This window comes from Pan paniscus, chromosome 3 (assembly GCF_029289425.2).
Source record: "Pan paniscus chromosome 3, NHGRI_mPanPan1-v2.0_pri, whole genome shotgun sequence".
Lineage (NCBI taxonomy): Eukaryota > Metazoa > Chordata > Mammalia > Primates > Hominidae > Pan > Pan paniscus.
Window position 1 is genome coordinate 85,805,111 of NC_073252.2, and position 72,089 is coordinate 85,877,199.

The window sequence follows — 72,089 nt, forward strand, 5'->3', positions numbered from 1 at the left end:
GCATTGGGAGATATACCTAATGCTAGATGACGAGTTAGTCGGTGCAGCACACCAGCATGGCACATGTATATGTATGTAACTAACCTGCACAATGTGCACATGTACCCTAAAACTTAAAGTATAATAATAAAAAAAAATAAGAGAAAAAAAGAAAAAAAAATGATATTCATTAATTTTTGATTTCTCAAGCAGACTTCGCAACTGGGGGAAGAATAAAATGACTAGACTAGGACAATATGCAAACTATTAAGCTAGATTTCCCTTTGTGAATTAAAAAATTAGTACTTTAGTTTATCAATCCATTCTTTGTGGTGTTGGTTTCATGAATCATTTCAAAAACAATGGATCACTCCTGCTAGATCTAGTCATTTTGTTATTCTCATAGGAAAAAAATTAAATATGAAAATGAATAGAAAAGATATATATAGAAGCCCAAGAAAAAAATGAGCTGACCTCACATGCACGACAGGAAGGGCCACATAAATGGACAATATACAGAGATTTAATTTACAAAACAAAATATAAAATCTGCCTCTCAGTGGTATGATTCTCAAAAGTTCTAACTTTTATACTCAGCATCATGTTTTAGCAACTATATCTTACAAAGTCTGACCGACTTAATCATATCAACTTTAATTTATGAGTCAATGAAGTATATTTCAGGAGGAAACATCAAATGATATTAAAATATTGATGGTTCATCTGCTCCTTTCCCTTATTATTTAGTTTTTCTTTCTTTTTTTAGCTAAACTAATGTAAAATTATATCTAATGACAGCAAGCTTTCCTTTCTTTCGACATAGTGAAAACTTGTATAATTATGAAATTTTTAAAAGGTTAAATCCTTTGCTATTTATTTTAATTCAAATCCAGTATATTATTATACATATTCGGAGCCCAAACTATTCATCTTCATCTAAACCTTCAATTAAATTCCACAATGCAAACCTCTTGGCTCTAGAATCACGTTTCTTGTTTATTCAACTGAGCCTGTGTCTTGAAAAAGTGTTGAAGTTTGGGGGTTTTCTGGTGAGAATCCACGTTCTGACATCACCTTGGTCGTGACAGTGATTGGCTGTTGGAAGGCAAAGAAGAGTTTATAGCCAGCAAGAGCAAGTGAATGAGTGAGTGAGAGGGCAGAGGAAATACTCAATCTGTGCCACTCACTGCCTTGAGCCTGCTTCCTCACTCCAGGACTGCCAGAGGGTAAGATTTAATAGAACAACTTCATTATCATAAAATTAGACACTCCATAGTTTACATCTCTGAACTTGGCTTTGAATTTTTCATTTAAATGATGTTATTGCATTGTACATGGTTTAATAATTATTTATCATTAAACTGGCACTTCAGATTTTAAATTCTTTCCAAAAGGCTAAACTTATTAACCTAAGCATGTAAATAAGTTCTTAATACTATGCACATAAACTACATTATGCTTCTTACTTTCATTCTCTGCAAATCATAGCTTAACTGTTTGTTTTCTCATTCTGATGCATTCAAGATAACCTGATTGAAATACTATTTTGCATTAGCAAATCTGGCTAGATATATTCATATTTCTCTACAAATTATACCTAGTCTGTACTTCAAGTATATATGTTGTCTTTTCAACATATTAAACATTAGGTTTTGATGTTTCCTATAGCTCTAAAGTCAGAACAGAAAATATATTGTACTAACTAGAGAAATAAATACTGTTGGTAGTTTATCATACCCTTCCCAATAAAACTTGAAATTAAATCCTCAAAACTCTCCTTTAAGAATGTTTGAATTGTTGTCTGGGTTAGTAGTGGTCACTGTAGAGGTCTTTGCTTTTTGTTGACTCACAAAGTAAATAAAATTAGATTTATATAGGCAGCCAATTCTGCCTACAAGAACTACTTGGTTCTTTGTATTATTATTATTATTATTTATGCCATCTTTTCATCTGGTTATTTTTATTGTTATGAGAAATTTGTGTAATCAAAACTATTTCTATAATTCTATGTATCTAAGTTTTTAGCTCTTTAAAATATTATAAATATTCTGACCCTTCTCACAAAGTGGCAAAGCAATAATCTTTCCGTTTTGCTGATGGGCTTGGTCATGGCTGGCAAAGTTCAAAGCATTATTTGGACCACCCCGATAGCAATCGGTGCTGCTTAAAAAGATGGGCTCCTTCAGGAGCAAAGCCTGTTTATTCCCAAGTGGCCATCAAGAACTTTTACTAAGATAGGACTGTGAGAAACTGTCTGGGCACCAAAACCCAAAGACTCACTCTGACACACAAAAAGAGTGTGACTTAGGACCCAAGACAGTATCTCCAGGACTTAGTGTCAGATACTCAGTAAGGATGCAATAAATCTTGGCTGATGATGACACAATACACAATTTACCAGCAGGTTTCAATATATGACATTGGTTTGCACATTTTAAGTATTATTTTCAAAATGTATTCATGGGAAATTGCCATCACCACTACATTTTGCTTCCAAAATATTGCCAAAGCTGTGACTGTGTATGAGAAGGTGCTACCACTTAAATGTGTATGTAAATGTAAATGGCTGAGTGTCAGTAGGCTTTCAGCTAAGCTTGCCCAACTTCTATTATGATATAATTTTAAATACAATTTTATTAAATAGAATAAAATTAAGATAGGATAGTATTTCACTATCTCCTTTTACTCACGAGGAATTTATGTGGAACTGAGGCTCTTTTTATGGCTGCAATCCCCAAGATTATTCAGGCCCTATTCCCACTTTGAAAGCTGCATCTTCAATTGTTCCATAGAATTGAAATTTTCATCCATGTCTGTCACCCTAACCCTGGAGAGCCCCTAATCCATCCCAGTACAGTCTCACACACTAGCAGATGGAAAGCTTAAATGGAGCTGGAGAGCAAATTAATTTGAGGAAATCTGCCCCCGGTATCTCAAGGCGAAACTCCGAAGAACTCTTCTCATGGAAGCATCCTTAGCGGAGTTGCTGTTGCGTGCTACATGCTATCAGTGTGATATTTCATATATTATGGATCCTCTCTGTCTCTCTGTCTCTGTCTCTCATCCACCTACCCATACACACACACACACACACACACACACACAAATATACACAATCACACACCAATTATTCCAAGATGTTCAGAGGAAAATTGCTCCTACTTTCCATTTTACAAATAAATTTTTAGCCCAAAACCTATATAGAAGCTGGAAACCGCCTATAGGGTATTGGTGATTTTTGCTTTTTTGTTTTATTTTTGAGACAGGATCTCACTCTGTTGCCCAGGGTGGAGTACAGTGGTATGAACACGGCTCACTGCAACCTTGGGCCTCCCAGGCACAGCCTCTCGAGTAGCTAGGCCTACTGGTGTGCACCACCATGCCAAGCTAATTTCTGCACTGTTTGTAGAGAACAAGTTTCACCATGTTGCCCAGGCTCATCTCAAACTCTTGGACTCAAGCGATCTGCCCACCTTGGCCTCCCAAAGTACTGGTTTTAGAGGCATGAGCCACCATACCTGGTCGAGTTTTTTATTGTAAACAAACAAACAGGGCACACAACTACACTAACAATTCAATTCACTTAGCCGACACTCCATGTCAATATTAAGAGGGCCATTACGCCAGTGTGAAGTACCCTAAGTATTCAAAATCTCTTGCAGTAATGAAAAGGTCTTCCATTGAGAAATCACAAAAAATAGGTTAAAACTAAGCATGGAACTCAAGATTATTTAAACGGATGGGTTAAGTCAGTCTTATATTACTTAAATGGAAGGAATAATTTGAAAATAAAGGGAATAATTTAGTTTTAATTAGTCAAAGTGATAATTACACAGAAATGAAAACAAATTAAATACTTCACCTTTGAATATGAGTAAAAAAGTTATGCTCTTAGTTTTAATATTTTATTAACCTTACCACTTCATTAATTCCAGAAGCAATCACCAAAATGAAGACTGCTTTAATTTTGCTCAGCATTTTGGGAATGGCCTGTGCTTTCTCAGTAAGTTCTTTATCAAAACCCACAGTTATTTTCAGTTTTGTCTTTTTATGTAAAAGAAAAATTATGTAATAATTAAATGTTCTTTAAAACAGATGAAAAATTTGCATCGAAGAGTCAAAATAGAGGATTCTGAAGAAAATGGGGTAATTAATTTTAGCATACTTCCTTGGCCTGATTATACTTGCTGTATATTTATTGCATATTAAACATGAATATATCATTTATTTTGTTTCTGCAGGTCTTTAAGTACAGGCCACGATATTATCTTTACAAGCATGCCTACTTTTATCCTCATTTAAAACAATTTCCAGTTCAGGTAAATATAGAAATTCATTTTTTTTCAGTTTAATTTCTATTATAATTTAAAGGAGATCAAATTTTAACTATAAAACACCTAAATTCAACTCTCACTGAAATTCAGTCAAAAAGACTGCTTGCTATAAGAAGTTTGTTTTTAGGGAAATAAGGTTTATTTCTAAGTTCTCTTTTAAAGCAGACATATACACAGAGTAAAATCATTTGGATCATTTGGGTACAGTCTAGAATGATATAATAAAAACAAACACTGTAGCACATTGAGCTCTGGTATTTTTGCTAACTCACAGGCAAAAGTGGACAGTTTTATCAGTTGTTGACCAATTCCATCAGTGATAAGGTCACTGGCTGTCCTATTACAGCTGATTCAATACTGTCAGATAGCTGTTTACATGTGGCACTGCAGAGTCCTTTAATTGGTAGGGGAAAATTTGACTTCATAAACATCAGAGGCCATTGTTTTTAAAAAACCTTGATAATCAATGGTAATTTCTGAAGATTTTCTGCACCTTAACCTGTGTGGGTCACTAGAGCAATATGTCATACACTGGAGCATAATTATAATGGTAAAACTGCAGAGGAAAAAGAGAAATTCATGACGTGCACCAAAAAAGCTTATGAGAAAAACAAACCATCCCTTAAATTTGTAAACAAAAAGGAAAATAACTAAAACTAAAAATAAGAGTTTCCCATTTTGCCAGGTTACCTGTGAAGAGTGCCTTTGAAAACCAGAGGGTGTGGTGTTGATTTTAAATATACAACAAACCAGGATTGCACTATTTTTAGTACTATACAGTTTGGGTTCAGGACACCAATTATGCACCACTTGACCCAGGACTTTTGAGACACTAAAAGCAGTCAGGATGCTGAAAACGATGCCTCAGCACAGTGGCTTGGCATTGCATCTTACCATATGTTGGGCTAATCCATCTCTAACCCCTACAATGATAGGAAATGATCATTTTAAAGTATTTCTAGCACCAGCATAATTATGGGGAATTTGTGTGGCCACAAAAATATGAGCATGAATGAAACAAGAGTTGTGGGTTTTCAGAATTGTATTCCCTTCTTTGGTTCACCTCAGACCCATAAATAAACAGTGCTCATTTGAAAGTTTGCTTTGTTCTCTTTTTTAAACTAAATGGAAATGATAATAAATTCAAGTCTCTGACTAGCTCCTAAACTTTTCTGAAATATTTGGTACATAGAGATATTCATTCCCATCTGGATATTTTTATAGATGTATATGTATGGGCCCATTAAAATGTCCATAGTGAAGCAATATTAGGAGGCATTACATTTCTCAATATTGATAGACCTGGGGTTTGTAGACCTGAGGTTTGTAGATTAAGGAGATCTTTAATATACAAGTTTTTTCACAAACTATATGCAGATAGGCCCATCTCAACTAATGTAGAATTTGTAAGATAATTGTTTTTAAATAAAATTATATACAATATATCTCCCAATCCAACTGTCTGACCTAGTATTCATGACCCATTCTTCTACTTTACAAAATTTGATTTTCTTTAAGTGTATTGTTAAGTGTTTAGTGCCCAAGTTGTCACCCCAAAACACATTAAGCTGTATTGGCTTTGAAATTCATGTTTTCATCAAACAAATCTGCATTTACATACAATCATTTCTAAATTACCAAGTTACAATGACATATGTTATTTGGATTGCAAAGTGATCAGCAAGCTATCTATTGTGGCTTATATATCTACTAGACTATAGAAATGAAAGTTTAAGTAAACTTAACATCCTAAGCTGCTTAATTGAGAAAGTTGTCGTTTTGTGATTCAAATGATATTTTATTAGTGTGTGAATTCATACAAGGTAAGAATTTAATCTTATATTTCTTTTATCGGACTCATCTCAGCTGTGATACAAGAGTTGTGGGTTTTCAGAATTGTCTTCAGTTTCAGAACTCTTTCATCTATCTGTGTAGACAAATGAAAGACCTCTTGGAGAATCAATTGGACTTAGCAACAAATTGGTAATAATGCATAAATGAAAGATAGGAAAATGCCAAAGCTTCAAGGCATTTCATACAGCTTTTAAAGTGTTCTCACTGCGGACACTAATCGAAGAGTGATGTGGTTGAGCTAGGGAGAAAGCCAGAGGTGAAGGAGCATGTGAAGTGATTGAAATACCCCCACTGAGAGAAACAGTTCTGATTGCAGAAATATACTGTGCTCTATAATTAAGTTAACTAACAAATAGAAATCGTTCAAATATAATACTCTATTCACCCTCTGGGCTAGAGAAGGCACAACCGTTAAGGTCATGGCAGTGGAAGAACAGGTTTAATTATTCTCTTTTCCATCTGAGGTTATTCCTGGCTCGAGGTGACAAGCATTCCCTTTCCTTGGGTGGATGATGTGGCCATCTGAAGCATGAGCCAGCAGGGACAGTCCCACAGGACCTGGACATGAATGTTGTCTCACATCTGATTTCTAACCCAGAAGTTAGAGATCCTTCTGCAGCTATATTTTCTAAATGCAAGACATTAACTGGGTCATCAGAATCAAAGCTAAATATTGCAGGGAAGGAAATGACAGAATCTTAGATTGGAATTTACATTTCCTTTCAAAAAGTAGCAAAACTCTTTAGCTTATAATTATATTTTTATATACAAAATCTTAATTTATTCTTATTCAACACTGAACTTGTTAGAGGGATATTACTCTACACAACCTCCCAAAATAATTAAATGAATAATTTTTTCTGTCATAAGACTTTTACTTCACATGTATAAATTAACCTCATTTTAGGAACTGGCTTTAATCAAATTTAAAGATACTAAAAATTATATGCAAATTAAGTGCTAATTTAAATTCAACAGGAGAGCTCACTGTGTAAGAGAATCATCTATGACAACTTTTATAGTAAGCTGAATGATTTCTTTCATGTTTTCTAAATAAAATTTTAAAATGTGAACTGTATCTTAGCCCAAGGTCTGCCTTGAACCTGCTGGAGAAGTCACAACTTTTTTAGGCTGCTGATTCATTCTCCATAAAATTTAAAAATTGGACCAGTTAATTCACTTGTTCTCTCAAAGTTAAACAATTCTGTGATTCATTGCCCTAGTTTTTACATACAAAATATTTCAATATATTGTCAATGCTTTGGAAGTTGACAAATGGGACATCTAATTCATATCTTGATCATAGTAAAATGCCCATTTTTCTCTAACTTCATTTTGCATGTCTAATCTCCTTTCTCACATCAGTATGCAATCTGTTCTTAGTAAACAAGTCAGTCAAGATGGTAATACTAATTAGATTGAGTAAATATTTGTGTGTATTTTATTGTGATTCAATTAGCAGGAAATTTAAATTGCTGTTGAATATATTTGTACACAGATAAGAGTATACATACATGTGTATGTATTTTTAGGGCAGTAGTGACTCATCCGAAGAAAATGGAGATGATAGTTCAGAAGAGGAGGAGGAAGAAGAGGTAAGGAATTTTGCAATCTTTTCATAATGAAGCAGACAGCACAAAAAACAAATAGGAAACTAGTCTATTGCAGTCTGGACTCAGCAAATAGCCATTGTCTCTTTACTAATTGCCCATAATATCCTATTTTGGATAAGTAGAATTTTATTTAAATTAGGATCCACTAACATGACCTGTTTAAAACACTACTGCAGTTTGGGGTTGAAATTACTTACAAATGGTGCTCAAAACCAAAAATCTCTCCCTTTTAAGTAGAAGTAGTATAAAATCTGATAAAAAGCAACAGAAGTAATATAAAATCTGATAAAAAGCAACAGATAGCATTACTTCTATTTAGGTGGATAGAATATGATGTTAGAAGAAAAGTGAATAGTAATCCTAAACTCAGTGCGAGACTTGTTTTAAGGACTGAACTTTAAAATTTAATTTACCAAGAGGGTAATATGTAAAAACCCGTATATCTCCTCTACAATATTATTGTGATTCATCAGCCTTTCATAACCCACAAAGTAGGGTTATTCTTTTTAAAAAAATTTCAGGCTTGGTGTGGTGGCTCATGCCTGTAATCCCAACACTCTGAGAGGCCAAGGCGGGCAGATCACTTGAGGTCAGGAGTTTGAGACCAGCCTGGCCAACATGGTGAAACCCTGTCTCTACTAAACATACAAAAATTAGCCAGGTGTGGTGGCATACACCTGTAATTCCTGTCACTCGGGAAGCTGAGACACGAGAATCACTTGAACCCGGAAGGTGGAGGTTGCAGTGAGCCGAGATCCTGTCACTGCACTCCAGTCTGCGCAACAGAGCAAGACTCTGTCACAGAAAAAAAACAACAACAACAACAACAAAAATCATACATCTTTTTGGGTAGTAATAAAATTCATAGGTATATAAATATCTTCCCATATAGTTTTACAGATTAGTGTAGTCCTGGGCTAAGAATCATCTACATGTCTTGAAAATTGTGCTACCATGTTTATAACTGATACTCTTGCCTAAGGAAACATACCAATTAGGATGCATCTTTCCCGCATAGTCAATTATAGCTACCACTGGTTTAGGAACATTTTAAATTCAGCTTTTCTCAGGTGCTATTTATGAATGGACAATGATATTCAAAAATGGATCATGTATTAACAGCTGTCTTGAAAACAAAATGGTGTGGGAACTTGAAAGGTGACGAATCATTAGTTTGGTATACTTTTAACTATAAAAGTAACATTTCCCGTATCATAATTTATACTAACATCTTGAAGGAAGGCCTTACAAGAATGTTAAGCCAGTACCAGGAAAAATGCCACCCACTAAATCCCACAACATTTCTGCTGGAGTTCCACATAGCAATCTTACACAAGAACTAGGCTAAGGTTATCCATTTAGTTATAGCTATTTGCTGTACAGTGATTGTAAAATTGCCTTGTCAACTACATTTCCCAACTAGATTGCATAACTTTTGGGAGTGGCTCTTCGTTTGTTGTTGTGGTGGTTGAGGACTGAGGAAGACTAGGACTTCTTTGGGGACTCTGATGAAATCAAGTACACACAAAATTTTGCCAAGGATCTCTGAACATTTAAGGTCTTCCCAGAACGTGTCTGCAGACACCTCATGACAACAGGTTAAAATCCCTGCTTTGGGGAAGAGCCATGCTACTCAGTTTTATATCTCTTCATGCTGCCTAGCATAATTTCTTATACATATATGGTGCCCAGTACATATCTGGTGGTTTGGTTTTGAAACTTCAGAGGAATAAATGCAACAAACTTCATTCATTAAAAGTAGTAATGGAAAAGCAGGTAAACAAAACCAGAAGTCTTTCATCCTGAAGAGATTCTGAAACATCTTTTTTCCTCATTCTCTAAAATGTTATTAGCAATTTAGGTTAAATATAGAGTCCCCAGGGATTGTATTTGTATGAGGAGAATACTTAGGCATATTTTCTATTTGGTGATCACACATTTCCTTTTTCCACTCCTAAACTATTTAGTCTCATAAAATAAACTTTTTTTTTTTTTTTTTGAGACGGAGTCTCGCTCTGTTTCCCAGGCTGGAGTTCAGTGGCTTAATCTCAGCTCACTACAAGCTGCACCTCCCAGGTTCACGCCATTCTCCTGCCTCAGCCTCCCGAGTAGCTGGGACTACAGGCACCCGCCACCATGCCTGGCTAATTTTTTTGTATTTTTAGTAGAGATGGGGTTTCACCGTGTTAGCCAGGATGGTCTTGATCTCCTGACCTCGTGATCCGCCCGCCTCGGCCTCCCAAAGTGCTGGGATTACAGGAGTGAGCCACCGCGCCCAGCCATAAAAGAAACTTTTATTGAAATATACATAATAAAATTATCCTGATTATACATCTCATTGAAATTTCAGAAATTGAACACATAAGTGAAACTAGCACTCATATCAAAAAGCAGTGCGTGCCTTGTGTTCCATTCCACTCATTAACAAACCCCTACCAAAGGCAAGCAGTATTTTGACTCTTAATAGATTGACTTTGGCCTGTTTTTGTATATTACAAATGTAGGATCATACATCATTTAGTCTTTGTATGTCACTTCTTCACTCTCAAATTTAGAGATTCATCCATGTTGTTCTGTAGTTGTAGATAATTTATTCTCATTGTCAGTATTTCATTATGTGAATGTACCAAAATGTGTTATTCTTCTGTTGATGGGCACTTAAGTAGTTTCCAAGTTTGGGTGATTAAAAAGTGCTGCTATGAACTTTCTAGAACTTATTCTGGTGAACATATACGTATTCATTTCTCGAGGCCATTTCACCTAAAAGTGAAATTTCGGAGTCAAAATCTACTGAGGCATATATATTCAGCCTTAGTAGATGGCAACCAGCTTTCCAAAACAGACGTACTCAGGTAAACTCTCACCATCAGTGTATGAGGGTTCCGGTTGCTCCACATTCTCACCAACACTTGCTTCTTTCAGTCTTGTTAGTCAATCTAGTGAGTGATAATATCTTTGTAAGCCCAAATTAGTGCTATTTTTCTATCCAATAAAATTTGTGAAGCCTCATACCCATCAACAGTGATCTATTTTCCTGTGTAACTCATGTGCAGCGGAACATCTTTAAATAAAGTATCTGGGAAAAGAAAAGGTGTAAGAGAAAATATAAAAGTTGGGATATTGGGCCTTTAGTTGTGACCCTACCACCAATAAACTGCTATCTATTTGACCTCATATGAGTCATATAACCCAATCAGATTTTTCAACTGCAAATAGTATATTCTTCTACTCTGGGGATCTTTCTAAGGATGGTAGAATAAATTTCTCCTTCTACCTCTGAAACATCTGTTGGAATAAAGCATAAACATAAAACAATAAACAAACAGCATGGTGTTTTGGGGATATTTGACACAATTAGCTTGGAGACTGTTTGGGGTATACTCTGGTAGTACTGCAACCCTTCACTGAAATAGTGAAATTTACAAATTTGATGAAACAAACATGTGGTGCTTTAGTCACTTTGTTTTAATAATAGGCTAAATATTTGTTTGTTTGTTTTAAACTTTAAAAGTTATCACAATCTCTTAAAATGTATTGAAGTGAATTCAATTTTCCAGTATTTGTTTAAAGTAAATAAATTGTATATATAGGAAACCTTGACTTTTTATATTAGCTACAAATTACACTGAGATCAACTCAATTAAAAAACAATTGCCTCACAAGATGATATAAAGGCTAAAAGATTAAATATTAAAGATTATAATAGACATTCATTTGAAGAGTATTAATTTTTTAAAACACCTTCATGCAGACTGGGCACGGTGGCTCATGCCTGTAATCCCAGCACTTTGGGAGGTTGAGGCGGGCAGATCACAACGTCAAGAGATCGAGATCATCCTGGCCAACACGGTGAAACTCCGTTTCTACTAAAAATACAAAAATTAGCTGGGTGTGGTGGCATGTGCCTGTAGTCTCAGTTGCTGGGGAGGCTGAGACAGGAGAATCGCTTGAACCCAGGAGGCAGAGGTTGCAGTGAGCCAAGATCACACCACTGCACTCCAGCCTGGCAACAGAGCATGACTCTGTGCAAAAACAAAACAAAACAAAAACAAAAAACCTTCATGCAATAATATATCACTAAGAATTTCTTAGAGTGTTTAGTTTCTTCTTTGTGCAGAAAAAAAATGATGTGTCAAATGCCTGAAACACAAGTATTTTTTAATTGATAAAATACAAAGCAGAAATATCTAAAACATATAGTGTGGAGTAAGGAGGATTCAATAACTTGGAGTTGAGCTCTTGGAAGTGAGAAGTGCAAATGGCATAGGGGAAGGCAGGCTTTGAGTGATCAGCCAGCTGAGGGATGCAAAGTTTTTCCAAATAATAAACCTTCAACAAATGATTCACAGCTCCAGTAAATCTTGAACTATCTTCCAGGTAAAATATTTTTCTTACTATGAATATTTTTAACAGGAGACTTCAAATGAAGGAGAAAACAATGAAGAATCGAATGAAGATGAAGACTCTGAGGCTGAGAACACCACACTTTCTGCTACAACACTGGGCTATGGAGAGGACACCACGCCTGGCACAGGGTATACACGGTTAGCTGCAATCCACCTTCCTAAGAAGGTAACAATGGAATTATTCCTCCAAAATGAAATTATTACCATTAATAATAATGGTAGTGTTCAATCTTTTTTAAACTTTTTAACTGGAGTCTAAGGGTATCCTAACACTACACACATAGTATTTTATACTATCTTCATTAACTCGCTGAAGTGAGAGCAGATACAATTTTCCTATTTACAAATAAGAAAATATCTTCTCCCAGGCAAGTTCTCCTACCATGTTATTACACTGACTTTTACATTATAACAGAAGACTAAGAACACACCACTAGGCATGGATAAAAGGTCCTGAGAGATACCATGACATTCCAGGGAAGAGAATTCCAAGACAGAGAAAGTGAGTAGCAAAACGATAGGAAGACTCTCCCCCAGGGAAGGCATTATCTTTAAATAATGGCACTCTTTCCCCATCAAAACCCATGACAAAGGGGTTTATCCTGAAGTTTTAAAGCCCCCAATCATTTTGTAAATTAAAGTGGTCTTAATTCAAATAAGACGCCTAGAATAAGGCTGTCAGTATTGTGTTGCATGAAGTGATGGCCTTAAATTTTACATTTTTCACAGCTAGATTTGGGTTCTTTCAAACGTTTCCTTACAGGCTGGGGATATAACAAACAAAGCTACAAAAGAGAAGGAAAGTGATGAAGAAGAGGAGGAGGAAGAGGAAGAAAATGAAAACGAAGAAAGCGAAGCAGAAGTGGATGAAAACGAACAAGGCATAAATGGCACCAGTACCAACAGCACAGAGGCAGAAAACGGCAACGGCAGCAGCGGAGGAGACAATGGAGAAGAAGGGGAAGAAGAAAGTGTCACTGGAGCCAATACAGAAGGCACCACAGAGACCGGAGGGCAGGGCAAGGGCAGCTCGAAAACAACAACCTCTCCAAATGGTGGGTTTGAACCTACAACCCCACCACAAGTCTATAGAACCACTTCCCCACCTTTTGGGAAAACCACCACCGTTGAATACGACGGGGAGTACGAATACACGGGCGCCAATGAATACGACAATGGATATGAAATCTATGAAAGTGAGAACGGGGAACCTCGTGGGGACAATTACCGAGCCTATGAAGATGAGTACAGCTACTTTAAAGGACAAGGCTACGACGGCTATGATGGTCAGAATTACTACCACCACCAGTGAAGCTCCAGCCTGGGATGAATTCATCCATTCTGGCTTTGCATCCGGCTACCATTTTCGAAGTTCAACTCAGGAAGGTGCAATATAACAAATGTGCATATTATAATGAGGAATGGTACTACCGTTCCAAATTTTCTGTAATTGCTTCTGCAAAGTAATAGGCTTCTTGTCCCTTTTTTTTCTGGCATGTTATGGAATCATCATTGTAAATCAGGGCCATTTATCAAGCAGTACACCAACTCATAAGATCAAATTTCATTGAATGGTTTGAGGTTGTAGCTCTATAAATAGTAGTTTTTAACATGCCTGTACTATTGCTAACTGCAAAAACATACTCTTTGTACAAGAAGTGCTTCTAAGAATTTCATTGACATTAATGACACTGTATACAATAAATGTGTAGTTTCTTAATCGCACTACCTATGCAACACTGTATATTAGGTTTATCATCCTCATGTATTTTTATGTGACCTGTATGTATATTCTAATCTACGAGTTTTATCACAAATAAAAATGCAATCCTTCAAATGTGTTATAATTAAGAAGAGAAGTGAGAGATTCATAATGGAAAAGGTGAAACAAATGGAAGACAATTTCACTAAAGGAGAAAAGCTTATTTCCACTATAGTTTAAAACTAAGAGGCACTGTAAACATTTTCTTTTGGCTAAATCAACATAACTAAGACTTTGCCATGCTTGTGGGCAGGGTTAGCCATACACGTCAGGGGAATGAATGGCTCTTACTAGAGTTACCAGATATAACAAATATATAGGATGCCTATTAAATTTGAATTTCAGATAAACAATGAATAATTTTTAGTATAAGTATACCCCATGCAATATTTGGCCTTTGTGAAATATTTTGGACATACTTATACTAAATAAATGATTCACTACCTATCTAATACTCAACTTTATTATATATTTATGTTTTGAGACAGAGTCTCACTCTATCACCCAGGCTGGAGTGCAGTGGCGCCATCTCGGCTCACTACAACCTCTGCCTCCTGGGTTCAAGCCATTCTCCTACCTAAGTCTCCCGAGTACCTAGGATTACAGGCACACACCACCATACCTGGCTACATTTTTGTATTTTGAGTAGAGACAGGGTTTCACCATGTTGGCCAGGCGGCTGGTCTTGAACTCCTGACCTCAAGTGATCCATCCACCTTGGCCTCCCAAAGTGCTGGGATTACAGGTGTGAGCCACCACGCCCGGCCCTGATACTCAACTTTAACTGAGTGCTTCGTTTATCTGGCAATCCTACTTCTACTTGGCTTAATTTTAGCTGGACAAGAGGTGGAATGAGGTAGAAAAAAACTCTTACACAACACATACGCACAAAGGAGGGCTGATATACAAAGACTTAACAGCAAGTCACACCTTGATATAAACCTGAAAGCCATTTAAAATGGGAGTAAAGAAGGAAAGTAGATAGAAAGAGCAAAAAGAACAAAAATGCATTCATCTTTTAATTTATTAATTGATAAGATGTACTGAACATCTACAGAGCCAGACAATGTTCACACATTGAGCATATGAAAATGAAGAATACTGTCTTTGGGGTAATTTTAGTCTGTTAGTTACCAGTTATGAGACTTTCCATGCATCATAACATTCATTTTTTCTAACTTTTTGTCTTATTATATCTTTATTCCAAAATTCGTTTCTCAAATATTCAAACCACAAATTTAAAAAATTTGGTTTTAAATAAATATATATTTTTTCCCATAAGTTATTAGGGTACAGGTGGTATTCGGTTACATGAGTAAGTTCTTTAGTGGTGATTTGTGAGATTTTGGTGTACCCATCACCCGAGCAGTATACACTGCACCTCATTTGTAGTCTTTCCCTCGCCCCTTCTCACTCTTCCCCCCAAGTCCCCAAAGTCCACTGTATCATTCTTATGCCTTTGCATCCTCATAGCTTAGCTCCCACATATCAGTGAGAACATACGATATTTGGTTTTCCAATCCTGAGTTATTCCACTTAGAATAATAGTCTCCAATCTCATCCAGGTCACTGCAAATGCTGTTAATTCATTCCTTTTTATGGCTGCATAGTATTCCATCATATATATATATACCACAGTTTCTTTATCCACTCATTGATTGATGGACACTTGGGTTGGTTCCACGATTTTGCAATTGTGAATTGTGCTGCTATAAATATACATGTGTTCAAATATGCAATAAATATACGTGTGTTCAAATAATGACTTCTTTTCCTCTGGGTAGATATCCAGTGGTGGGATTGCTGGATCAAATGGTAGCTCTACTTTCAGTTCTTTAAGGAATCTCTACACTGTTTTCCATAGTGGCTGTAGTAGTTTACATTCCCACCAGCAGTGTAGAAGTATTCCATGTTCACCACATACATGCCAACATCTACTGTTTTTTTGGTTTTTTTGATTTGGGCATTCTTGCAGGAGTAAGGTAGTACGGCATTGCAGTTTTGATTTGCATTTCCCTGATCATTAATGATGTTAAGCATTTTTTCATGGTTTTTAGCCATTTGTACATCTTCTTTTGAGAATTGTCTATTCATATCCTTAGCTCACTTTTTGATGGGATTGTTTTTTTCTTACTGATTTGTTTGAATTCGTTGTAGATTCTGGATATCAGTCCTTTGTCAGATGTATAGATTGTGAAGATTTTCTCCCACTTCATGGCTTATCTGTTTACTCTGCTGACTGTTCTTTTTGTCATGCAAAAGCTCTTTAGTTTAATTAGGTCCCAGCTATTTATCTTTGTTTTTATTGCATTTGCTTTTGGGTTCTTGATCATGAAATCCTTGCCTAAGCCAATGTCTAAAAGAGTTTTTCCAATGTTATCTTCTAGAATTTTTATAGTTTCAGGTCTTAGGTTTAAGTCCTTAATCCATCTTGAGTTGATTTTTGTATAAGGTGAGAGATGAGGATCTAGTATCATTCTCCTACATATGGCTTGCCAATTATCCCAGGACCATTTGTTGAAAAGGGTGCCCTATCCCCACTTTATGTTTTTGTTTTCTTTGTCAAAGATCAATTGGCTGTAAGTATTTGGTTTATTTCTGGGTTCTCTATTCTGTTCTATTGGTCTATGTGCCTATTTTTATATTAGTACCATGCTGTTTTGGTAATTATGGCCTTATAGCATAGTTTGAAATCAGGTAGTGTGATGCTTCCAGATTTGATCTTTTTGCTTAGTCTTGCTTTGACTATGTGAGCTCTTTTTTGGTTTCATATGAATATTAGAATTGTTTTTTCTAATTCTGTGAAGAATGATGGTGGTTTTTTGATGGGGATTGCATTGAATTTGTAGATTGCTTTTGGCAATATGTTCATTTTCACAATATTGATTCTACCCATCCATGAGCATGGGATGTGTCCTATTTATTTGTGTTGTCTATGATTTCTTTCAGCAGTGTTCTGTAGTTTTCCTTATAGAGGTCTTTCCACTCCTTTGTTAAGTATATTCCTAAGTTGTTTGTTTTTTGTTTTTTGTTTTTTTTAGCTATTGTGAAAGGGGTTGAGTTCTTGATTTGATTCTCTGCTTGATCACTGTTGGTATATAGAAGAGCTACTGATTTGTGTACATTAATCTTGTAGGCAGAAACTTTGCTGAATTCTTTTATGAGTTCTAGGAGCTTTCTGGAGGGATCCTTAGGGTTTTCAGAGTAAACAATCATACCTCAGCAAACAGTGACAGTTTGACTTTCGTTTTACCAATTTGGATGCCCTTTATTTCTTTCTCCTAGCTCTGACTAGGACTTCCAGTACTATGTTGAAGAGGAGTGGTGAGAGAGCTCATCCTTGTCTTGTTCCAGTTCTCAGAGGGAATGCTTTCAACTTTTCCCCATTCAGTACTGTGTTGGCTGTGGGTTTGTTGTAGATGGCTTTTATAACATTAAGGTATGTCCCTTGTATGCCAATTTTGCTGAGAGTTTTAATCATAAAGGGATGCTGGATTTTTTCAAATGTTTTTTCTGCATCTATTGAAATAATCATGTGATTTTTGTTTTTAATTCTGTTTATGTGGTGTATCACATTTATTGACTTGTGTATGTTAAACCACCCCTGCATCCCTGGTATAAAACCCACTTGATCATGATAGATTATCTTTTGGATATGTTGTTGGATTCAATTAGCTAGTATTTTGTTAAGGATTTTAGCATCTATGTTCATTAAGGATATCAGTCTGTAGTTTTCTTTTTTGGTTGTGTCCTTTCCTGGTTTTGGTACTAGGGTGGTGCTGGCTTCATAGAATAAATTAAGAAGGGCTCCTTTTTTCTCTATCTTGTGGAATAGTGTCAAAAGATTGGCACCAATTCTTTGAATGTCTGGTAGAATTCTGCTGTGAATCCGTCTGGTCCTGGACTTTATTTTTGTTGGTAATTTCTTAATTACAATGTCAATCTCACTGCTTGTTATTGGTTTGTTCAGGGTATCTAATTCTTCCTGATTTAAGCTAGGAGGGTTGTATTTTTCCAAGAATTTATCCGTCTCTTCTAGGTTTTCTAGTTTATGTGTGTAAAGGTGTTGCTAGTAGTCTTGAATGATCTTTTGTATTTCAGTGGTGTCAGTTGTAATTTCTGTTTTGTTTCTTGGTGAGGTTATTTGGATTTTCTCTCTTCTTTTCTTGGTTAATCTTACTAATGGTCTATCAATTTTATTTATCTTTTCAAAGAACCAGCTCTTTGTTTCATTTATCTTTTGTATTTTTTGTTTGTTTGTTTCAATTTCATTTAGTTCTGCTCTGATCTTGGTTATTCCCTTTCTTCTGCTGGGCTTGGGTTTGGTTTGTTCTTGTTTTTCTATGTCCTTGAGGTGTGACCTTGGATTGTCTATTTGTGCTCTTTCAGACTTTTTGATGTAGACATATAGGGCTATGAACTTTCCCCTTAGCAGTGCCTTTGCTGTGTCCCAAAGGTTTTGATAGGTTGTGTCATTATTGTCCTGTTAATAGATTGTGTCATCCTTGTCTTGTTCCAGTTCTCAGAGGGAATGCTTTAAAATAATTTTTAAATTTCCATCTTGATTTCATTTTTGACCCAATGCTCATTCAGGATCAGATTATTTAATTTCCATGTATTTGCATGGTTTTGAAGGTTCCTTTTGGAGTTGCTTTCCAGTTTTATTCCACTGTGGCCTGAGAGAGTGTTTGATGTAATTTCAATTTTCTTAAATTTATGAGGCTCATTTTATGGCCTATCATATGGTCTATCTTGGAGAAATTTCCATGCACTGTTGAATAGAATGTGTATTCTGTGGCTGTTGGATGAAATGTTTTGTATGTATCTGTTAAGTCCATTTGTTCCATGGTATAGTTTAAATCCATTGTTTCTTTGTTGACTTTCTGTCTTCATGACCTGTCTAGTGCTGTCAGTGGAGTATTGAAGTCCCCCAGTATTATTGTTTTGCTGTCTATCTCATTTCTTTGGTCTATTAGTAATTATTTTATAAATTTGGGAGCTCCAGTGTTAGGTTCATATATGTTTAGGATTGTGATATTTTTCTGTTAGACAAAGCCTTTTACCATTATATTATGTCCCTCTTTGTCTCTTTTAACCACTGTTACATTGAAGTTTGTTTTGTCTAATATAAGAATAGCTACCCCTGCTCACTTTTGGTGTCCATTTGCATGAAATGTCTTTTTCCACCCCTTTACTTTAAGTTTATGTGAGTCCTTATGTGTTAAGTGAGTCTCCTGAAGGTAGCAGATAGTTTGTTGGTGAGTTCTTATCCATTCCGCAGTTCTGTGTCTTTTAAGTGGAGGATTTAGGCCATTTACATTCAATGTTAATATTGAAATGTGAGGTACCATTTCATTCATCATGCTCTTTGTTGCCTGTGTACTTTCGTTTTTGTTTTGTTTTGCCTTTTGCATTTGCTTTTTAACTTGTATTTTTGTTTTATAGATTCTGTGTGATTTATGCTTTAAAGAGGTTCTGTTTTGATGTGTTTCCAGGATTTGTTTCAAGATTTAGAGCTCCTTTTAGCAGTTCTTGTAGTGGTGGCTTGGTAATGGTGAATTCTCCCAGCATTTGTTTGTCTGAAAACAACTGTATCTTTCCTTCATATATGATGCTTAGTTTTGTTGTATACAAAATTCTTGGCTTATAATTGTTTTGTTTGAGGAGGCTGAAGATAGGGCTCCAATCCCTTCTAGCTTGTAGGGTTTCTGCTGATAATTCTGCTGTTAATCTAATAGGTTTTCCTTTATAGGTTACCTGGTGCTTCTGACTCACAGCTCTTAACATTCTTTCCTTCATCTTAACTTTGGATAACCTGATGACAATGTGCTTAGGTGAAGATCTTTTTGCAATGAATTTCCCAGGTGTTCTTTGTGCATCTTGTATTTGCAGCCTAGGTATCTAGCAAGAGTGGGGAAGTTTTCCTGGATTATTCTCCCAGTTATGTCTTCCAAGCTTTTAGGATTCTCTTCTTCCTCAGGAACACCGATTATTCTTAGGTTTGGTCATTAACATAATCCCAGACTTCTTGGAGTCTTTTTTTATATTTTCTTATGCTTTTTTCTTTGTCTTTGTTGGATTGGGTTGATTCGAAGACCTTGTCTTTGAGCTCTGAATTTCTTTCTTCTGTTTGTTCAATAATTCTGTTGCTGAGACTTTCCAGTGCATTTCACATTTCTAAAAGTGTGTCCAAAGTTTCCTGAATTTTTTTATTGTTTTTTCTTTAAGCTATCTATTTCCTTGAATATTTCTCCCTTCACTTCTTGTATCATTTTTTGGATTTCCTTGCATTGGGCTTCACCATTCTCTGGTCCTCCCCTCCCCTCCAACCCCCCCACCACATACACACACACACACACACACACACACACACACACACAATTAGCTTAACTAACCTCCTGAATTCGTTTTCAGGTAAATCAGGTATTTCTTCTAGGTTTGGATCCATTGCTGGTGAACTAGTATGATTTTTGGGGGGGTGTTGAAGAGCTTTGTTTTGTCATATTACCAGGGTTGGTTTTCTGGTTCCTTCTCATTTGGGTAGGCTCTGTCACAGGGACAGTCTAGGGCTGAAGACTGTTGTTCAGATTCTTTTGTCTCACAAAGTGTTCCCTCTGTGTAGTACTCTCCCCCTTTTCCTATGGATGTGGCTTCCTGTGAGCCGAACTGCAGTGATTGTTGTCTCTCTTCTGAGTCTAGCTGTCTGCCCAGCTCCAAGCTCGTACTGTGGGGTGTCTGCACTGAGCCCTGTGATGTGAACCATCTATGGGTCTCTCAGCCATGGATACCAGTGCCTGTTCCAGTGGAAGTGGCAGAGAGTGCAATGGACTCCATGGGGGTCCTTAGCTTTGGTGGTTTAATGCTCTATTTTTGTGCTGGCTGGCCTCCGGCCAGGAGGTGGGACTTTCCAGAAAGCATCAGCTGTAGTGTGGAGAGGGACTGGTGGTGGGCAGGGCCCTAGAACTCCCAAGATTATATGCCCTTTGTCTTCCACTACCAGGGTGGATAGGGAAGGACTATCAAGTGGGGGTTGGTCTAGGTATGTCTGAGCTCAGATTCTCCTTGGACTAGTCATGCTGCGGCTGTAGTGGGGGATGGCGGATTATGGCTGCCTTTGCTGAGTCATGCAGGTTGTCAGGGAAGTGGGGGAAAGCCTGCAGTCACAGGCCTCACCCAGCTCCCATGCAAACTGAAGGGCCAGCCTCACGCCCACCGTGTCCCCACCAACATCCCCAAGTCTGTTTCCAGGGAGAGAGTTAGATGGGCTTGAAAACCTGCCCAAGGCTATCCGACTCCCAGATGTGAAAGAAAAGGGCTTTAGTTCTTCCCCAGCCTGTGAAGTTTGCACTCCAGATTCATGCCCTCCCCGGAGTTCTGGCCAGGAGGCTTTCTGCTCCGTTCAAATTGTTATGAAGTTCAGCTAGAGAATTCCTTCTCCCTGTGGAGTTTTACCCCCTGCTCCTCTGGCCACTCTTCTGATGGATCTCTGTGATGCCAGACAACAATGGGCTGCTTGGGGACTCAGTGAACTCCTAGGGCTTTTTTGCTGCTTCCTCTACCACTGTATTTCACTGGCTCTCTAACTTGACTCAGCTCCTGGTAAAATCGGAAACCTCTCCCACAAACAGAACTTCAGCTTCTCCCGTGGAGGTGTGTGTTTGGGAGAGGAGGGTTTCCCTTTCCCACTTCCACAGTTGGGGCACTCACAGTATTTGAGGTGTCTCCCAGGTCCTGCAGGAGCAGTCCACGTCCTTCGGAGGGTCTGTGGCTCCTGTTGGGATTGTTGGTTTGTTCTTGCAGTCAATCTAGAGCTAAAATTCACAATGCAAGCCTCCACATGCTTCTCTGTCCAGAGCTGCAATCTAGTCCTTCCTCCCAACCCATCCGCCATGATCCTCCGTTTTTGTTTTGTTTTGAGATGGAATCTCGCTGTATCACCTAGGCTGGAGTGCAGTGGTGCAATCTTGGCTCACTGCAACCACCACCTCCCAAGTTCAGGCGATTCTCCTGTCTCAGCCTCCTGAGTAGCTGGAATTATAGGCGCCCACCACTACGCCTGGCTAATTTTTGTATTTTTAGTAGAGGCAAGTTTTGCCATGTTGGCCAGGCTGTTCTCAAACTCCTGACTTCAGGTGATCCACCAGCCTCAGCCTCCCAAAGTGCTAGGATTACAGGTGTGAGCTACTATGCCTGGCTCAATTTTTCCTAACTTTTTATTTTGAAAAATGTCAGGCCTTCAGAAAGGGAAGACTAGAGCGCCTATTAGACCTTTCACGTAGATTCACTCATTGTTAATATTTTGCCATATTTATGTTTTTTGGGGGTTTTTTTGAGACGGAGTCTCACTCTGTTGCCAGGCTGGAGTGCAGTGGTGCAGTCTTGGCTCACTGCAAGCTCCGCCTCCTGGGTTCAAGCAATTCTCCTACCTCAGCCTCCCAAGTAGCTAGGATTACAGGCATGTGCCACCACACCCGGCTAATTTTTGTATTTTTAGTAGAGATGGGGTTTCACCATGTTGGCCAGGCTGGTCTTGAACTCCTGACCTCGTGATCTGCCTGCCTCGGCCTCACAAAGTGCTGGGATTACAGGCATGAGCCATTGTGCCCAGTGCCATATTTATGTTCTTATTTCTGTGTGCCTCTTTATATATATACTTACCTATTAGACTGAGCCCCCATTGCCCACATGGCCATCTGCTTATTGTTTGCTTTCCTCCTCTCCTGCCTCCCTGCCCCACTCTCTAGCGCAGGCTTGCTGAGGTCACTTACCAAGTTAACTAGAGGCACTCAGACCCATGTCTCAGTGTCTGCTTTTGAGAAAGCCTAACCTTAGGTGCTATTTCATAATTATCCAGTTTTAAAGCTGAAATCCAAGAATTTTTTCTTTTTTTTTCCCAAGAGAAGATGCCATTTTCATCACAACATGTTTACATACTCAAGGTAGGAACTTCAACACTTTGCTCCTTCTGACCATACCCATTTGCATAAACATATGCAGTGCTCCCCTGGCCTGCCGGCAGCTATCCACACCAGAAAGAGGAAAAGGTAGGCTGGTAAGACTCAGGCTTTCAAGTTATTTCAAAACCAATAGCAAAGTAAGACCTGAGGTACATATAGTTTGAATTTAGTCTTTTGAATGCCTTTTAAGACAGTTTTGAAATCAGATTAAGACAAGCAGGTGGGCAAAACATGTATGTGTGCTGTTTTTGGTCATTGTTGCTGCTTTGTGGAAATGAAATGAAAATCCTGAATGATACTTGTTATTTATCCTAATGTGGCCACCTAGCCTCGTGATGACAGTACCATCTGGCTCCTAGTGAAAGGGACCCTGAGGCCCCGTAAGCCTGCAAGGGTGCTCCATACAAATAGAAGCAGGGGCAACCAGATTTCATAGTCCTGTAAGGATGGCCCAAGAAGAGAAGTTAAAGACCCCTGAGCACCATAAAGCTGCACGGGAGCCCTCATTCACACAGACAGCAGCTGGGCACCATAATCCCAGCGTGCACACCTCATATATGCAGCACAAGACCACTTACAAAAGCAACCACAAATGGCCAACACAGCCCTTACCCGATGCCTAACCAACTAGCCCACACAGTGCCTGCCAAACCAACACCCAGCACTGTCTTTCTCCAATGTAGGACAAAGACTGTGAGTCTTCGCTTTAAAAAAAATGTCTCACCCGACTTTCCCGCCAAGTCTTACCTCCCAAAGTCTATCCTCTCTTGGTTGAAATGGATTTCCTTCTTGGCAGTAGAACTTCCACTCAACACTCAGTGCTTAGTCCAGAATCTTTTGGTTGGCATATTATTTCATATTTTTAAGCTAGTGGGAAGCCCAATCACCTGACTCATCATGCTTTCCAGGATAACCCATCTAGTTTTGAGTAACTTGGATAATTGGGGTGGGTTTTGTAATCTCCACTTCTACCCAAGTGCAGACTCCCAGGACTTTCCCACTCACAACCTGTCAAGCAATTAAGTGGTCCCCGGGCAGCAGTGTGGTTGGTAACCGGGTTACGAAGCTCCTGAATGCAGCTGCTAGGTTCACACACCACACTTCGGTAGATTCAGCCAGTAGGGGGACCATGAAGTCAAATACAGTCAGACATTTTATTACACACACAAAAAACATAAGCATCACCTGTATGGTGTCAGCTCCCTGCATCTCTAATTCCATAGAATGACACTGAACAGAGAGGCCAGGTGACAGATGGCACAGGTGGTAGGTCGTTCTGCTACTGAGGAGTCAGCTCTAACCCTTAGCCAAATAGGTATACTCACAAAGAAGTCTTCAGTTGAACCCTAAGGGAGCAAGGTCAAAAGTCCTGTGCTCAACTGAAACTAAAGAGACGAATGAGAAATGGCCTTGTGGTCATCTTCCACAAGGTAGGGAGGTGGGTGGGAACTGCCCATGGCATCTCTTCACCAGCTTGCTTATCCTTTCCTGCTCCAGGAGGAATTGCAGGGTACTTTGCCAAGACTCAGGTTGTACTGCAGTCAATTCTGGTCCCATATGTAATCCATAAAGACATGGTTGGTATGGAGTTGTGCAAGGTTGTCAGGAAGTTGCAGCAGAGCAGCTCCCCTGAATACCTCTTCCAGATCTCAAAGTTTGGGAAGCATTGAGTGTCCTGGACGTTTCAGAAGGAGGCTGGCCACATAGGAGTGTGGACTGGCTAAAAAAAGCTTTTAACGCATCAAAGAGGGTGACTCTTACAAGATAATTCATGGTAGACATGCAGGACCTCGCCAGGCAGTGGTGTGCTCAATGGCTGCTCACCCACTGTGTGGGTGGATGGTCTGTAGGTATCAGTGTGGCCACAGTGTAACTGCTTCTCAAAGATGACTCTGCCCTTTTCCCAGGATCACCCTGTATTTTGTCCTCTCATTTCAAGTCCTTCTTACCTCCTTCAACACGATGACTCAATCAATATCTTCTGCAGCTGGTAGCAGACAGGATAGCAGAGGGGACCCATCTTTAATCTGTGAGGCTCACTAAATATCCCTCTCCTTTTCAGTTTATTATTGTGACATAAATTCTATGCCCTACATCCTTCATAGTTGGCCATGTTGATTTTCTACCACGCTATCTTTAACCAAAAAGGTAAAACAAACAATACTTTTGCAAAACTAAAGCTTTAGCTTTCAAAATGATTGTTTCTGATGCGGGCTTCAAGAGTCTATTTCAGCAGTAAGAAAACAAATGTTGACTTTCTTTTCATTTGGATCCTTTCTGTCAAAAACTCCAATCCTTCTCCAGGCAAAGTGGATCTCTTTGAATGATGAGGAGAACAAATAGTGGAAGTGTGAGAAAGGCAGAAAAGCATACACACTTTTTTCCTTTTCTTTTGAAAAGGAAAATCTAAAGTAAAGAAACATGAATCTCGGGTTAAAAAAAAGAATCAACATCAATTGAAAGTAAACCATGAAGCAATGACTTGGACATTTTGTTTATCCACGTACAGTGTAGCAAATATTTTCTGCCCTAGCTCTTTAAAATACTTAGTGGGTTAGAAACTCATTAACTTGATTTGTTGGTTGAAGAATAAAGGTTCTCATGCAAATTACATTCTGTTACATCCTGGTCTTTCTCAGGAGGCTTCTCCCTTGTATCTCATGGTTCCCAGGGTCCAGGAAGATAAGACCACCATTAATATGTACAGAATTCATCTTATCTCTTTTTAAAATATAAATTCTGCCCTCAGTATTTTAATAAGGGGTCAGCAAGCTTTCACTAAAAAGCAAAAGTCAGCAAACTTCTTTTTTAAAAGACCAGATAGAAAGTATTCTTGGCTTTGCAGAATTTGTGCTGTCGATTTTACAGAACTAATCTACAGCTAGAACCAAGATCAAGCTTCCCCTCAGCTGGGTAAGTGGTGAGACATACCTGATCATTCTTGTTACAGAATTCTGAAAGACAGTATAGTGAAAAAGTTACCTTTAAATATTATTTACCAAAGATAATACTTCTTGCTGTGCCTAGGTCCTGGAACTGTCAGAAACATCAAATAGCTGCTCAGAGGGTGGATTGCTTTGCAGGCTATATGGTTTCTGTCACAATTACTCAACTCTGACACTGTAGTGAAAGCAGCCATAGACAATTCGTAAACAAATGAACATGACTGTGTTCCAATAAAACTTTATCTGCCAAAACAGGTGATGAGTCAGATTTGGCCCACAGGCCATAGTTCACTGATCCCCTTTTAGATGATTGTATAAACTATGATCATTTTGAAAATGTTGCTGTCATTAATCACTTAAGAGATAAATTGTATCTTTTTCTCTTTTCTTTGTGTTTTTTTTTTGTTTGTTTGTTTTCAATTTGAAGCTTTGTCCTTTGCTTCAAACTTTGTTTAAAAACTCAGGAACATTTCTGATGTTCATTTTGATAGAGCAACCTGAGGATTTTCTCCTTTCTGCAGCTACATATTTATGTATTAGTTTTATTTTTTGAGACAGGGTCTTGCTCTGTCACCCAGGCTGGAGTGCAGTGGTGCAATCACAGCTCACTGCAGGCTCGACCTCCCAGGCTCAGGTGATCCTCCTGCCTCAGCGGCCCCAAGAGCTGGGACTACAGGTGTGCACCACCACACCAGGGTAATTTTTGTATTTTTTAGTAGACAAGGTTTTGCCATGCTGCTGAGGCTAGTCTCCATCTCTGGCTCAAGCAATCCACCCTCTGCAGCTATTTGATGAGATGTTTCTGACAGTTCCAGGACCTAGGCACAGCAAGAAGTATTATCTTTGATAAATAATATTTAAAGGTAACTTTTTCACTATACTGTCTTTCAAAATTCTGTAACAAGAATGATCAGGTATGTCTCACCTCTTAGCCAGCTGAGGGGAAGCTTGATCTTGGTTCTAGCTGTAGGTTACTTCCGTAAAATCAACAGCACAACCATTACTCCTGCTACATAAAATGGGCCATGATCAAATCCAGTACACCAAACATTCTGAGAATAACTGTCAGTGAATGCCCAATACCTGAATTGCACCCGGGGTATGTCTTAGGCACACTGTATTCTCCAAAAATGACTGAAACATTATCTCCCATTCCTCAAGCTATTCTGCAATGTGAGGCTGCCACTTCTCCATCAAGGTGTGAGGCCTATTTCTGCACCCGCTTCAATCTGACAGTTTTGACTAACAAGTGGAGAGTAACTGTGCAACAGTCCCAGGCTTAGGCCACAAAACTAGCCTGTCAATCTCTGCTTTCAATTTGCATGGAAACTTTTATTCTTAGACCAACAAATCCAGTTAATTAATTTTTAACCGACTATCTTTTTTTCTTCAACTTTTAAGGTCTGTACATGCGCAGGATGTGCGGGTTTGTTAACGTAGGTAAATATGTGTCATGGTGATTTACTGCACAGTACATCCTATCGCCTAGGTATCAAGCCCAGCATGCATTAGCTATTATTCCTGATACCCCACCTCCAACAGGCCCCAGTGTGTGTTTTTCCCCTCCCTGTGTCCATGTGTTCTCATTTTTCAACTCCCACTTATAAGTGAGAACGTGCAGTATTTGGTTTTCTGTTCCTGCATTGGTTTGCTGGGGTTAATGGCTTCTGGCTCCATCGATGTCCCTGCAGAGGACATGATCTTGTTCTTTTTTATGGCTGCATAGTATTCCATGGTGTATACATGCCACATTTTCTTTATCCAGTATATCATTGATGGGCATTTATATCATTTTCTTTATCCAGTATATCATTGATGCGCATTCATTTCATGTCTTTGCTATTGTGAATAGTGCTGCAATAAACATACATGTGCATGTTTCTTTATAATAGAATGCTTTATATTCTTTACATTCTTTTTTTTTTTTTGAGACAGAGTCTTACGCTGTCATCAGGCTGGGGTGCAGTGCCATGATCTCCACTCACTACAACCTCTGTCTCCTGGGTTCAAGGGATTCTCCTGCCTTAGCCTCCCAAGTAGCTAGGACTATAGGTACACACCACCACACCAATTTTTTTGTTTGTTTGTTTGTTTGTTTTTGCTAGAGATGGGGTTTCAACACGTTGGCCAGGATGGTCTCGATCTCTTGACCTCGTGATCTGCTACATTCCTTTGGGTATATACCCAGTAATGGGATTGCTGGGTCAAGTGGTATTTCTGCCTCTAGGTCTTTGAGGAATTGCCACACTGTCTTCCACAATGGTTAACTAATTTATACTCCCACCAACAGTGTAAAAGCATTCCTTTTTATCTGCAGCCTCACCAACATCTGTTGTTTTTTTGACTTTTTAATAATAGTCATTGTGACGTGTGAGATGGTATCTCATTGTGGTTTTGATTTGCATTTCTGTAATGATCAGTGGGGATGTTGAGCTTTTTTTCACGTATTTGCTGGCCACATGTATGTCTTCTTTTCTAAAGTGTCTAATTATGTTCTTTCCCCACTTTTTAATGGGGCTGTTGGTTTTTGTTTTTTTCTTGTAAATTTGTTTAAGTTTCTTATAGACTCTGGATATTAGACCTTTGTCAGATGGATAGATTGCAAACATTTTTTCCCATTCTGTGGGTTGTCTATTCACTCGGATGATAGATTCTTTTGCTGTGCAGGAGCTCTTTAGTTTAATTAGATCCCATTTCTGACTGAGCATTTTAAATCCTGAGCTACCATATAGGAAGTCCAGCCTATTCTGCAGGACCGAGTGATCGTGTGGAGAAGCACTGTGGCATATCGGATGTGCAGCTCAGTCAAGTTTTGGGATGACTCTTGTACCCCATCTCTGACTGTGCCATTTGAGAAATCGCAAGTGAGAATCATGCAGCTGAGCCAAGTCAACACACAGAACCTTCGGAGAAAACAGTGAATTTGTATTTCAAACTACGAAAAGTTTTAAGGTGGTATGTTTATAGCAACAGATAACTGGAACAGGAACTGACAAGCATAGAGAAAATCTGGGTTGGTGAGAATTAAGGAATTCATGAAAAAAGAGATAAAATAAAATGATAACACAATGCAGATAAACATGAAGTTAAAAATAAGCTAAGACGATATACACCCTAATTTGGTAAGAAAATATTAATACATGTTCGATACAATGAATAGCTAGCTGGTAAAAGTCCTCAAGTTCTGTATCCTGAGAAGAAGATTCTTGGTCTTGAAAAACAAAACAGCAACCTCTGAAAAAGACTATTATGAGGGTAAGAGATATTTTCCTCTTGAGGTCACACAACAAAGTTTTGCAGCCACTTCCAGCAATGTCACCATGTCCTGAAGGAAAGGGCTAGCATCATTATAATTATATTTTAACTACATCCTCTGAGTTACATTTTAAGGTGGAGTAAGACATCTCTCTAATATAAAAATAAAAGCAAATTATATTGACATGTCTTCTCTTTGCTTGTAATAGAGGAATGGGTAAACAAAAAGCCTAGAGGAATGAACACAGCTAACTTCATGCTCTGCTGTGACCCTCCATGATTCTGCATCTGGCTGAAATTTTTATGGCTTCTGTTGAAATTCTCAAATGCTGACAGAAAAAATAATAACTAAAAATAAAATTAATTTGAGGGTAAAGAAGAAAGTTGGTTGTAAGTGATGCTTTAGAAAAGGTGACCTTTTTGAGCTTAGGATGATTATTGATAGTCATGAATGAACACGTTTAAAATGAAAACATTCCTTCTGCTAAAAACAGGGCAAGACTCCCAGCACACTCATTCTGGACTCTATTTTGGATATCAGTGGAAAGTAAATACTTCTATGAAATGCCTAAAGCCTTGACCAATCTAAGCATCTGTATGGTAAAGAAGAGATTACTCAACATGGACCCCTCTGTTCTATTCACAACACTTCAAAGACTTCCCCACTGATCCAGGAGGGGAAATACTGTATATTTGTAATGTATGTAAATTAGAAGATAGAGAGTTATTTTGGCAAGTTAGAACATACAGAAAAGTATATTGTATATGTAAAACAGAGACTTATTTTAGTTAGAACATATGGAAAAGTGTATTGTGTGAGTCTGTCTAAAATGATGACAGAGAAATGTGTTACCTTAATAGAGTCAAGAATAAATTGGGGACCATGATAGCAGGGGAAAAAGGACTTCCTAGAATACTAAGTTTAAAAAAAAAAAGTATACCAAAGCAATTAATCCCAGAGCACAAGTACAGAGAAGATGGGTCCTAGAAATAGACGAGAAAATAAAACAAACAAACAAAAAAGCCTTATTCCTGGGTGAGAGTCTAATAGCTGGAACTGATAGTATAGGTTCCTAGTTAGCTAGCATTTTATATGATTGTTCACACTCAAGTGATCGATAAGAAATGAAAAACCCATGACAGGATGAAGCATGTTCCATGGAGTACTTCCTTCCAGATTCTCTTTGAGGAGCAACTCTGTGTGTCAGTCTGAACCAGCAAAGTCAGGCTAGGTGCATCATTGGTGGAGGTGTCCATTTTTGAACCAGGAACCAGGAACCAGAAAAAAGTTCAAGTGTCTATTTCTTTCCCTTCTCAATTGTTTCCCATTTTTCTTTGTTTTGTTTTGTTTTCCAGTTAGAGATGGTGTGAAGATACATATTTTTTTTACAGACTCCTGGTTTTAACTTTAGTTATTGGTTCCTTAGAAATGCCATGGCAAAACTCTTTATTATACAATAACCTTTAGGAAACTTATATTGAGTTTTTGAAGTTCAATTTCAACACAGAGGGCAAGTTTTAAGAGGGTAGAAGTAAAAATCTCTACTGCATGGAACTTAGGCAAAGGATCATTCTCCTAATTTTTTTTCCCCAGAATTTCTTCTCTGCAACCTTCTAGCCAGAATAGGCTCTCATTTTTTTTTTGCTTTTGTCAATTGTAGGTTCTAAATTTAAAACTCAAGTTGAATTTTTTTATGTAGCTTTGAATTCATTTTAGCTTTGAGAGCAGTATATTTAGCTACTGCCAGTTCACCCCTTGGTAGGACTAGTAGCTAAGCCAGTTTTTTTCTCTTAAAACTCTAAATTTTCTTATCCTAGAACACAGGTTTTTCTAGATCATAATTAATTTTCCATCACTCAAATGAAAGGGAAATCTTTTTCATGCACACTGAAATTCATTTGAAACTAAGAAAAATGCATTTGAGGAATATCTGAAATTATTTATAAAATTATAGCAATAAAAAAATGAATATTTCCTAAGGCACATATCAAGTGTTTGCTCTTTAACTGGATCATTCAAAATATAAAGTTAATGTTATGAAACAGTGTAACAGCTTAAAACACTGCATTATATACACATTATTATAGAAATTCCTGAATTATTTATTGCTTCAATAGCATATTCAAAGTTGAAAATGAGCATTTTTGTGGATTTCACTTGTCTTCCATTTAGAAAGCTCTATATTTCCATTCAGTCTCAGAGTTGGCTGAACACTCTTTGTTGCCTTCTTTCCTTCCTTGACTTCCATTCCCTTGTTAGCTCCTTTCTATATCACCCAAATCCTTTTTTTTTTTTTTTTTTTGGACTTTGCTGAAATTCTGGTCATGGATACTGTGCTCCTTATTTTCAGTTGGAGAAACTGAGGCACAGAAAAGTTCAAATTAGTTGTTTAATCAACTTGCCACAGTAAACAGGTGGTAGAGTCAGGATTTGAACTCAAGTCTGTTTGCCTCCAAAGCTACTAGAGTTCTAGAGTTCAATATTTCCACTGTCAATGACAATATTCAAATATTCTAAAATCTATGCTTGAATTGGTTGTAAGTCAACAGTGGCCCCACCCAATAGCTCAAACCTAGTCCTGGAAGATGTTCTTAAAAGCAGTTCTGTAAAAGCAGAACTACTGTTTGATCCAGTAATCCCATTACTGGGTATATACCCAGAGGAATATAACACATTCTTCCATAAAGACACATGCACATGGCTGTTCATTGCAGCCCTGTTCACAATGGGAAAGACATGGAATCAACTTAAATGCCTATCAGTGACAGACTGGATAAAGAAAATGTGGTATGTATACACCATGGAATATTATGCAGCTATAAAAATGAAAGAGATCATGTCCTTTGTGGGAACATGGCTGGAGCTGGAGGCCATTATCTTCAGCAAACTAACGCAGGAACAGAAAACCAAATACCACATGTTCTCACTTATAAGTGGGAGCTAAATGATAAGAACTTATGAACACAAAGAAGGAAACAACAGACATTGGGGTCTACTTGAGGGTGGAGGGTGGGAAGAAGGAGAGGAACAGAAAAGATAACTATTGGGTACTGAGCTTAATACCTGGGTGATGCAGTAATATGTACAACAAACCCCAGTGACATGTGTTTATCTATGTAATGAACCTTCACATGTACCTCCAAACCTAAATAAAAATTTTTTTAACAAGAAGACATGAGGTGAGGGAGAGGAGGAAAAGCAGCTCTGGATACTCAAAAGAGGAACAGCAGAATTTAGATATGATAAAAAAAAAAAGAGAGAGAGTTAGCTTGACCTAGAAAAGGCACCATTTTCTCAGGTAGAACTTATGAAAGACTGTTTTGTTTGTGTTTTATGTTTTGGTTTTTGTCTATTTGGAGGGTTGAGAGAAATTGACTGTTTACACTTAAATCTTATTATATATCATTTGTATATATAATATACAACTGTTAAAAGTGTGTTTCACTGTAGGTAGTTCTTATCACAAAGTATAGGTTAAATAACTCTTACATAATTTCTTATTGATGCTTTAATATATAGTTGTAATGTCAATGACCTTTACTGGTATTATAATATTTTTATATTAAGTGGAACCTCTCAAACTATTACAACAATTATTTTGGTAGCCAGTTTGGGCAAAACAAGAGAGCAGGCAATCGCACTGGAAAGGCTTATTCTAATATAGGTTTGTTACTTGTTTCATTAAGAAATTGAGTGTCTTAAATTGTCCATCTTATAAAATTTGTCTAAATCCAAACTCACAATATTTTCCTCAAAACCATTTTCTTCTGCATTTTTTCCAATATGAAGAAAAAATCAACTTTACTCTTCCAGTTGCTCAGGTCAAAAACCTTGGTGTCATCCTGATTCGTGATTGTTTTCTCACAGGCCACATCTGGTACCTCAGCAAATCCTATTACCTTTTTTCCCCAAACTTCTTCAGAATATGACCACGTCTCATCATCCCTTCTGCCACACTCAGGTTCAAGCCTCCATCATCTCTGGCTAGGATTATTACAAGAGCTTCCTAGCCATTCTCTCTGCCTTTTTCCTACTTCAGTCACTCCTCAATCATGCCTGTGCTTAAAACCTCCAAGGACTTTTCTTCTCACTCATAGCAATGTCAAAAGCATTGCAATGACCTACAGGTCCTATACCATCTGCCATCTAATACCCTTCTGACCTCATTTGTTGCCATTCCCCTTGCTCAGGCCTCTAACCAAAGTGGCCTCTTCTCTGTTCCTGGAACAAGTCACAAGGCTTTTATTTCTGGGGCACTATTTTTCTTATTTCTTCTTCCTGGAACGGTCTTCCCATAGACAGTCATATGGCTGCAGGTTTATCTGAGTCTGTTCATGCTGCTACTACAGAATACCACAGACTGGGTAGTTTATAAAAAACAGAAATTTATTTCACACAGTTCTGGAGGCTGGGAATTCCACAATCAAGAGGCCAGCACGTTCATTGCCTGACGAGGGCTGTCTAACCTTGCTACTGCATCTCCAGAGGGGACAAATGCTGTGTCTTCACACTGCAGACAAGCAGAAGGGCAAAAAGGGACTAGCTAGTTTCTTCTTGCCCTTTTATAAGGTCACTAATCCCATTCATACTGGGGTCTGCCTTCATGACTTAATCACCTTCTAAAGAGCCCATCTCTCAATACTGTCACCTTGGGGTTTAAGTTCTAACATAGGAATTTTAGAGGGACACGTACATTGAAACCATAACAAGGTCTTTACTCAAAAGTTGACTTCTCATTGAGGCCTTCCCAGGACTTCCTATCTAAAATTTCAACCCAGTGTCCCCACCCCCAATGCTTGTTACTCCCCAACAATACTTTTTCTCCTTAGACTTAGTCTATGTCACTATCTAATCTATTTAACTCATTTATCTTGTTTATTATCTGTCTCCCTTATTGGATTCTAAGCTCCAGGAAGACAGGGATTTTTTTCTGTCTTGTTTTGTTCACTGCAGTTTCGCCAATGCCTGTCACACAGTAGGCACCTAAAACATTTTTGTTAAATGTTGCTGAATTTCACTTAGATAAAATTGACATCACAAACTTTCTACATAAAAGGATGGCAAAATGTTTTCCATTTCTAAACTTGTTAGGTATTCAGTCAGTCCTAATTAGCAGTTCTGAAATCAATTTTGATTATCTGACAACATGATGTCCAAACTGAGGTATTTATATTTTCTGTTTATCCCACTTTCTGGAACATTTGATAGTAGCTTTCTACCACAAACACATTTTTAGATTAAAATTACTTCACCCCCTATGGTTATCTGTGGGCACTTGTAACAAATTGTTTGCTAGCGCTGAGTGAGCCAGTGCTGATTGGCCATTGGGAACTCTAACAAACTTTAAATTTCAGCAAAATGCCCAGAGACTTCTAATCCTGCAACAAGAAGCCAGGTATTCTGAAGGTGAAAGATACCAGGTAATTTGGCTTTCATGTTCTTGATAGCAAGTAGCTTTATATCATAGTTGTTTACGTTTTTAAGATGCTTGCCACCCAAGTATGGTTTTATTACTTTTGAAAATCTTCTCTACTGAGCAAAACTGTGTAATATTTGGTGCTTTGTTTTATAAAATAGGAAATATGTTACCATGCTCTAGAAATCATCAACTAAAATTGATGATTTGATAGCAACTTTCTCTTTTTTTTTTGTTATTAGCATTATCAAGATCCACAGTAACTCAGACTTTAGTTTTCTTCTATCCCTTCACTTAACAAACTGCAATCAGGAAAATCTGATCTTATTCATACTTTGAAACCTCATCTGTGTTGATATTTCTACTGATGAGCATTAAATCATTTTATAAATTACTTACATTGTCCTGATCTATAAAATGCTTGGAAGGGTAAACTATAGTTAGAATTTAGATCCTTCTCATTGCATTAATTTAGAAAAACATAGCCTAGGATTTTAGAATATATTTAATAGTTACATTTATTTCTCCAAATACCAGCTTTTCCTTGAGGTGTTTAAAGATTGCAAGAATATTTAGATTATTTTTCCCATAAAAACAAGTTTTTCTTCAAGAAATCTCAGAGTGGTATAAATTTATTGTTTTCACAATATAATAATAAGATCAATAGTCCAAAGACATGTTGACTTTTTTCCAATCTAATGGCTACTTAAGTGAGCTCACTAGTTCCTGTTGGTATATTTACCAAAATATAAACAAATACCTTTATTTGTAACTAAATGTTAGTATTTTGAACATCATTTTGTTGAGCCCAATATAAAATATGATTTGCCTTTAAGTCAACTGTACATGGATTTTTCTGTAATAAGATAAAAGAATAGAAAGTTATTTAAGGTGGCAGAGAGTCTTGATGAAGAAAACTGGGTCTAGAGCCACATTGCCTGGATACCAATCCCAGTTCTGCCCCTTAATATTTGTGAATTCTAAGGCAAGTTATTTGATCTTTTTGTGTCTATTTCCTAATCTATACAACAGGCATAGTAATGCCGCCTAACTTGTAGGGTTGTTGTGAGGCTCAAATAATTGAATGCATGCAAAATTCTTAGACCCAGTGCTTGGCTCATTTTAGTATTCAATAAATGTTAGCCATTAATGTCAGTGTTGCAAAAATTAGTTCACTCTCCAGCCCATGGATGGCTACTAATTCAGACACATTGCTAATGAACATGAGACACAGATTAGGGCACCAGCCTGGAGGCAGATAAGCTTTCCTCACAGTGCAATCTGCTACCCTGACAAACTTAGAGTGTGTTATGAGCTGCTACATCAACTTAATGTCATTTTGAATTACACAAATAATTAAACAATCTCTTTCTAAAGACAAGAGGAAGAAGAGCTAATGATAGAGCAAATAAATGTGTCTATAAGATATATTTCTATCAACTGACTTTACTGTTTTAATGATATTGAATAATTTTCATTTTCACATTGGAATAACTAGACATATGAAAGCTCTTAAAATGTCCACACTCGGGTATAAGCAAATTATACATAGTCTATACACACACATACACAAAAGGATATGAACTGCCAAGGGGAAGGGTGTTTATATATTCCTATGTGTTTTATCTCTTCTTATGGCTGCAGTTTATAACTGGCAATGCTTTGTGGTAAGATATTGTTGTCTTTTCACAGAGATTCTCAAAGATGCGAGTTTTCTGTGTGGGACTACTCCTTTTCAGTGTGACCTGGGCAGCACCAGTAAGTATTTACAAATTCAATTATATTTCAGATAATCTCTTGCTCTCTTCATTTGTTTTTCTTTCAAGCAACGTCTATTTAAATTAGTAGCATCTACCTAATTCAGTTATTTTAAAAAGAACCAAGCAAACAGAAAGCATCTAGCACTTAACACTCTTAACAAAGGAGGTTCTCAATAAACATGTGCTGAATTATGAGATCTCACAACGTTGCCTTTTAAGGAACACCAAAAACAGATTTTTTGAGAAAACCAAGAGGCAGCCACAGCATTTCAAATCAGCTGATACTAATGAGTGATACTCAAAGACTCAAATTATAACATGGCAAAATAATCTTTGACTATTTTCCTGAAAACTTAAAGAATTTGACATGAATGTTTTAAAGCTAACCAGCTAGATTTAGTAAATAGATAAAAATGCAAAGAGACAAGAACTCTTCTGTATTTCTTGCAACACCCCAATACTGTGGGATCCTACTTGTGATTTTCTCTTCATCAGCGAGGCTAGAGGTGGGACGTAGTACCCCCAAGCTTAACCCAAATCAAGCTCCTACTTCCTTGTGTGTCTTTTCTTCCCTCTGACTCATCCAGTTGAATATTCAGGATGTGACCAAATTATCTTGTGAAAATGCTGAGTGTTAGTTATTTTCTGCAATGCAGACACAGTGCTAATTAGATAATGTCTGAGCAGCATCCTAACTTATCAGAATAACCTTTTTGGTTGGAGAACCATGGAAACAAATAGTCATCCCATTGCCAATCATACTTATATATAGGTCCTGAGTGAGTGGGTGACTGGTAGGGTAACCAGGCTGATGAGGATGACCAGGGAAGCAGAGGGCCTCATGGAGGGCAGTGGAAGTTGGGGAAATGTGTTCCCTTCTCCGCACACACTCTGTGCAACAAGGGTGTGCAGTACAGTACTGTGGGGGCTGTACTGCTCACAACACACATTTGCGAGACCCCATGCACAGACCTCACTCAATCAAGGCCTAGAGGCTCAGGTGCCTCTCCCACCTCTCATGGTGGAAAAATGAGTCTTGCTGACCTAGCTCAAGTCGGCCAGCTGAAGATTTTATTTTGAGCAACATATTCCAAGAAGCAGCTGGAGTGGGGCTTTCTCATCATTTTCCAGTAAATGTGCTATGTCAACATCGATTCAGTGACCACTGATCAGAAGAGGATGCCAGCTTTCCTGCCCAGAGGCAGGCAATGCCATCTCCATTACAGGGCCACATTCAAGCCTAAGACATCTGCTTGGGGGTATAGAGGGGACAAGGGAGGGATGCATATTTCAAATGAAAGCAGCTCAGCAAGGATGCAGAGGCAACATTTGTAACTGTGAATCATTAAATATGATGTTTTCTTCCAGGTATACAGATGCCATTTTAGTAATTACCTGAATTTTTAAATGATAGATTGGTGGCTTAAGAAATTAGTATATACTCAGCCACTTGCATACGTCTTAGAATTATAAGCCAAATTCTAAATGATTTTTAAAAGGAAGAAAATGAATGTTTATTAGGCTATGCAATTCAGTTAATATTCATCAAGATGCAGTTAGACTAGAAAGACTTTGTTATAAGTCACAATAAGTCAAAACTGTACCGAGGTACTCTATATTGTCAAGTATGTTTCTAATCCATATGTGTGTGTGTGTGTGTGTGTGTGTGTGTGTTCTGTAAGAAGATCCCTGACACCCCATACTATCATTTCTTTCTTTTGCTTAATATCTGCCCATCTCATTTTTATGCTTTCTTCTTCCTTTAGTCCAATTTCCAGAACTGTTTGCCCTGTTTTTATATTTTTGAAGAGTGATATAATTGTCTAAATTTATATTCACACGATCATATAAGAATCAACATAAGAAATGCAATAAAGGATAAAACTATAAAAGATGCCTTGAGGATAATTAATATAAAGTTGAGGAACATTTCCTCTTATTACTAAATGCTTTTTCATATTTAATCATTCAAAAATTTATTATTTTAACCCTGGGACTTTGAGGCAGAAGATTTAAATTAAAATATCTTCTCTACTCCTACTGCAACTACCAACTGTGAGTGTAGGCACTTCTGTTTCTTCTACTGCTCATCTTATAAGGGTTACTTTGGGACTCATATGAGATTATAAGTACAAAAGCAGTTTACAAACTATAAAGAGTCCTATAAATAGAAGGTGTTATTGATAAACTATTGTTATTTTCTAGAATGGTATGGAATATTAGGCATCTATGCCTTGGAGTCCAGCCATGGAGGTGCTTTGTAAACTTCTGAGTTTTATATTTTGAAGATGATTTTATCTGCCAGAGTCCAGTCCAGAAAACAAAATCCACTACAGGGAGCTCAGTAGAGGGACTTTCTAAGGGAAACTAGCTATAAAGTATAAGGAAGAACAGAAAAGCCAACCAGGGGTGGTGAGACCACCCAAGGATCGAAGCTATTACCAGCCTTAGGGCTGGAAGGAAAAAAAAAGTGCTGCTCCTAGGCCCCTGGCTGGGGGAACTAGGACCACAAAGGAGATGTACCCAACTCTAGAGATGCAGCCCCAAACAGGGAGAGCAGAGAAGGACATACCCTGGCTTCCCTCTCCTTCCCCCCTCCAGTCTCATGCCAGGCCTCCTTCACCCAAACCCAGTCTGAACACTGAGGGCAAATGAGCTTGGGAAATGAAGGAATCAGTTCAGATTGAGCTGGAGATACAAAGGAGCTGAGAGCAAGCAGGGGCATTCCCAATATCTTAGTGCAAGCAACAACCTGTCTGTATTAAACAAAATATAGAAGCTTAAGGCTTCTTCAGGAAGAACACTTTCCAGGTAAATAGGACAGCTGGCCTGGGCGGCCCTCTTTCTGTTTATCTCTGTATTCAATCTTTCCCTTAAGGGGTTCTCTCTTTTATATGATTGATCCACCATGATGCCTGCTTCCACTGTAGCACACCCATTCAAACACGGCCCAGTCCGCCCATTGGTTCCCAGTGCCACATCTGAGATAGGCTAGGAGTTTCTGAAAGAAAGAGGTAAATGAAAAATACTGAGAATTAAAGAACTTACATCTATTGCTTTAATAAAACAGTTGCTCTCAGATTTTAGGGTCCCTGTTCTGTGTGCTTTCCTGTGGTATGCAAACTTCAGCCCAAAGGACTGGGACAAACTGCCGGGGTCTGTTCTTTCTTCATTTCTGCCCTTTCTGCGCTTCAATAGCTACCCCTCACCCTACGCTACCCTCAAGAAATTTTGACACTTTATGTCAAACCAAGAAACAGAATTTATCCTAATCTGCTGGCCACCTCCATTTTTCCTTCTCAGAATGTAACATCTGGCAGCAATAAGTTTTTGTCCTTAATTGCGATCCTACCATTCACATGAACGGCTATGGTTTGACTCTCCCTGGGCCATCAGCAGCATCATATCTTAATTCAATATTGCAATTACTCGACTTATATAATTAATGCACACATATAATTTAAATCGTCAAACTCTGATTTTAGTTCACTTATATTTAACAACTCCCAGTTTGCCAGTGAAAACTTCTTTTTCAGTGGATTCTGATGGCAGCCAAGCTCCTTTGTCTGGGGTGCCATCCCTCCCTACTCCCCCACCACACCCACTTAGCGGTTGTCTGAGCTGGAATCCAGTTCTGTAGTGGAGACAGCACTGTCTCCCTCTGGGGGCAGAAAGCTGGCACTGTCTTTCGTAATATTGAAACAAATATTAATGCGATGAGTGTGTCAATCTTCTTTTGGTTAGAATGATTTTCCACAGTGAATAATACAACCCAGTGAGAGAAAAATAAATGAAACATTTGTTTGAAGAAGTTAATGAAATAGAATGTTCTAGTGGGTGAAGTTTTGTTTCTTGTTTCCTTTCAGACATTTCAACCACAGACTGAGAAAACTAAGCAAAGCTGTGTGGAAGAGCAGAGGGTAAACAGAATTCATCTTTTCAAATAACTCTATTTCAGCTCTATAAAGAAAAAGTCAGTAAGAGAAAAGTGTAACTGTCAAAATAGTCTTGGGCACTTCGAATGGAAGTGAAAAATTATACAACATAATGTCGGCACTTTCTAGTCAATCAGGTATTGTAACTCACACACCATGTGTGACAGAAAAGAGGAAAACATTGTGAATAGAGATTTATTTCTCCCCAGTATGATTTCTTCCTTCAAATGAAACAATGCTTTGCCAGGCAACCTTCATGGGGCTAAGTGAGTAAGAATTTGGGAACATTGCTACTAGCAAACAATATTTTCCCACACATGTACCTGACAAACACTTTGCTCTCAGAATGATAAATAAGGGAGTAAAGGGGAAGGTGGCTATCAGATCTGAATGGGGAATTCTATGTCCGTGGAGTCAGCTTTCCATATGCATCCAGTTAAATGAATCCTCCCCGCTTTGCATGCCACCAAATTGCAGCTTGCTTCTGCCTATCACAGAAAATTATGTTCTGAGAACTAACAATCTTCTGTACTTCATCTCAGCTGAAAATTACAAAGGCCAACGTTGCCAGCTTAAGAGCCTGAATGTTCATGCTGTGAGTTTTGCCAATTAGACATCAGACATGAATATTGTAAATCCTGTCTTTCTCCTGGTCCTCTCACTCCCTCCCACCTGAAAATATTTCCACATGCTCCATTTCCATAGACATTTGGTAATAAAATCGATCCACCCTAGGACAGAAAGCAGTTGACAGGCCCTTAGGGAAAACAGATTTAGAGTTATGTAGAAAAAGAGAGAAGGAACAAGTTGCTGTCTTCGGGAGCCGGCTGACACACACCCTCCTGTGGTTATAAGAAGTACTACCATTTGTCAGAGATAGAATTCAACTTCACCCAAGTTTTAAAGTTTCTTATATTATTACAAAGAGCCCAAAAACTTCTTTGTAAGAGATAAAACCTGCCTCAATATAATGTTGTGTTTTTGTAGATAACATACAAGGGTCACCATGAGAAACATGGGCATTATGTTTTTAAGTGTATTTACATGTCACCTGGGAAGAAAAATCAAACTGATGTAAAGGTAAGCTGAATCTCTGAATGACCATTCTTAGCATGACTAAACTCTGGACTAGCCCTAGAGGAAAATGTAGGGGAGGCAAAGTTTACTTTTGCTTGCTCTGCGGTTTCTGTCTTATGGCTGGCACTTTTGTCCCTTCCCTCACTCCCCAGGCTCCTCAAGCCTCTCTACTACAAAACTCTGGGTCCCAGAATCTTCCTGATCCCCATCCCATGCCTCGGCCCACATCTCGCTCTGCTTCAGGACCTGTGGCTGCAGGTGTGATACTCATGGACCCCAGGTGCCCATGGACTGCTGTGTTACTGCTTCTGAGTAACATTTGGTGTTTTATAAGAAAGTTTTCTTGACATATTCTACCATATGCTCTGATGGTGGGGATCTCAGCAGGGGACGGCTAAGAGGAGAAACCATTTTGGCCTAATGAGTGACACATTTTACTGTCTGTTAAATTCATTCTACGGATAACTCCATCTGTGTTGGGTTGCTCAGAAGTAAAAGAATGAGGCCCTTGTCACTACAATGACAATAATTCTTTTCACTCAGTCCCTTCTTGTAGATTCATCGGCCAAAGGGCTGGAAATAGCTTGAAATGCCATCAGCAAAAGGGCTATTTACTTTTTCCAAATCTGGTTTTATTTCCCATGGAAGTAATAGTTTCCCTTCAGAATGTTATTTTCTTCTGCCATCGATATCCTTTAGATGACATCTCTAAGACTACATCTAACTGTAAATAAGTTAAAACATATCCATTTGCCAAATATATGTGGAGTTCTTAACTGGTGTGTAAGATACTATGTGAGATAAAATGATGGAGAAAACAAATTCTTTCTCTCCAGGATCTTAGAGTTAGAAAAGAAACAAAAGGCACTTACAAAAATTATTGTAAAACAAGACAGAATATGGGAGGTGCTATGTGAGTAGTACCCAGAAGGAAAAAAAGATCATGCTTTAAGGGCTTGGAGTAGAAAGAAATTAGTTCCTGGCCTCTGGTGTTCATAATGGAAATAATTGTGCGGGGCCATGGAGGATGAGTAGGATTTGAGCAAACAGAAGTGAATGGGTGAGGCCGTTTTCCATGAAAAAACTCATAGGAACCAAAGCATGGAGACAGAAAAGCGGAGCATAGAAAAGCAGCCAGCCAACTGGTACATAGACCATCAAACAGTCAGAAATCATTTAACACAAGCAAATGTAAGAAAAGTTTTTTTCTATTTTCTGATATTTTCTTCAATGCAAAAATAGCCGTCATATACCACAGGTTAAAAGTTGTTTCATGTTTTCATTTATAAAATTATTCTACTCAGTCTTCTAATAAAATGCACACAATTCATTAGTGTACATGTTACTTTTTTAAAAGCAGAGAAGCACCAAAAATAAAACATAACTTCCCACTTCAGACAAGGGAGAGAAAAAATTAGGAAGAGATTATTATAATCTACTGAGTTTAGATTTAGTGTTTAACTCAAAAGGTTATCTTAGTCATGAGTAAACAAACAACAATGAACTTGATTGCAAAGGAAAACATAAATGTCTCCAAGTAAAACTTTCCAAGACTCAATTACTCAAGTCAAATATTTAAAATACTTTTTATTTAGTGATATACTACAAAGTTTATTTCTATTTTTTTCTTATGGCAAAATCTTATTTCAGAATATACCCACCAATATTAAAAAATTAATGAACAATAATGCCATAACTTTTACAAATAAGTAATTTCAAATTATATTTTACAAATATTACACATTGGCACTTTTGCAGACCATATATTAGCTAGCTTCTTAAAAGTAGAGGGCACTTCTAAAAGCCATTTTTATTTTGAGATTCAAATGTGAGCTGATTCAACAATTTCCCCACTACTTCCAACAGTTAATAAGATACATATATAAAAGCAGACAGTCCTCCAAGCAGAACAGTACTTCTGTTTGGGAGTGAAAAAAAAGAGAGAGTCCAATCAAAATCTATTTCAGATAACATCCCATCGACGGCTACAAGCTTACAGAACACACAGCCCGAGGATGACACTTGGGCAATTCAAGAGCAGGGGGGTCCAGAGTTTGTCCATCTTCATCTGCCTGTACAACCAATATTAGAGAAGTCCAGAGACTGGGAAAACAGTTGTGTATCCAGTAATTACATGACTATCATTAATATTATCTAGGAAAGAAACTATCATTCATTAAAGGGCTATGCCCAGTTCTATATGCTTTACATGCATTATTTAATAAAAATCATTTAATTCTCCCCAAAATACTGAAAGGTAGATATCATTTTTATTTTACAGCTAAAAAAGCTAAGGCTCAGAGAAGTAAAATAATGCTCCCAAAATCACACAGCGCATAAACGGCAGTGAGGCAACTGATTCTAATGCATGTGTTCTTTCCATAGCACAGCTACTCTCGTGAGCACTGGACTGAGGGATTAAGAAAGACTATTTGGCAATTCCTGCCTACTGTTTCACTCAACATATTCCCTATGATCCTGGCTTCCCTGCATTTGGTTTTTCTATTTTCTTTGCTACCTTCCCTACACACTTGACCAAATACTATGAGCTTCTGGCTGCATGCTCTTTTTCTCTCCATCAGGGAGCTCTCGTGTATTCTGACATCTTTAATGAACACATCTAAGATGTCCACATGCTTGACAAGAGCCAACAAATTGAAGTGGTGGTCAAAAAGCACAAAATTAAGTTGTATTAGTAAAAATAGGGCTGTGGTCAAGGCAAGGAAGTGGATGGATGCCCCGTGCTTGGGGTCGATCAGGCCACATCAGAGTCAAGGTCTGATTTGGGACCCCACAAACAAAAGGGAATTCATAATCAGGTGATGGGTCTGAACGTAGTCACCTAACACAAGAGAACTGTAGTGTCAACCTGGAGAAGAGAAAGCAGCCAGCGAGTTCGAAGGAACACTAAACTTTTTCAAATGTTGGGAGGGTTTCATAGGAAAGAGGAAATAACCTTATTAGGTGTTGCATCAGGAAAAATGGACACTAGTTTCAGGTTAAAAATTATTGAAAATATTACAACTATGTATAAGTGAAACAATAGGATCTGAAAAGTAATAAACAATTAGCATGTAAGATGTTCAAGGAAAGAAGAGTTGACCATGGGCTATGAAAACTGGGAAGGACTTGTACTGGGACACACCAAGAGCCTGTGATACCCAATTCTCTATCTCTAACTGTATATTGCTTTTTGAGCTCAGGTTCTATATTCCCTTAACATCAATATGTCTAACATTAAAGCCCTTGTCTTTTTCACCCTATCTTCATTTTTACATGTTAACATTCCAGTCCATTTTAGTTATTAAGGCTTTTTCTGCTTGGGCACCAGAAGAAGGGGTTTTTTTCTTTGTAATGTTTTTCTTTGGCGTAATCCTAATCCAAGTGATTACATCTCATTACTGGATACTGCAAAAGCCTCCTACGTGTTCTTTCTTACCATTGTTCCTCCTAAATCTTTAATTTTTATTTTGTTAATCTCCTGTGAACTTTCACTAGCTCTTCATACTCTACAAAATAAAACCAAATTCTTCACCCTGGCATTCCATCTTCTACAAGTCTCCGGCACTCTGTTTGTCTGTGCAGACCTAATTGGATATGATGTCTCTGCCTCACAGACCTACCCCCACCCTCCATACCCCTCAGGATCACTGCCTTTGCCAATAAATATCGCCAGATATTGCTTAGAACATGCAGCACCCACCCTAATTTCTTCCATGTTCCAACCTCTCAATAAGTATCTCCTATGTTGATTTCATATTACTCATCAATTCAAAGGCCTATGTAGGGATGTTGTATATTCCAGCTCATCCTACAATTTGGGGGTGAAAAGAAAAAATGACATTTAGTCTGTCTATAATTGTTCTGTTGCTCAAGAGCTCCTCATGGAGGGGCAAGGGAATGTGCAGAAATTAAATTCAATCTGTTTAAACTTAAGGTTATCTAATAGCTAAAATAGTTATTTAAATAAATCAGTCTCTTTTAGTTAAAAATGCTCAGATCCTCACTCCCCCTCCTTCTCCCTCTAATATGGCATCCAGGTGTGGCTTACACCATCCACTACATACCATGCACCAAATGGACAAACATGGCTTACACCATAGTGAAGAGGAAGACTTGGAATCTTCAGACATGCATGGGATAATGTTGCCTAACCACTTGAATGCTTCTTGCCCTGCTTCATTCTAAAATGAAGTTGTTGGCTACCATAGCTTAGGATTCACTTAGTATAGTCTTGACTAGGGCCATGGTGACTCAGCCTCTCTTAGCTCCCATAGGCAATTTAGACTTCTCTCTGTTTGAGTATGACTCACATTTGTCCCTAGTATGTACTCCATCTACACTGCTCCTTTTAGAGCCACTTCACTTCCTCTATGGCAACACTCTCTGGAAACCTCCAGACCAGATGCTCAGACACTTCTATATTTAGTCTATGCTACAGAGAAATAGCGAGTGGCATAGGGTATAGTCAATCTCAGCTCTTTCTTCCTGACCACATTGTTCTGCCAAGCTTACTGAAAGTTGGCTGCACCCAAGAGTGATAAAACCCAGGATATGAAGCAGCATATTTACAGATCCTGCCCCTTCCCCCACCAAAATAAAAGAATGAATTGAAATATAGATATAAATACTTTACTCTCCTCCTCTGCTTTCTCTTTTTCATCCCATTATTCTCCCAAGGACTTTTCTTTTAAATGTCAGAAGATTCTTCTATTTGCAGATTTTCTGTTTAAAAAGAAGCAAGAAAGAAAGGAAAGAAAAAGAAAATACTCCTTTAGGCAGATGAATACCTCTGATGATCAGAATGAAGGAGAGAAAAGAGAAAGAGAGAGAGAGAGAGAGAGAACTAATTTTAATATATGAAATCCATTTTACTTGCAATGACTCACTATTCCCACTATGTAGGTTTATTCATATTATGTCTCAATTGTGTCCTGTTTCCAAACAATTGAATATGCTGCTTATTCTTAAAATATTCTCACAATTTCCCTTCTGCATATTTGAATAGTACCCATTTTTCAAGCCTAGTTCATTCTTCTTTCTCCATGAAACCTGATTTGACCATTCTAGAATGACCTCTACCAGTAAACCTCTACTGAGTTAATAGATCCTTTTTATTAAATATCTGGTGGATGGTTTTTATATTGCCTAAGAATTATTATATTTTAAAAATTTTACATAAAATAATCACTTCATATTGAAAATTATATTTTAGCAGGAAGAAAAAAACAAAGACAATATTGGTTTTCACCATTTGGGCAAGAGAATAAATCAAGAGCTATCGTCTAAAGAAAATATTGTCCAGGAAAGAAAGAAAGATTTGTCCCTTTCTGAAGCCAGTGAGAATAAGGGAAGTAGTAAATCTCAAAATTATTTCACAAATAGACAGGGACTGAATAAAGAATATAGTATCAGTAACAAAGAGAATACTCACAATGGCCTGAGGATGTCAATTTATCCTAAGTCAACTGGGAATAAAGGGTTTGAGGATGGAGATGATGCTATCAGCAAACTACATGACCAAGAAGAATATGGCGCAGCTCTCATCAGAAATAACATGCAACATATAATGAGGCCAGTGACTGCGATTAAACTCCTGGGGGAAGAAAACAAAGAGAACACACCTAGGAATGTTCTAAACATAATCCCAGCAAGTATGAATTATGCTAAAGCACACTCGAAGGATAAAAAGAAGCCTCAAAGAGATTCCCAAGCCCAGAAAAGTCCAGTAAAAAGCAAAAGCACCCATCGTATTCAACACAACATTGACTACCTAAAACATCTCTCAAAAGTCAAAAAAATCCCCAGTGATTTTGAAGGCAGCGGTTATACAGATCTTCAAGAGAGAGGGGACAATGATATATCTCCTTTCAGTGGGGACGGCCAACCTTTTAAGGACATTCCTGGTAAAGGAGAAGCTACTGGTCCTGACCTAGAAGGCAAAGATATTCAAACAGGGTTTGCAGGCCCAAGTGAAGCTGAGAGTACTCATCTTGACACAAAAAAGCCAGGTTATAATGAGATCCCAGAGAGAGAAGAAAATGGTGGAAATACCATTGGAACTAGGGATGAAACTGCGAAAGAGGCAGATGCTGTTGATGTCAGCCTTGTAGAGGGCAGCAATGACATCATGGGTAGTACCAATTTTAAGGAGCTCCCTGGAAGAGAAGGAAACAGAGTGGATGCTGGCAGCCAAAATGCTCACCAAGGGAAGGTTGAGTTTCATTACCCTCCTGCACCCTCAAAAGAGAAAAGAAAAGAAGGCAGTAGTGATGCAACTGAAAGTACCAACTATAATGAAATTCCTAAAAATGGCAAAGGCAGTACCAGAAAGGGTGTAGATCATTCTAATAGGCACCAAGCAACCTTAAATGAAAAACAAAGGTTTCCTAGTAAGGGCAAAAGTCAGGGCCTGCCCATTCCTTCTCGTGGTCTTGATAATGAAATCAAAACCGAAATGGATTCCTTTAATGGCCCCAGTCATGAGAATATAATAACACATGGCAGAAAATATCATTATGTACCCCACAGACAAAATAGTTCTACACGGAATAAGGGTATGCCACACGGGAAAGGCTCCTGGGGTAGACAACCCCATTCCAACAGGAGGTTTAGTTCCCGTAGAAGGGATGACAGTAGTGAGTCATCTGACAGTGGCAGTTCAAGTGACAGCGATGGTGACTAGTCCACCAGGAGTTCCCAGCGGGGTGACAGTCTGAAGACCTCGTCACCTGTGAGTTGATGTAGAGGAGAGCCACCTGACAGCTGACCAGGTGAAGAGAGGATAGAGTGAAGAACTGAGTGAGCCAAGAATCCTGGTCTCCTTGGGGGAATTTTTGCTATCTTAATAGTCACAGTATAAAATTCTATTAAAGGCTATGTTTTTAAGCAAAAAAAAAATCATTACAGATCTATGAAATAGGTAACATTTGAGTAGGTGTCATTTAAAAATAGTTGGTGAATGTCACAAATGCCTTCTATGTTGTTTGCTCTGTAGACATGAAAATAAACAATATGTCTCGATGATAATTTGTATTAAGTAATCTATAAGAAACTCTGTTGTCTGTGGTGCTTCATTTCAGAGGCAACAAGCTTAGTTCTGCCTCCAGCACAGGGAGTGACTATGAAATTGATCCACTGGAGAAATCTCAGCTGTGCTCCTCCACCCTCTCTGCTTGAGCCAGCCTTTCCTTTCCCCTCTGACTTCCCTCTGTGCTGATAGAGATCCTACTTCCTACCTTCTTCCACTCTTTCCTCTGTTGCACATGTTGCACATATTCTACGGCAAATATTAGCTCCTGAAACAAATCTCCATGTTATCATTTTTCTTGGTTCTACCTCCTTCCAGACAAAGAGGACTGTAGGGCAGAGGGAGGGCAAGAGGGAGAATTTGAGGAGAAACACAAATGCAAAGCCAAGACAAAAACTTAATTTGAGAAACATCATTCACTGGCTGATCCCAAGTCATTTCCAGAATATTTCTTTCTCTTATCTTTCAGTGTAGAGGTTTTTCCAGCTAATGATGGCTTTGTGACACTGTTCTGGAAACTAGCCCTAAGTCTCATTTAGGGAAGGGGGAAGAGCTCTGGAAAGTTTTTGCCCCTCCTGATAAGAAGAATTTATATAGCCGGTATACCACCCTTTCTCCTTTCTTGCCCTTTTCTTGGCTTGACATAACCTGATGCCTGGAGGAGCAGTCATGTTGTGGCTATGAAGGAAAGGACAAAATAATCCTAGAGGAGCCACTGAACCAGCTCCATCATCAGCTTCCTGCCTCCAGAATCTTTGTCCTGTGAGAAAAAGAATGCTCTTTTTAAGCGACTATTTGGAATTTTTGTTGCTGCTGTTATTGGTAGGTGAATTGAATTTGTAATTGATATACCTCTCCATTCTTGACATTCCTCCAAATGAGGACGGTCAAGAGAAGAAAAGAAAGAGGTAGAGAATAGAGAAAGAAAAGTGCACACATTTTCTCTTTAACATCTAAGTTCCCAAACAACAGAAATCATGACTGAGACATTCTGGACAGCACCTAGATTATTAAGTTGAATAATGTATGTAGCAAAGTCAAGTCAATGTCAATATGTTATGGCACCTTCAAAAAATCTAAACTCCCACATTGGGTAGATAGAGGGTGCTTCATTTACTAAATGAAAGTGGCAATATAAGCTATTGAATAAATCAGACTCTCAACATACACAAATAGTAATGGCTAACATGATTTGCTTAGTTACCATGAGCCATGCTCTGTGAAGTCCTTTTATCTATACAGCTACTCTATAATATGGGTACCATTATTACCCCCATTTTACAGATGAAGAAACAGACACAGATCTGTAAGTATTTGCTAGTTAGCTAGGATTTATACCCAAGGAGTCTGGTTCCAGAGTCTTTACTCTTAAACAATCACTGAACTGCCATATATTGCAAAGATAAATGTACATAATATACACATACATATATGACTGTGTGTATATATAGACATATATGTATACACACGTGTACATAGATCATGTGTATATTCATCCACATAATATGAATATGTGTGAGTATATGTGTGTTCATGAGTGCACACAGAGAGAGAGAGAGAGAGAGAGAAACTTGAAAGAATACAAAGTAGAATCTAAAAACAAGGAATCTTTTTTCCCCTTATTTGTTCCCTATCTTCTGGAAATAACAGATCAGAATCAAGGGAAAGACTGAACATACCACCCAATGTTACCATCAGAATTCCAGAATAAACTATTCCTAGTAATTTTCTTTTTAGAAAATAAAAGACAATTTGGGGGAAAAAAAAACTGGAGGCAATTAATGAAGTAAAAACTCTATCAGAATTTAAATTGCAGATTAATAAATTGAAATCAAACTGCTACTTATATTTCAGGTTTATATCAGAGCTTTACATGAAAATGGTCTGATCACATAAAAACACTTGTCGTGGTAAAAGAAAAATATGAACTGATGGAGAAAAACGGATGCTTTCTTTGGGTAAATACAGATGGACCCTTCCAAAAGTCACCTGTCCTAGTCTGCTATCTAGTGGAGAAACTGCGTATTTCAATTCTCTGGTCCGATTTTGTTTCCTCTCTCTAAGCTTCAGTGTTCGTGGATATTTCTTCAAAACACTGACAATGTTCATATTTTTTTCATCCAGTTAACAGAAGCTAGAAGTGTGTTGGCATCCACAATGCATTGCTATTTGATGCAGACGTGGAGGAATTAGTCCAAACACAAAGGACCAGAGATCCACAAGGACAGTCAGTAGTCAGGAGTGAGGCCCATGCCTTATCCAAAACCATGTTTTAGCCATCAGGCTGCACTAACCTCAGTTAAAAAAAAAAATAGATATCTGTTTCTGAAATTGGGCAAAAAACTTCAGCCTCACGTAGCTGCCTTATAAGGGACGATGGAAATTGACCTAGCCTGCCACCTTGTGCTCAAAAAGAAAAGGTCGCTTTACCAGTCCTGCAAGCAGGCTCCGGTTCCGTCATTTACGTGCAGCCCTGGTACTCCCTCAAACCTCACCTTCCTGGACTTCTCTGCTTGTAAATATTTACCTTGGTTTTACAATACTAATTAATCTGTTCTTGGCATGTCTACCAGTCAGGGTAACATATCTGACCTTGTCTGAAATAACATTTAGCTCAGTTGAAAAGTATTTATTGAACGACCATCTTTTACAAAATTCTTTGGAGATCAAAAGAAGAGATGCTCTTGGTCTTTATCAAAACTATAAGTAAGTAGGGAGAAAGTCATACGAAAGATACAAGGAAGAATGTGTTAAATAATAGAAATATAAGTAAAGTGAGACAGGAGTTCTGAGAGGATGAACTCTAGCTGAAGGGAAGAGCCAGGAGATAGTAAAACCTATTTGACCTAACGTATTACACATGTAGAGAGGCTGCAGACGATAAGTCTCACTAGTACATAAGAGCTTCACAGTGGCGACTTTAAGTGATCCCATGTGTAGTTTAGAGCTTAAGATAGCTCTCCCCAACCAGTGGATGGGGAAGGAGTGGTGAGCAAGGTAGGGTTCAGGGGAGTTGGAAGGAAGAAGACCAGCCAGGAGGAAGTTGCTCAACAGACTTTCTCTGTGGTCCAGAATAAACATTGTGTTATCTCCTCACTCTGTCTTTAGGGCCTGCCTTTAACTAAGTAGGAGCTCAAGACAGCGTAAGTTTCAAAGACATTATGATGCTTTTACAGAAGTCCACCTTTCAAAAACAACTTCTGTATGAGAAGGTAAACTCTGCTATTCAAGAGAATGATACTTACAGTCACAGGCATTAAAATATGGTATTAGACGGCCCAAAGGAAAAGGAGAAGAAATAGATGAGTCTGGATGAATGTCAGGAAGAGAGGAATTGGGGGCTGAAAGAGAAAGGGGCAGATAAATGGTTAGAAAAAATTTAATGAGGAAGTCTGGAAAGAAAAGAGAACAAAACACCGATACAATCCAAATCCAGAAATCCAAATGAGAATAATGTCAAAAACAATGAGTGGACTCACACAAAAGCTGCAAGAAAATCTACCTGAAGCTATGGTTTAGACTTTCAAGAGTAAGAACAAGAGGATCTGTTTCATTAAATGAATAATACTTTATCAATTCGTAGGCATATGGTTTAGTGTAACATAGACACTCCCTGTTTAGAAGTGACTCTTGCTGGATTTGAATTTTAAGTAGATTTTTATAATTGTTAGGTTAACAGATTAATAATAGAAGTCAAACAATCTTAAATAATTTTTACTTAAAACAGCATCAGGAAGATAGAAGTATTAGGTTGGTGCAAAAGTAATTGCCATTACTTTTAATGGCAAAAACAGTCATCACTTTTGCACCAACATAATACTATGTGAAGAAAGAAAGTTGTCTATTTAGCCAAGAGGTAATTCTGAGCAGGCCACCTGGGGCAGATCTTAGACACACTGCATTAATAAGTGAATGGAGTAATATTTGTGATATAAGGCCATGAACGGGGTCCAGGGATTTCCTTTTTTAACAGGTCCCTCAAATGATTTTAATGCAAGTCAAAGTTTGAAATCACTAATATGGATGTCTTTCCCAGTGACCTTCAAATCAGTCACCTGGGTCTCCCACAGATCTATGGCTAGTCCAGAACTTCCCCTGTATTAACCTACCATTGCAGGAATGTTTCAGTTTATGATGAAAAATAGCTTGTCTTTGTGGATTATCTTATATCAACAAATAATAAAAATATCATTTAAAGTGAACGTACAAGGCTGGGAGTGGTGGCACAAGCCTGTAATCCCAGCACTTTAGGAGGCCGAGGTGGGGCAGATCACCTGAGGTCAGAAGTTCGAGACAAGCCTGGGCAACACGGTGAAACCCCATCCCTATGAAAAATACAAAAATTAGTCAGGCCTAGTGGCACAGGCCTATAATGCCAGCTACTTAGGAGGCTGAGGCACAAGAATTGCTTGAACCTGGGAGGTAGAGGCTGCAGGGAGTCAAGATCGCGCCACTGCACTCCAGCCTGGGTGACAGAGTGAGACTTTGTCTCAAATAAATAAATAAATATTAATTAATTAATCAAGTGAATGTACAGGACAGCATTTAAAAATGGACCTTTACACAGGCTCTTGCAAAACAGAAACTATTCACAGTGCATATACGTGACTTCTCCAACTCACTACTCTGTGGAAAATAATCTGGTGATTGTAGAGCCGTAGTGTGCCATCGGTCACATACAAACTGGTCATCCTAACAGGATATGATCACAACCATTCAAAGTTTACATGTCTCTGTAAAAGACAGAACAGAAAGTGTGACAAGGAAACAAAGTAGGAACAGAAGGAGCAAAAGTTGAAAGTACAAGGGCGCAAAAGTCACAATATGCTGATTCGAGACTGAGCTTGCTGCCTCATGTTGCGCAAAAGTGTGAGTTCTAGAAGAGCATTCCCTATTAATAGAATCTTTAGTTAGTAGAATTTAAAAGCAATGATCCATAAATTTCTAGTGTTCTTCTACAAAATCTGCCTCTGTCTTGGTTCAGTGTTGGTGCTCTGTGTTCCACAGAGATCCGGGTTGATGAAAGGCCCTTCCAGGGAAGAGCCCCTCAGTTGCACCATCATGTTATTCATCAGGGCCAGATGAATAAAGAAGGGACGTACAAGTGTAAAAGCCCCCCCAGCATCTGAGCCTACCGGTAGCCAAGAGAAACGAGTCTCCAACCTGGTCTTTTGGCTTCCTCATTTCAGCTTACTCTGGCCTGTTCATCTAACACTTACTAAAAGCATGTGACAGTAAGCTTTGAATCAATTCACATATCTTTCTCTCTCAAAATAATGTTTATAGTTTTCTGATTATGAGAGAAATGAAAAACTCATTATATAAAATTACAAAAAAAGAAAATATCAAGAAAAAATTATGCTTTCATCACATTTTTCCTCCCAGTTCTTTTTCTAACTATATACTGACATATATTCTAAGAAAACATTATATTGTTTTAGTGTTCTTTTCTGCTATCTTAATTTGCTCTTTTATCACATTACCAAATATTTTTAAATCATTTTTAAATTTTATTATATACATTTACCACAGTTTGTTCAGTCTACTATTGAAGAATATTTAGCATTTTCCCAGTTTTTCTCTATTATAAACTCTTGTGTTTTTTCAACTTTACTGAGGTATGATTGACAAATAAAAATTGTATATGATGCTTAACCATTCTTTTTAAATGACTGCATAAAATTTGCTGCTTGGATTTACTGTCATTTTTTTAGCCACATCCCTATTGATAGGCATTTAAATGATTTTTAGCTAATCACTATTCAAACAGTGTTACAATAAACATCACTGGTCATATATCTTTGTGTACAACAGTAGGGTAAATTTTTAGCATTACTAAGTCTATTTTAAATATGAGATACAAAGATGCAACATCAAGTTTCATATACCTGAGCAAGTAGGTTCTTAGAGCAATTAGGTGAATATTGCACTTTACATAAATTTGCCTCTGTGACACTTCCACCTGCACACAATATGCCCCAGGGCAGTTAATTCCAAACACTGGTGACAGGCTAGGTCCAGTGGAGTCATCTGAAGATCTTTATCAGAAAGCACAACCCTGGAGCTCATTCTCAAAGATTCTGATTCTTTGGTGGGTCCTAGTATTCTGCATTTTAGGAAACTTCCAGGTGACACTAATACACAGCCAGGTTTCAGCAACACTGCCATAAGAACCCGTATTAAGGAGCTTTTAAAATGGAAAACCAGAAAATAGTCACTAGATGGCAACCTCGCTCACTTTTTGAAAAGCATTTTGAAACAAAGCAAAGAGAGTTTTTAACTTTCATTCACAATTAAATTTGGAAATGTCTCCCTAAAGGAAGTTTTTTTAAAAAAAAAAAACAAACATACAATCAGGTGCCTCTCTTTCATAATGCCCATATCCTATTACTTGTAAACTCCATAAATAAAAACAAGGGCTCTTTTGTTTGAATAATAACAGCCCCCTCTGGAAACTTAATCTAGTTTTTGTTTGCATACATCTCTCCTATAAAACTCTGAATTTCCTGTTTCCTTAGATAATAAAGTGGAATTTGTCTTAAAAATTCTCTTTTCTTTCTTACTAATGTCTGAATCTCCTTAAAGCCAAGATCAGCTGTGCTTAGTTTTGTGAGGCTAAACCCCCTGACATTAACACGTTGCCATTCTTTTTCTAACTGGCTCTATACAGGTGCAGAGATTCTCGGAAGAAACCTTAGAGATCATCTGGTCCAGTGCTCACCTAAGGCAGGTTCACTGTGTTTCATCCCTAATAGCTGGTCATTTTGCCACTGTTTACATACTTACACTAACAGGGAGTTCATTACCTTACCTTACACTTTTGGTGCTAGGCAGAAAGATGCATTCATTTTCCACATTACATGTTTCCTGTTTTCTACACTTCTCCTCATCAAACTAAACATTTTTCAATGACCTTTCATGTGCTCTTTCACCACACTTACCTCCAGTTAGTTGGGCACAATATTCCACATACTGTTTGAACATCTCAGCAGACCATGTAATAGTCTACCCTTTATTCTGGCCACTCAATCCTGTTAATATAGTCTAGGATTGTGTTAGACTCCTTAACATCTACAAAATGCCTATGCCAGCACTTGGTCCAAAATACAGGCTAAATTCATATTAGTTTCCCTTTCTCCTTATTTAATTTCTAATTATTTAAGTACTAACTTCCTTCTGGTTTTTGTTTGCTCATGTGCTTACTCCATAAAAAACAATATTAGACCAGCTCTGCTCTTTGTACAGTATTGTATCATTTATTTTCTGATCCAGCATGCATAATGCTCTATTTCACAATGCTATTTTATTGAAGTTTCTTCAATCTCGATTTTGTGATCCTAAATATTAACTATCACTCCCAGTTCTTGAGATGCAAGTACTTCCTGGGTGTTCATTCACCAGTTTGAAGAAATTTTGAACAGGGCAGAGGGCAGGCTAGGACAGCGCCTGCAGCATATTGATGTTGGCTCCCTTGTAGCCTGATGCTGATCTATTAATCAATACTTTTTGTGTGCAGCTGTTCGGTTAATAATGACTATGGCTCTATTATTAACTGGCCTAGATATGCTCACAAAAGAATTTTGTCAAATGCTTTGCTAATATCAATATGCTGAGCTCTACAGCATTTCCTAAACCTACAAGACCAGCAGTAAGATCAAAAATGCAATCAGGCTGGGCACGGTGACTCACACTGTAATCCCAGCACTTTGGGAGGCCAAGATGGGCAGATCATTTGAGTCCAGAAGTTTGAGACCATTCTGGGCAACATGGTGAAACCCATTGTCTACAAAAAATACAAAAATTAGCTGGGCGTGGTGGCATGCTCCTGCGGTCCCAGCTACTTAGGAGGCTGAGGCAGGAGAATCGCTTGAAACTAGGAGGCAGAAGTTGCAATGAGCCGAGATCGCGCCACTGCACTCCAGCCTGGATGACAGAGCAAGGCTCTGTTTTAAAAAAAAAAAGAAAAAGAAAAAATGAAATCAGAATAGTGGCAGTACAGAAAACTGTGATAATGTAGACTTAAAAAAAACTAAAGGGGACTTTCACTCTTGGAAAGGTGAAATAGATTACAACCAAATTACAACTGCAATCCCTGGACACATGTAAAACAGACCCAAGAAAACTCTGAAAGGTGGAGAGAATTAAAAAGATGGGCCAGGGACCTTAAGACTCAAGGAATAACAAGGCATTAAGCTTCCCGGGCTTTTTTTGGTCTCATATATCCCAGACTTGGAGCTCCAGATGCTGGCAACCCAGAAACACCAAATACAGACAAAAAAAGCATGCACACTCTAGCCAAAGGAACAGGAAAGGGGCAGTCCAGCAACGCTGAACACTTTTAGACAATAACCACTCTACGCCAGCCAAACACCGCAGAGAAAACTGTGGCCCCAACCCCACCCACACAAGCCAAGGCTGAGTGGGGAGCCCAGACTTCCAACCTGGAGACGCCGCCACGAGGTGCCTCAGCCCCGTCACCACCACCACCACCACCATCTCCGGGGTGGTATCATAGAAGGCTGAGAAGAGAGCTGGTACTCTCATTCCAGCCAGCCTGTAACAAGCAGTTCCTGTGGTATCAGTGGAGACCATGAGGACAGCCTGGACTCCACTCCCACTCGGCAACTTCCTGCTGAGGGGCGGGCTCAGGAGGTCTAGTGGAGAGTCAAGATTTTTACCACTGCTTAGCAGTAACAATGCCACCTTCCTACGGTGCCACCGGAGACCATGTGGGGAGCCAGAACTTCCACCCTTTCCTGTAGTAATGAGGAGACCCCAACACACATGCACACACACACACAGGGATGTCAAGGGAGGCCAACCTGGGCGTCTATCTCTACCCTTCTAAAGTGGTGTCGTAGGAAGCAAAAATAGAAGTTAAATAATACCCAGAGTCTTATAATATGAAAGTACCCAGGATTCAACTGAAAATCACTCATCATTCAAAGAAACAGGAAGATCTCAAACTGAATGAACAAAGGCAATCAATAGATGCCAACACTGAGTCAGCAGAGATGTTAGAATTTCCTAACAAATTATTGTAAAGCAGTCATCATAGAAATGCTTCAATGAGAAATTTATAAATGCACTTCAAACAAATGAAAAAGTAGAAAGTTTCAGCAAAGAAAGAGAGGATCTAAAGAAGAACCAGATGGAAATGTTAGATATGAAAAAGACAATAATGGAAATTTTGAAAAACTCAGTGGATGGGCTCATTAAAAGAATGGAGGGAACAGAGGAAAAAATCAGTCCACTAGAAGATAGAACAATTTTTCAACCTGAACACAGAAAAAATAGCCTGTAAAAACAAACATAACAAAAACACAAGAGCAGAGCTTCAGGGACCTATGGATGTAACACTTAGGTCATTGGAGTTCTAGAAGGAGAGGAAAAAAAGGGCAGGGCTGAAAAAGCACTTGAAGAAATAATGGCTGAAAGCTTTCCAAATTGGCAAAAGACAAAAACCTACAGATTTAAATAGGTGGGTGAACTGCAGACAGGATAAACCAATAAACCTACAGAAACCTACAGCAAGCTAGAAAGATCATGCAGGTTTCTCCTTTCTGAATGAACAGAGTGAGAGAATCTGATGCATCCATTAGCTGAATTCCTCTAGAGTAAGGTCATCTGATCTCTCAAATAATGAAGGATTCTATTTCCTGACCCAATCAGAAGGTTAGCTGAACCTGTCATCAGAATGTTATTACATTTGCCTAAGAGTGAACCTTTCATGCAAGGTGCTTGTTGGAGAGCCTAAGAGGTCAGAGTGGAGACTTTGTTGTGCCTGAAGGAACAGGCTCTTAGCTGTTTTTGTCTGTTTGCTAATAAATGCTTGAACATGTGGTAGCATTCGGTCTGAGACTTGTTTTCACTGTTGGATACCACCATGGGAGCAAAGCCATGGGAAAAGAATCCCATAGTTCCCGGCCACTCCTCACTACTGGACGTACCAATGCTTATCAGAACAACCTGATAATTGTGAATAACTTAATTGACTTAGGTCATTCACAACAATGTAGTACCAAGCATCTCTATTAAAATAAGCAGGCTAAAGAATTAAAACACATTTTATAGGTTACATATTTGGAATACACTAAGCCAGACTTCTTTATTCATGATAATTTATTACCTCTAGGAAAGGTCAAATCATGTGATTTAGATGGGGATAAATAATACACCAAATCTTACCGTTGTAGGACTTCATACTTAAATATTTGGGTTGAAATTAGGGTAGTGGACACTTGTGTAGAAGCTCCTCTAAGGACTTATAATAAATACAACAAATGAGAGAAACTAAAAGGAAAATTGGAAAACATGAAAACAAAGTGTGAACTATCTGGGAAATATATTCATAGATATCATTAAACCACCCGAAAACTTAGGGGCTTGAAACAAAAAGGACTTTATTTAGCTTGTAGGCCTTTGGCTTGGCTAGGAGGTTCTTCCAGACTGGACTGTTCAGCTGATCTCACCTGGGCTCTCTCACGTATCTGTGCTCAGCTGGCTGGTCACGTATAGCCTCACTCCCTCACTCACATGCCTGGTGTTCAGCAGGCTGTTGCCTCAGTTCTCTTGCTCATGACCTTCATCCTCCAGCAGGCTAGCTCAGGCTCAGTCTTGTGACAGTCTCATATGTAAGTACTTTCCAATGCCCTGCTTGCCTCATGGTTGCTAATGACCCACTGGCAAAAACAAATCACAAAGATAAGCCCTGAAACATACAACTACTTAAGCAACAATGACCTAACCAACTAAAGGTATGGTGAGAGGAGGGGAAACATTGCAGCCATTTTTTCCTCACCCTTAAAAGAGTGTGCCAGTCATGCAAATTATACCAATTTATGTCGATCTTTGTCTACACTCCTACTGAATAATTTTCTTTCAATAGATAAATGAGCCTTCTATTAAACTTTAGTCTGATCCTGCATATAAATTAATTTGCTTTATGGTTCAGATTTGAATGAGTTCAAAAATAGTATAACAGTATGAATTTAATACATTTATTCAACAAATATCTACTGAGAGCCAACAAGGTACTAGGCATTGAGGATACTGCAATGAACAAAATAAACTAAAATTCCTGCCTTTAAGAGTTTACATTTATGGTGAATACTGGCAATAAACAAGTTATATTAAATAAAATATATACTATACAATACAGCCACAGAAGCTAAGGAAAATACTAAGTTGGAGAAAAAGTCTAAGAACTTGTGGAGAGGGCTAATATTTTGTGTAGAGTGGCAACAAAAACTCAAAATGAACACGTGACTTATGAATACAACCTCAAAGAAAGTAGGGAAGCCAGCCAAGATGATATGAGATGAAAAAAATGTTCCAAGCAGGGGGAACAGCATATGCAAAGCCCCTGAGGCAGGCATGTGCCTAGCATGTCGAGGAACACCAGGTATGACTTGTGTGGCTGGTACAAAGAGGGTAGTCAGGGTAGAAAGAGATGGGGTTAGAGATATAATGGAGTTGGGGTCAGGGAGAGTGTCAAAATATAAGATTTAATAGGTTATAGAAAATAGTTTGGCTTTTACAATGAGTGGAATAGGAAGCCATCAGATTGTTTCGAACAAGGCAGTGCCATCATCTGACCTCCATTTTAACAGGATCCCCCAGCTGCTGGGTGAAAACTGGGGCAGAGGCAGAAGCCGCAAGGCAGGTTAGGAGGCTATGGTGACAATCTAGGCAAGAGGAGAGGGTGGCTGGGAGTAACAGTAGGTTTGGAGGGAAGTATTTGGGATCAGGATGTGTTTTGAAGGTAAAGTGAACAGAATTTGCTGGTGGATTGGCTCTGGGGTGTGAGAGCTAGGAAAGACTCAACAATGACTCCCAAGTTTTCAGCCTGAACAGCTTCTGAGGTTGGGAATCATGTGAGAGAAGCAGGATTGCAATTAATGAATATTAGAAGACTAAATTAAACTTGAAGCTCTTGATGCAAGAGTGGTTTATGCCCCCATCTGTCCTCTCGTCCACTGCAATGCACACCCAGCCAACTCCCAATGCCAGAACTTCACATCCTTGCTGGAGGACTCTTTTGCCAATGGAGTCTACTTTACCACCAACATCCCTGGAAGTGCTGGGGAATTAATGCCTTCCAGGAGCAGCCATCAGCCAGTAACTGGCAGGATTTGTTGTATAAATACCCCATGTTCCCTCACCTTTTGGCTAGGAGAACTAGGAGGTTGTGTTTTATACTAGTCCTCAGAATTCTGGAAAGTAAGAATATACTCAAGTTCCCACAGTGGTAGCTGGCTTGATAATAAGGTCTTTGTTGGATTTCTTTATTTATTTGTCTCACTTCCCCATTTCCTTACCTTCATATCCCTCTCCATCAAAATAAAACAAACAACAACAATAACAAGAGCTAGTAATTGAATCCTTTCTTAGAGTCTGTTTTTGAACACCTGAAACTATGATAATGCCTATTAGACATCCAAAAGGCAATGCTGTGGAAGAAGATGGACACTTAATCTTTGTGATTTAGGGAACAATCAGGCTAGAGATCTAAATTTCAGAGTCAGCATCATATGGATAGGTTAGGAGTCATAGGAATAGCTGAAATTATCAAGGGAGTGAGTGAAGACAGAAAAGTTCAAACCCTTGATCACACTAAAGCTTAGAGGTCAGAGAACTGAGGAGAAACCAGCAGGAAAAAAAAAAAAAAGTCAAAGAGGAGCAGCCAGAGAGGTCAGAGGAAACTCAAGGGAATGAAAACACTCTTTCCAGTAATTACATGTATTAATACCTGGGTCTTACTGCAGATTGAAAGAACCAGGTTCTCTGCTCTTCCAGGTTCACACTAGAAGTCTACATATTTTAAAAGGCTTTTCAAATATTGCTTAAGCACAATAAGGTTTAATAAACATTGACTCTTAGAAACTCCTGTCTTCCCCTTTTTTGGGGGAGACTGGTGGTGTAGGTAGCATAGCACAAATCAGCTTTTATTCTGTCCTAGTAAGTTCATGACAGAAAAAACTGCTCAACCACAATTGATTTCCAGTAGCTCATCCTGCCACCTAAGCAAATTGTGCCCTCATAATTAGAGGTGATTTTATACATGCATATATATAATGTGTGGTGTGTGTGTGTGTGTGTGTGTGTGTGTATTTTTAATTAGCTGGATACAGATCTTTTTTCTGGAGCTAAGGTTAACCTGAATTGATAATGTTAGTTGCTAGAGGTTTCACACTCTTGAACTACATCATTAACCCAAAGCAGGTCTGTAGGAACTTCCATTCTTTTTAAGATGTAAAATCGTATCAGATAGCAAGACTTCAGCTTTACTTCAATTCTACACATTTTTTTTTAGTAATGACTATATACTACTGAGACTAATTTTTTTTTTTTTTTTTTGAGATGGAGGCTCGCTGTCTTGCCTAGGCTGGTGCCAGGCTGGAGTTCAGCAGCGCAATCTTAGCTCACTGCAACCTCCACCTCCCTGGTTCAAGCAATTCTCCTGTGTCAGCCTCCCAAGTAGCTGGGATTACAGGTGCCCACCACCACTCTTGGCTAATTTTTGTATTTTTAGTAGAGATGGGGTTTCACCATGTTGGCCAAGCTGGTTTCGAACTCCTGACCTCAAGTGATCTGCCTACCTCTGCCTCCCAAAGGGCTGGGATTACAGGCGTGAGCCACTGCACCTGACCTGGTTTTTAAATTACCAATACTTAGGTATCCAAATGAAATCTCTTTGAAATTGTCATCTTGGGAAGTTATACGCTACATTTCTGAACATCTTTTAGAAATGCCTTCAGAATCCACAGCAAGTGTATTTCACTGTCACATCTTTGTTCTCTTACGTGGTCTTGATTTTAGAATTTCCAGTGCCATTAGTACTAATAGTTAACACTATTTCAAGAGTCTCATAAACTGATGCCTACAGAGTAGTCCCAAGAATATTTACAGAAAAACATAATACAAGCTTAACAGATTAACATGACCACTTCATAGGCAAAAATAATAAAAAGATGTCGTGATAGTTAATTATATGTGTTGACTTAACAGGGCTAAGGGATGCCCAGATAGCCTGTAAACATTATTTTGAGTATGTCCTTGAGGGTGTTTCTGAAAGAGATCAGCGTTGAATCCATCAGTAGACTTAGTACAGAATATCACCCTCATCAATGCAGGTGGGCACCATCCAATGCATTGAGGGCCTCAATAGAACAAAGAGGTGGCAGAAGCGTGAATTTTCTCTATCTGCTTGATCTGGGCCATCCATCTTCCCCTGCCTTGGGACATGGGTGGTCCTGGTTTTTGGACCTTTGGACTCCAGAACTTACACCAGTAGCCCCCCAGGTTCTCAAGCCTTGAGTCTTGGACTGAATTACACCACCAGTTTTCCTGGTTCTCCAGCTGGCTTCAGTATATAGTGGGGCTTCTTGACCTCCATCATCACATGAGCCAATTCCCATAACAAGTCTCTTCTTGTATATCTGTATATATTCTATTCGTTCTGTGTCTCTGGAGAACCCTGACTAATACAAGTATGCTGTTGTTAGTAGAATAAAAAACAGTAGAGATCCACAGAGACACCGGACTAGTTAGACAATTCGTGAAGCCCAGTACCAATGAAAATGCAGCATCTCTTCTTCAAAAAGCAGGGGGAAGTGCTATTAAGTGCTAAACTACAAAGCTCCTTCCTTGCTTCCACATATTTCATCTGCTCAAGCCCATGCTCCAGTGTCCCATCAGACTTCATTTATAAACTGTAAGTTTAACGATAATCAGTAAGAATCCCAGGATGGTAAGACAGGAGAAAGAAACCCAGTGTGGGTCCCTTCTGTGTGGGAGGTTCTGTGTGACAGCCAGCCATACAGAGATGACTTCTATTCAAAAAACACCAGCTTCCACTGATGTGTGGGAAAGTCACAGACTCTGTCTTTACTCCTCCTTTTTGCAATAACACGTCTTATATTTTCAGTATTTGTTTCCGTTTAGGTAAAAGAGCAAATTCAGGAGGCGAGGAAGAGTGTATTCATTAGGGCAGCACAAGCAGTACCTCTGCAGTGGGGTCAGAGGGAGAGAAGTGCCTGGGGATAACCCCTTCCTGGCTGGCTCACTGAGGCAGGCCAGGAAGTGCAGGAGCTGGTAGCTTATTTTACTTCAAGTTCAAACAAACCTTTCCCCTGCAGATGGGTTTCAGCAAACACCATAAAGTCCACTTTATACAAAACTTCATGGAAACACAGTGGGGCAAAACTAGCCTCATCCCCACCCACTCTCTGCCCCACCTCACTTCCTTTGCTTCCTGTGGCTACCATGTCTAATTCAAGGGACAGTCACAAAAATACTGGCTATTAAACATCTTGAGGTTCATTGATATTCTCAGTGTGTTGTAGGTTTCTGCTAAAACACATTGGTGATTTAAAGGAGTCTACCAGCTCTGAAACCAAGTTTCTTAAATTCCATGAAGCAGTTCCACAGGAGTGCTGTCTTACTGTGTCCGGAATTGGGGGGTTCTTGGTCTCACTGACTTCAAGAATGAAGCCGCGGACCCTCGCGGTGAGTGTCACAGTTCGTAAAGTCCGCGTGTCCGGAGTTTGTTCCTTCTGATGTTCGGATGTATTCGGAGTTTCTTCCTTCTGGTGGGTTCGTGGTCTCGCTGGCTCAGGAGTGAAGCTGCACACCTTTGCAATGAGTGTTACAGCTCATAAAGACAGTGCAGACCCAAAGACTGAGCAGCAGCAAGATTTATTGCAAAGAGCAAAAGAACAAAGCTTCCACAGTGCGGAAGGGGACCCGAGAGGGGTTGCCACTGCTGGCTGGGGCAGCCTGCTTTTATTCCCTTATCTGGTCCCACCCACATCCTGCTGATTGGTCCATTTTACAGAGAGCTGATTCATCTGTTTTACAGAGAGCTGATTGGTCCATTTTGACAGGGTGCTGATTGTTGCTTTCACAATCCCTGAGCTAGACACAAAAGTTCTTCAAGTCCCCACTTGATTAGCTAGACACAGAGCACTGATAGGTGCATTTACAAACCTTGAGCTAGACACAGGGTGCTGATTGGTGCACTTACAAACCTTGAGCTAGACACAGAGTGCTGATTGGTGTACTTACAATCCCTTAGCTAGACATAAAGGTTCTCCAAGTCCCCACTGGATTAGCTAGACACAGAGCACTGATTGGTGCAGTAACAAACCTTGAGCTAGACACAGGGTGTTGATTGGTTTGTTCACAAACCCTGAGCTAGACACCGAGTGCTGATTGGTATATTTACAATCCCTTAGCTAGACATAAAGGTTCTCCAAGTCCCCACTCGACTCAGGAGCCTAGCTGGCTTCACCTAGTGGATCCCACACCGGACAGCAGGTGGAGCTGCCCGCCAGTCCCGCACCATGCGCCCGCACTCCTCAGCCCTTGAGCTGTGGAAGGGACCGGGCGCTGCGGAGCAGGGGGCAGCGCTCCTGGGGCCGCGCAGGAGCCCACGGTGGTGGGGGGCGGGAGGGAGGCTCAGGCATGGCGGGCTGCAGGTCCGGACCCCTGCCCCGCCGGGAGGCAGCTGAGGCCCGGCGAGAATTCCAGCGCAGCGCCGGGGATCTGGCACTGCTGGGGGACCCGGCGCACCCTCTGCAGCTGCTGGCCTGGGTGCTAAGCCCCTCACTCACCTGGCCGGCAGCACTGGCCGGCTGCTCCGAGTGCGGGGCCCGCCGAGCCCACGCCCACCCAGAACTCGCGCTGGCCCACAAGCACCGCGCGCAGCCCGGTTCCCACCCGCGCCTCTCCCTCCACACCTCCCCGCAAGCTGAGGGAGCCGGGTCCGGCCTCGGCCAGCCCAGAGAGGGGCTCCCACGGTGGGGAAGCCCTGCAAGAAGTGGCCTGAAGGGCCCCTCAAGCGCAGCCAGAGTGGGCGCCTAGGCCGAGGAGGTGTCCAGAGCCAGCGAGGGCTGCCAGGAGGCTGTCACCTCTCATTACCTTTTCTGTGGTAATTTTCTCCCTGGCAGGAAACCACTTAGTTCTTTTGTATCTCAGTAGGTCTGGGACTATTATAATCACGTTGCGGGACTTTTCCTTAATTCAGCTAAAGGCAGGGTCCCTGTCATTTGGCCACAGAAGTAGGCTTGCAGACAATTTGAAGGGTGAGAATAATGGGATTTACTGGGCAAAAAGGAGAAAAAAAACAGAGTGAGAGTCCTCCTAGTATAAGCTTCCCACCCCACAGATTGAATCCCAAATTCCACCCAGGAAGAGGAGGGGCCAGGCTCCTCCCCACTGCAAATGGCACAGACTTCTGTGGTTCCACCCCAGTGCACACTCCTCCCAGTGGGCAGGCTGGTTGGAGATTCTCTGGGGACACCTTCTCACCTGGCTGTCTCAATTATGTGCTGAATAAAGCTTAACTATACATCGTAATATGAGAAAACAATGTGTAGAGACTATCTGTAAATTTTACCTCTTCCTCCCACCCCCCCAAAAAAATTGCGGTCAATTTTAAATGTAACTTTTGACATTGACACACTTTCCTACCTACCTCCAGTGTATATGCTAATAATGAGAGGTTTTGAGTGAAGTTACTGTATTTCTAATCATTAATTTCTAGTTACAGCACATCACAGATTTTCTTAAATCACTTTGAGATACTTTTGGAAGTTCTCGAAAGAGCTTCAAAATAAAACAAACTTTATTTTAATTGATATTAACTACTCAACAGTATTAGGAGAAAGTGGGGATACTATGAAATCAAGTTCTAAGATATGAAGTATTCTTTTTACTTCCATAAAATTCTTCCGTCACTACTCCAGTCATGTTGATACCATCTGAATTCAGGTTGTACCAACTATATTTTGCTTTAGTCATTGCTGTTTCCCTCCCAATAAATATCATTCTCTATTGATTAAACCTAAGTATATCAAATGAAATTGATATAATACAATGAAATTTCAGAATGACCCTGAGGAAGAAACCCTTAGACAAATGAGTTGAACTTTCCAAGAAGTTCCTCAGACAGGGGAGAAAAAAGACAGCAAACTGGTAAAGGAAGAAATTAGAACCGTAAGGACTAAATTTTCCCCAAAGTGAGCTTGAGGTAAAAGGTTTTCCAGTCACAATGAAAACAGAATTTGCCAACAAGGTCATGATCACGTCAGACAACTTACAATGGGGAAAAAGAAATTTACAGAAAGCCTTGTTTATTTTTAACCACAAAATTTGGACTATTTCCAAACTACCTCTGGGAAGTGCCTGTCTGCCCTTGACCGTGATGTTGTTCCTTTTTCTCTCTTCTCTCCCTCAAACCTTCCCAGCACTCAGATGCCAACTTAAGGGTAGCAGGGAAGCACTCAATTGCATTTGAAAGTTCTAACCATGTTTTGTTCCTTTAACTTACATAATTGATTCTGGTGATTTGGGCATTTATCATTGGTAAGGGATTGCTTATTATATGAATGGGAATACTTGTGCTCCTAATTTAATGCAAAAGCTCTATGCCTTTCTGACCTATGCGGTCTGCATTATTTTTGAAAAGTATAACTTAGTTATTTGTATTGTAATCCATTTAACAAACAACCTCACTGTCGTTGGTACAGTGTAATAAACTTTCTCTGGCAGCCAAAAGACTTTATGCACAATACAATGAGTGATTTTTGAGGACATCCTTGACAGTGGGAAATGGACCATATTGTTGTTCATTTCAGGGAGAATCCTGTGGAAGAAAAATAAAAATCTGAGGACCCCAAACTCACTATGCCAAAAGGAAAAGTCAACCTTGGGAACTGAACCACACAGAACTGCCTCCCATTTTATCCCTAAATAGCAACAAAGATAGAAGGCCACCTACCTCCCCAGGAGGCCTCCCACACAATTTCCTCATGAAGGAATTTCCTGTGGGCCTCAAGATCTTTACCCTAAAACAGTTCTGTTGAATTTCACCCTGACAATGTGAAACTAACAGGTTATCTTCACAGGTAAGGGTCAAAGAACAGGACTGCAAGTCATCCCTCCCCTTGCCTGAGACAAATAGTATTTGACTTCTTCCTCTGTGTTTACTTTACCTCATGTAAAAATGCAGAGTCACTGAGCAATGCACAATTGACTATTTCTGTAACCCCTCCTTTCACATGTAAAATGTGGATTCAGTGACTGATGATCAAAGCCTCAAAAGAATGCAACAGCTTGCCCCTTTTATCTATTCCCCCTGACACCCTCCCGCCGGCTGCCTTTTTCCTTTCTCTTTTCCCTACTGCCCATTCTTTCCCCTTTAAATATTGAAGTCCCAAACCTCCTTGGAAAAAGCATGGATCACAGATGATCCTGTGATTTTGTGTTCCTTTTCTTGTCCTCAACCTTGGCAAAATAAACCTCTAAAATGATTGAGACTCACCTCAGCCATTTTCTCTGATTTATATTCCTGCTATTTCAAGCTGGTGAATGGAACAAGGTAGACCTCACCTATTTCCCAAGAATGACATTAATTTGCAGCATGATACCTGAAAAATCATTTCTCTACTCTCCATCATTAGAAGATATAGCTCCTTTGGAAGGCCAATGAAATGTGTAGGATGCCTGGTTCCTTTGTAGATATTCTGACACAAGTCTTTGGACTTTTCTAGACTGGTGGCATTCATGTAGGTGGGTGTTCAAAGATGCGCAAAGGACAATGTTAATATTCTTTTGAGGCAGCTCTTAAGAACTGAAGCACTCCTATAGACCAGTCAGCTTAGATGTCTTCTAGATTAATTAAATAAACTCCATAACCCAAATAAAGTCCAGGGTTCATGAAGCCCAGTGTCTAGGTGCTGCTTTCAAAGGAACACAATCATCTGTAGTGGCTTCTAAATAATATGGGCTTAGGGAGTTATATTATTGGAGGGGTACTAAAGAGCCTATAATAGCTGCATTTTTTTGTTGTTGCATTTTACATAAGACTGAGAAAACACTGATTATTCTTCTCAAAGAATTGACTTTTTTGATGCCACCACTGAAGTTTAGAAGTCAAAACTAGTCATGTGTAGTTCTAATCCTTACTTGCCTCCTTTGACCAGTGTCAATGGGAATTCTATAAACAATCCACAGTAATATATGTTTTGAAATTTCCTTTCCCCTTCCTCTTGCACTCAATTTCTCTCCCCATGACTCCCTGAGATCTTTCTTGTCACCAACCATAAATGTTTTCCCTGAAGCCTACTGATTTACTATCCCCTTTCTGTCTCTCCTAATTTTTTTTCCATACATAGTAAATCTGGCCTTTTATTTGTGACTTTTCCCCAACTATATCTTCTCAGATTTTTGCCTTCCCAATTAACCTGGTCTACATCAATGTTTCTCAACCTTCTTTTCATTATTGCCTTTCCTAAGAAGACTTTGTAACTCCCTCCCACAGATATACCATATATTTGCTTATGTGCTATATGTATATCTGTGTTTTAGACATAAAAATAGTATAATTTTTTCACCCCTCAAGAACCAGTCCTCCTTCTTGGGAGCAGTATCATCCCAGCTGAGAATGCATGGTCTCCAACACAGGCAGGATAAGAAGAGAGGAGCAGGAACTGACAGGTGAGCAACGCCAGCAAACTGCAAGTATTTTTCATGAAAATTCTAGTTCTATTCCGTTTCTATATATATATTTGGGCATTTGGGTGTACCACTGTAGCCAGTGTTAGTCTTAAGCAAAATGGCATAATATAGCTCTCCTTCTTACCTTCTGTCTTCTCCTCTTGTTACCCCTGGATAATTAGTACCCCTCAACACTTTATTTAAAACTCATTCTTACTCCTGCACCCAGTAAACTCCTAAACATTCAGTATCTCACCCCCATTTGTGAAATAAAAACAGCTAATCTGGCATAATTCTTATATGTGAAGAACTAATCCTACAAAACTGATGTATTTCTCCTCTGGGAATTATTTGCATTTTAAAGAAAATCTCCTTAAAAAAGAAAAGAGAAAAATACTCCCCTATGAGAATTAAGTCTTACTAGTAGTTCAGGCATCATATAAAGCAGGCAGGAAGATGACCCGGAATAAAGGCATTCCCTAATGCCCCAAAAATCATGAGAAGAGGTCATTCAAGCACCCCTACTCTGCCTTTTCATAATCCCTAGCCCACCACTCGTACCCAATATCTCTCCCCACTAACATTAACTATTCTTGGAGACTGGAAACTCAGAGGACAAAGAGCATCTTTAATATCTTTGTATTCACTATATAGCATCTAGTAAATACCTTGTATATTGTTCTTAACTATGTTCTTTAATTTAATGTTCTTATTTCATTTTTGGGGGCTCAGAAAACAATATCCCAAAATACACTGTTTTGGACTTCAAACTAACAGCACCTGGGAGTAGCAAATGCTGGGAGGGCTTTCTCTTATCTTCCCTTATCTGACTATGAGAAGTTCCTTTACAAGGAACACAGTCATCAGCCAGCGGAGGTTAGCTCACAGGAAAAGAGACTAAAGGTCTAACACGTTGCTCAGAGAGACTTTTACCGCAGGCTACAATCTATTCTTCAGAGGGCTGCTACCTGAGAGACTTCATCTACATAATAAGACAAACCTTTGGTTTTAGCACATTTCTTCCCCTCACTCTCTCATAGCTTGTCACCCTCACTCTCTCATAGCTTGTCACCCTCACCCTCCAGGAGCCCCAGCCCCTATTCCTCTCTGTATGATATAAAAACTTCAGTCATCTTATTCTTCTTTGAGTCATATTTTATGAGGCTGCCATGCATATGCACATCGTAAACCTGTATGCCTTTTCCCCTAATAATCTGTCTACTGTCAGTTTACTCCAGAGACTCAAAGTAGTGAACCTTCATAGAGAAGCAGGAAAATCTTAACTAATAATTTCTTTTGCAATTTTTTTTTTTTTTTTTTTTGAGATGGAGTCTTGCTCTTTTTGCCCAGGCTGGAGTGCAGTGACACGATCTCGGTTCACTGCAACCTCCATCTCCCAGGTTCAAGCTATTCTCCTGCTTCAGCCTCCCAAGTAGGTGGGATTACAGGTGTGCACCCCCATGCCTGGTTAAATTTTATATTTTTAGTAGAGACAGGGTTTCACCATGTTGGCCAGGCTGGTCTCAAACTCCTGACCTCAAGTGATCCACCCACCTCAGTCTCCCAAAGTGCTGGGATTACAAGCATGAGCCACTACTGCGCCCAGCCTGCCAATTATTTTTTTTTATAACTTGTAAAGGGAAAGGATAATGTAAAATAGGTTGAGGAGCAGAAAAAGGGGAAATTATTTGTGACTGAATTAATATCTCCAAAACTAGTCAAAATTTATCTTAGACGAGGACTTGATTTTATGACTACACTATGGATTTTCCCCAAAGAGTAACTTAAAATAAATATGAGAACCCAAAATCATAGGATCATGGTGTTTTTGAAAGTGCCACTTAGAGTGAAAATGTCTTATGAAAACAAGCACTCTTGACTTGCTCTGCCTTTATAAATCAGGAATCAGTATTCCAAACTGATGTAGGAAAACAGCGAAAAAGTTTCTTTAGATCACAAAACTTACATTGTTCTACTTAGAGGTATAACAAGATTACTCCCGAAAGGAAGAATATAATCATGTATTATAAGAAAAATGCATTTTATGAAAGCACTTTAAACAAATGATTTGTACAGTTAAAAATGAAATTATTTATTTAAAAAATGATAATAATAGAGCTGATGGCAAAATAAACAGGGTCTAAATAATACCAGAAAGAGTTAAATCAATGATTATCCATTGAATACCTAAAAACTGTGGGAGACTAACAGGGTGAAGTTGCTCAAGAAGTTAACATCTCGGGGAACCAAAACAAAGGCATGTACACTTCTTCATCACAGTGAGTCATATCTTGAGACAACATGAGATGTAACACAGAGTAGTGTACGGCTAACTGGCCAATGCCGGGCCAACTGTTCAAGGAAAGCAGATATTGCTGAGAGTGAAGATGACCAGGGAGAGCTTTCTAGGATGAGATCTGAGACTTGATACCACTTGCTCTTCACAGTCACCTGTGTGAAAAAGCACTAGCACAAGCCGGTCTAAGCCAGGATAAGGCCCTGCTGGGAAGAGTGAGTTAGGGGTTACTGAGTATGTTGAGTTTATCATGAATGCAACTCTTGACTGGACCTGGGACATTAAAGGGCAATGAAGCACTTGAAAATTCTGATGACTTCTGTTGTTTATACATTGGAGAAGAATTATATACTGCATAGTCTGTGGATGCCACTCTGGCATTCCCTTAGGATCCACAAAATTCCCTCCCTTTTTAAATATAGTAGTAGTGAATTTAGGATTTGGGCTTAGACACATGTGAAAATATGACACAAATCCTTCCTGATGGATACTTCAAAACACCCAGTTATAATTATGTAAACACTGAAAAAATGTCTCAAAGGAAGTAAGAGGTTTACATATTAAAATGAACACTAGCATTACCAATGGTACGCAAATATAATTTAAGTCTATTATAAGAAGGTTCAAGATTTATTCCAATTTTTCCTGCCAAATTTTGCTGTCACTTTGTGCTAGGGTATTTAAAGAAAAGAAACATCTTAAAGAAAGATTTATGTTTTATATTATCCAGGAAGATAATTTTCTATTAATAATTGTCCCCTGGTGACATCCAGAGGCTTGACAAGAGTAATAGGGAGAATGGGGCTAGTGAGTAAGAATTATTTGATTTTTCGATTTATCCTCCTTTGATCAAGTTTTCGGGGAACTTCTGAAGTTGATAACTACAGCAGCCCACCAAAGAGGAAATGATTTAGAAAAATAAGAGCTCCAGTGCTAGGGAGGATGTCTTGCAGTTAAATATAGTATA

The 72,089-nt window shown here is 38.9% G+C and overlaps 2 protein-coding genes and 1 long non-coding RNA gene across 5 annotated transcripts; 2 read left to right on the forward strand and 1 right to left on the reverse strand.

Moving 5' to 3' along the window:
* The first annotated feature begins 1,095 nt into the window (after positions 1–1,095).
* On the forward strand, positions 1,096–14,339 carry IBSP (integrin binding sialoprotein). The gene is made up of 7 exons (XM_003811269.4): positions 1,096–1,205; positions 3,915–3,982; positions 4,075–4,125; positions 4,221–4,298; positions 7,700–7,762; positions 12,194–12,352; positions 12,950–14,339. Exons 2-7 carry the CDS (start codon positions 3,929–3,931, stop codon positions 13,496–13,498), a joined length of 954 nt encoding a protein of 317 aa, XP_003811317.2. The 5' UTR covers positions 1,096–1,205; positions 3,915–3,928; the 3' UTR covers positions 13,499–14,339.
* Positions 14,340–34,419: 20,080 nt separating this feature from the next.
* Positions 34,420–48,334, forward strand: MEPE (matrix extracellular phosphoglycoprotein). 3 transcript variants are annotated; one of them, XM_034958897.3, is made up of 5 exons: positions 34,420–34,526; positions 36,215–36,280; positions 40,149–40,202; positions 41,205–41,297; positions 46,510–48,334. In XM_034958897.3, exons 2-5 carry the CDS (start codon positions 36,227–36,229, stop codon positions 47,977–47,979), a joined length of 1,671 nt encoding a protein of 556 aa, XP_034814788.3. In that variant the 5' UTR covers positions 34,420–34,526; positions 36,215–36,226; the 3' UTR covers positions 47,980–48,334. The 3 variants fall into 3 exon arrangements, with proteins under 3 accessions (XP_034814788.3, XP_003811318.3, XP_054967585.2); XM_003811270.5 differs by lacking the exon at positions 41,205–41,297; XM_055111610.2 differs by lacking the exons at positions 34,420–34,526; positions 36,215–36,280; positions 40,149–40,202 and adding an exon at positions 41,447–41,552 and having other exon boundaries at positions 41,269–41,297.
* LOC129397610 (uncharacterized) lies at positions 41,546–57,206 on the reverse strand. The gene is made up of 3 exons (XR_008625176.2): positions 56,766–57,206; positions 51,570–51,665; positions 41,546–46,019 (listed from the first exon to the last, which is right to left on the reverse strand). It is a non-coding gene; the product is annotated as an uncharacterized LOC129397610 (long non-coding RNA).
* Positions 57,207–72,089: the final 14,883 nt, after the last annotated feature.

Bases quoted from the DNA above. Each gene is read 5' to 3' on its own strand.
- MEPE (XM_034958897.3), top strand. From the start codon at position 36,227: ATGCGAGTTTTCTGTGTGGGACTACTCCTTTTCAGTGTGACCTGGGCA. The intron at 40,203-41,204 runs GTAAACAGAATT...GTGTTTTTGTAG, and splicing joins GCTGTGTGGAAGAGCAGAGG to ATAACATACAAGGGTCACCA. The intron at 41,298-46,509 runs GTAAGCTGAATC...ATTATATTTTAG, and splicing joins AAAATCAAACTGATGTAAAG to CAGGAAGAAAAAAACAAAGA.
- IBSP (XM_003811269.4), top strand. From the start codon at position 3,929: ATGAAGACTGCTTTAATTTTGCTCAGCATTTTGGGAATGGCCTGTGCT. The intron at 3,983-4,074 runs GTAAGTTCTTTA...TCTTTAAAACAG, and splicing joins GAATGGCCTGTGCTTTCTCA to ATGAAAAATTTGCATCGAAG. The intron at 4,299-7,699 runs GTAAATATAGAA...ATGTATTTTTAG, and splicing joins TAAAACAATTTCCAGTTCAG to GGCAGTAGTGACTCATCCGA.